A 69,539-nucleotide genomic window follows, 5' to 3' on the forward strand; every position below is an offset into this window, starting at 1 on the left:
GCTGAGCCTGCAGCCTGCCTGGAGCCGTGCAGTCTGAGCTCTCTTGCACCCTGGGTCTGCCTGGGGGCCCCACACTGGTACTCCTCTGCAGCTCTGTACCAAGCCCAGGCTTTGGGCTCTTGCCACATCGGCTTCTCTCAGGTCCACAAGACATGCGGCTTGTGGCCTGAGGAATGGGGTTGTCTGAATGGACGGTTACCCCAGGAGTCTGAGCAAGTGGCTCTCTGGTAATGATGTTTCTAGGGGGACCCTGGAGTGCTTGTCCTGGGGTGGCCCTCTGGTCAGCTTGGCCTCTTGCCAGAGTGGACATCGGGATTCTTGTTCCACCTGGGCTGAGTGCTGACACTGCCCGTCACCTGAAGCAAGCATGAAGAAGGTCTCACCTGTGTTCTCCCAGGGCCTGCACGGCCAGACAGTAGGACATCCCTGAGAAGCTACCTGGGTCTGGGGGAGCGTGGGTGGCTAGGCAATGGACAGCCTCTGTCCGTCACTGCCCTCAATGGATGGGAGAGAGGCCGCCCTTTGACCTCTGTGAGTCATCACACGGGAGAAGCCGGTCTTCAGTTCTCTTATCCTGCATCTATGTCTTCATCCATCAAATGAGACCTCAGTTCTGGACTGCCTGTATATCAAGCTACTGTTGGGGGCCTTGGATCCCCAGCTAGGCTCTCTCCAGGAAAGAGCCCCCAGATTCCCTGGTAAAGCTGTTAAAGCATGCTGGGGGTGCCGTGTTTACCCAGATGGTAGTCGTGGCCAGTGCTGGTGAAGTGTGGTCCTTCCATACACCAACCCACCTTATTCCACCGGGGTAAGCTGGCAAATTGGCACAGAGGTTCCTGAGACTACACAGAGTTCTTTCTGCTTCTCTATAGCCTGAGTGCCGGGCACGGAGCTGGCATGTGGAACACAGTGGCTGAAGGCAACCCCTCAGAAAGGGGCTAGACATCCCCCATGACAACACTTGCCACGCTCCTAAAGATGGAGTCTGACTTCCCCCTCCCCCCCCCATCAGAATGGTCTCCTGATGACCCTAATCACCCATAAAATACATCAGAAGTGATGTTCAAGGTGAGGCTCCCTAGCAGCCCTCCCTCTTAGATTCCTCCTGTAAACACCACCAGGGAGCCTGATGGAATGGATGCATGTGAGGAGGAAGGGTCTCAAGCCCCAGCTCAGCACCATCAGCCAACCTGCGGCCGAGGCTACCTTGGTTCCTTTCCAGAGTGGACATTCCAGCGCAGCTTCCCACAGACCTTGAGGAGCAGATGGTCGCCCGAGTGAGGGTGACTCTTCACACAACACAAGCTATGGAGCCCAGAGGGAAGGGATTGTCAGAGGTCCCCCAGCCAGGCAGACGCCACATCCGGACTAGGAGCAGGCTTTCGGTAGGTTTCTGGAGCCCCTCACACTACAGTGTCCTGCGGGCTCCCTCAGCAGTGTGCAGAGACATGAATGTGTGTACATACGCATGTGTGCAAATCCCGTGGGCACTTCCTACTTCCCCTGAGTTGCGAAGATTTGATTCAGACCTAGCTTCAGTGATGCTCACGCAGGGTCCTTCCATTGCCCGCCAGGTGGCAGAGGTCCCTGTGAGGGTCGGTATCTCAGAAGGGGTACATACCCCTGAGACAGCTCATTCAGTAAAGTCAGAGCATGAGGACCTGAGTTCAATCCCCAGCACCTATGTTTAAAAAAAAAAAAAAAAAAAAAAGCTGCCACTAGGAGGAGACAGGTAGATCCTGTGGCTCTCTGGTCAGCTAGCTTACCCTAACCATGAACTCCAGACTAGTAAGAGACTGTGTCTCAAAAAATAAGGTGGACAGGGCTGGAGAGATGGCTCAGCGGTTAAGGGCACTTGTCGCTTTTTGCAGAGGACCCAGGTTTGATTCCCAGCACCACACAGTGGCTCACAACCATGTGTAACTCCAGTCCCAGAGGATCCGATGCTCTCTTCTGGCCTCCACACGCCTCAGACACGCACACGGTGCAGAGACATACACGCAGGAAAAAAAAAATGCCCATGCCTATGACATGGAAATAAGTCTTTTAAAAAAGATGGATGGCTCCTGAGGACAACAGGTGAGGTTGTCCTTTGGCTTCCACATGGGCACACACATGTGCACACACACACACATACAGTTACTCACATGCTTTCTCTCTCCCCTCTCTACCAGCCTACGTCTAGCGGACCATATGCTTTATTAAAAATAGTTACAAATGCCATCATTAATCTGGGGACTGGAGGGACTGCAAGGAGAGAGGGTATTCATCCCACCTCTGGGGTCCCCTCTGAAACCGAACCCAACACCATACAGAGCTGGCTTCAAGGGTCGCAAGGGACCAGCCAGCTGGGTAGGGCTGGGGCTGGGCCGGGTAGGGGTGCACAGAGAGGAACGGTGACTTCTCTGTCCCCCAGGTAGACATGGGCAGAGGTGGACTTGTGTCTCCATCTCTTCCATTTGGTAGATATTTACAAAAGAGAGTCAAGAGCACAGACCACAGTCATGCAAAAGAAACACACCCCTTCCCCTCCCCAGACCCACCCTGCCCACCCAGAACCCCCATGATGCCCACCCCCCCAGCAGTCCAGCCGCCTTCCCCAAGGTCCTGAGAGCAGAAGGAGCACATCCTTGAAGGGTCAGTGGGGAAAGGGTGGAGGGTCCGGGGACCCAGAGCCGCCTGTGGGGAGGTGCCCGGGGGCAGGGCTCAGGCCAGCAAGGGCTGAGTACCTGGGTCCTTCCCAGTCCTGGGCTCTGCAGTCAACAGGCAGGGATCGCCCAGTCTCTGAAGCCCCCCCTTCCTCCAGCTCCACGGAGCCGGGTTCGACTCTGTCCTGAGAGCGGGAGGCTGGTCCTGGCACCCCACCCCTGGCAGAGGCTTTTGCAGGGATAGAGGAGGGCAGGGTCTGGAGGTCAAATGGCAGACTCCCTGCGGTAGGAAATATTGTCCAGCGGGAGGGTGGCTTGCATGCGCTCCAGATCCAGATGGCTACCAAACTCAAGCATCCGAATGATGCCTGCCTCCTCTTTGGAGCCCGCCTCCAGGCCCAGGCCTGCAGCCACGGCTGCTGCTGCAGCGGCTTCCTCTTCCATTTCCTCTTCCTCCTGGCTCATGAGGGCCAGCTCATTTTCATAGCAGAAGGCACTGGGAGGGGGCGGCGGGGCGGGCAGCACCGTAATCTTGCTCTCCTGCAGCTCACGGGCCGAGCAGCAGGGCGTGCCAGCCACCTCATAGGTCTTGTGGAATCGTGAGTAGTCCACCTTGTAGTGACTCTTCTCCTCAAAGACCACGGGCTCGAACCGGTGACCCCACAGGATCTCACTGGCCAGGTAGGAGCTGCGGGCCTGCGTGGTCATCGCCGTGGCCTCCACCATGCCCTCCAGGATGACCACAATCTCGAAGTCTTCCGACTCCAACTCCTCCTTGCCCATGCCATAGAGCGGACTGTCCTCATCAATTTCATGCACGATGATGATGGGCGACACCAAGAAGATGCGGTCCAGGCCTATGTCGTAGCCCACGTTGAGGTCCCGCTGGTCCAGAGGCAGGTACTCACCCTCTTGGGTCATGTAGGGCTTGATGAGCTGGGCGCGGACGTGGGCCTCCACAATGTGGCTCTTGCGCAGGTTGCCCACGCGCCACATCAGGCAGAGCTTGCCGTCGCGCACCGAGATGACCGCGTGGTGGCTGAACAGCAGCGTCTGTGCCCTCTTCTTGGGCCGTGCCATCTTGGCCATGATAGTGCCGATCATGAAGGAGTCGATGACACAGCCCACGATGGACTGGACCACCACGGCGATGACGGCCAGCGGGCACTCCTCCGTCACGCACCGGAACCCGTAGCCGATGGTCGTCTGCGTCTCCACCGAGAACAGGAAGGCTCCCAAAAAGCCGTTCACATGCATGATGCAGGGTTTGGGGGCCGTCGGGGCTGCCCCGCCATTGCCCCCCGGGCCTCCTGCAGCAGGCACCGAGGGGCTGGCCTCCAGGTCACCGTGGAAGAAGGCAATGCACCAGAAGAGGAGGCCGAAGAAGAGCCAGGAGACGAGGAAGGCCGCGGAGAAGATCATGAGCATGTAGCGCCAGCGCGTGTCCACGCAGGTGGTGAAGATGTCCGCCATGTAACGCTGGGACTTGTTGCTCAGGTTGGCGAAGTAGACGTTGCACTGGCCGTTCTTCTTGACGAAGCGGTTGCGGCGTTTCCGCCGGGGCACGTGGGCCTGCCCGTTGCGACTGTGTCCGAGCATGACCTGAGGCCTGCGTGGTCACCTGGGGAGATGCGGGGCCTGTGGAGAACAAGGGACAGGTGAGGTGCTGGCGAGCGAGACCAGGGAAGTCTACACGGGACCTTAAGACTTCCTTTGACGCTCAGGGGAGTGGGGTCAAGCCCTACATGACCCAAGAGGGTGAGTACCTGCCTCTGGACCAGCGGGACCTCAATGTGGGCTATGACATAGGCCTGGACCGCATCTTCTTGGTGTCGCCCATCACCATCGTGCATGAAATTGATGAGGACAGTCCGCTCTACGGCATTATTTTCATTATGGAAAACTAAGTCAAGCTTGTGTCCCTGAGGCTGATCCAACCCCCCTGGACCAGGGTTTGCCCAACGAAGAATAGGATCCAGGTCCTAATGCCAGCTGCTCAATGTGGCCCTTCCAGCTTGCCACTGCGCTGGAAGCTTCTATATCTGTATCTTTTCTTTTTTCTGGTTTTGAAGCAGGGTCTTGACCATGTTGCCTTGGCTAACCTGGAAGTCATTATGTAGACCCGGCTGGCCTCAAGCTCAGAGACTCAGAGATCTGCCTCCCTCTGCCTCCCAAATGTGGAACCAAACTGGTGCACCACTACACTTACCCTTCACTTCCATTTATTATTATTACCATCATCGTTATTATTCGTGGGAGGGGGGAACACTTGCCATGCTGTGTGTCAAAGGCAGAGGACAACTTTCAGGAGTCAGCTCCCTTTTTTTCCCTGCCATGGGTTCCGTGGCTCAAACTCAGTCTGTCAGGCTTGTACAGCAAGCTAGGCCATCTTTTTATTTTTGGTGGTGCCAGGGTTGGAACCCAGGGCCTTGGGCACATTGAGCAAGCACACTGCCACTAAGCCACACTCCTGTCCTGATGCTCATCTTGACTCTGTGTCCCACATGCCCGGAGTTTGACGCCCATTTGCCTCCCGGCGTACAGCCTCTGCATTGGCCACCTAGCGTTACTGGTTTATTCTAATTCATTACATTCCAGCTCTTCATCTGCATTGGTTTCCCAAATGCTCAGAGCTCCCTGTGGCTAACAGTTACCATGGGGTGAGTGTCCCCAGACAGTGCCACTGATCCCCAGATTCCTGTCCTGTCCCCAGACTTGCTGGGAGCGGGACAGGGGCTGACAGAGTACCCAGTGTGCTGGTCAAGAAGGAAGAAGGGAGAGCCTGGCACGTCTGTCCCTGTATGGGTACATGCAGCGGGCAGAAAGAGGAAGAGTGTCCTGCTGGGAGGACAGTGGACCCAGGTCAGGAGGCATCCCCTTCCAGGAGCTCCGAGATGAAGACTGGGTAGAGATGAGGCGGTTGCCACTCTTTCCTCCTACCCACCTCCGACCTCTCAGCATCCTTCCTCCAAGCCTGAGTGTCCTCATCTGCAAACCGAGGACTGAAACCCCTACCTTAGAAGACCCTGGAAGACAAAGCCACCACCCTGCTGCTCCCCACTTGCTGGGCGCCTGCGAGAGGCAGGCGGGCCTGACGGTGGTTACCAGCTGTTCCAGCAGAGGCTTGTCACGCCCACGTGGTGTGCCCACCAGCTGGACCCACACAGAGGGCACACTCTTCTGTGCTCCCAGCCACTGGGGTCTGAGCACAGGTGCTGCTGGTACAGTCTCAGGGCCCGAGGCCGGCAGGGCCAGGACCCAGCCTGGGTTCCTGATAACATCTTGGCCTAGAATTATATAAGTCTGGAAGCTTCTATTTTCTGTTCTATTCTTCCTGGTCTAATTGTGCATCTGTGGCAATGTTTACACACTTCCCTGGTTCAGGACAACTTGGTTGCCGCAGCAACCGGTGCGCGCCAATGCTATAATTTAGATATCAACAGCCCTTTCCCCTGCCTCTTTCTCCCGTCTCCCTCCCCCAGCTACCCTATCCAACCCTGCTTCTCTCCCCCACCCCACCCCAAGGGGCTTCCTCGGTCAAAGTCCCAGACCTGCCATGTGATTTGGTTGGACCTTAGCTTCCTGACCTGGACCATGAGACTTCTGGGGTAGGAGCTGGAATTCAATACTGGCCCTTCAAAGCATTCAGTCGTGGGGGTTCCCTTGCTACTGAATGGCCCCCAACTCCTTCATCTGCACCAAAGCCACAGCTAGGGAACACAAGGGAGCCACGTTCAAGACCATTGTTTTATAGCTGAGGCCAAGGAGGCCCAGACATGGAAAGGGAGCCACTGAGGGTCTCAGAATGGCGCAGGCGGGACTGCCCTGACCAGGTTGTTCACACCTTCCCTGATATTTGGAAAGACAGGCCTTCGGCTCTTCGTCCCTTCTCTCTGGAGGACTGAAGCCAGGAAAAAGTGGGTACTAACCCCACCATGACAGACTCTGGAGCATAGCCTGATCCTCTGCAAGAGAGGTGGAGGATAAGAACTGACATCTCGCCGGGCGGTGGTGGCGCACGCCTTTAATCCCAGCACTCGGGAGGCAGAGCCAGGTGGATCTCTGTGAGTTCGAGGCCAGCCTGGGCTACAGAGTGAGTTCTAGGACAGGCGCAAAGCTACACAGAGAAACCCTGTCTTGGGAAAACCAAAAAATAAATAAATAAATAAATAAATAAATAAATAAATAAATAAATAAATAAATAAAATGAAAAAAAGAAGTGCCATCTGGGTCTTTGATGAATGAATGCCACTAGGTGTCCAAGGAGGGCCTGCCTCCCACGGTACCAAGAACAGGACCCTCTGACTCGCTGGTAGGACCAGCTCCCTTGTGCTTTGGAGATGGTTCATTGTGGGGTCCCTTCTCACAAGGAGGTCTGGGGTGGGTAGTTCAGGGGGTCCCCTCCCTTAGCACTGCCAGGGGCTCTGAATAAGTGGGTGAAGATGAGAGGGCCCCTGCCAGCATCAGCCTCGAGGATTGTCCCCTGGCCACAGCAGATGCTCACCCCCTGCCCAACACGAGCTCCCAGTCTCCCATCACCTGCCCCTGGGTTCTGCAAGCCCCCCGGGCCTTTTTTCAAGGCCCCAGCAGGCTCTCGGAGCCTCCCCTGTGCCTGCCTCATGACGAGCTTTTAATGCCCTTGCCCATCCCAGTGCTCAGGAAAGCCGGCTCTCCAGATGTGTTCCCTTGGGTAGAGCAAGGAGTGGCTGTGTGCGGTCAGTCCAGTCTCCTGCTCCAACAGGCAGCTCCTGTGGCCGCCACGAGCCCGTTCAGTAGAGCCGGGAAGCTCACCCTGACCGTGTGTGGGCTGAGTGCACGTCTCTCCAGTCAACAGTGTCAGCTGGGCATTTGTCAAGATCTTTCTCTGACCACATGGGGTTTCTGGGGGAAGGACAGAGGCCGGAGGGAAAGCTCAAAAGAGAAGGGACACAGGTGACAGGAGGGGACACAGAGCACCGGTCAGCATCTTCCTCCTCTGAGTAGAATTTACTTTGGAAAAAAGGAGCGGCCTGCTTGTCCAAGAAGAGGCATTACCCCAGCCCGTACACTCCCAGAAGGCCGGGGACCAGTCTCCGTCCTGTCCATCAAGTGGACTAAAGGATGCTGGCTGTGTGAACGAAGGAGGCTGGACCCTTCTGCAACGCCTTGTGGAGGGATCCCAGGCAAGTCCTTCCCTTGCTCTGCTTTGTCTCATTCCCCAAGCCTGGGGCCGCCCATCCCCACCCCCACCCCGGGAAGCTGAAGCCCGAACCCAGGGCCTTGTGCTTGCCTAGCAAGCGCTCTACCACTGAGCTAAATCCTCAACCCCTGTCTTGGGCTTTTTGAGGTCACGGAACTTGAAGAAAAGAGTAGAAGCAGGGGAAGGGTTCCCCACAGCCCCCGAGAGCAGGCTGCCAGTCCAGCAAACTGAGCATGGGAGTCAGAGTTTCTGTCCTTACTCAGATTGAATCCTGCGGTGGCGTCTGGTGGCAAAGATTCCTTTTGGAACCCCACGGGCTGGAAGGACAACCATTCCTAGCCACTCACCCCACACACATCCTGACTACCCGTGACAGAAAGAGTGACCAGGTGCTGTGGGGTTCCCTCCCTGGGAACCTCACTTTGGCCCTGCGAGCCCCAAGAGCAGATGGGCAGTGGAGGTCATGCGTGGGGACAGCCATCTTGCCAGGGCTTCTTAGCCTATCGTGAATCTTCTAGGTCACGGCTGTCGGTGAGATAACATGGGAGGTGACAGGCTTGGCTGGAGGTCTCACACCTCAGTCTCAGGGCCCTGTCTCTGAAGCGTTTGAGAGACAGAACACTCTGGAAGTGCAGACTCCACATCAGGCGTGGCCTGCCTGTCTCACCAGGGTATGGCTGCGTCTTTGTTCAGCTAACATATATTTATTAGGCAGCTACAAGGGGGTTCTGGCTGCTGTTCCCCATCTGGGGAACCGTAGGCTGCGGAGCTGGGGAGACGAGCCTGGGGGTTGCGCAGCAGCAGCAGCAGCAGCGACAAGGTAGGACTCCCATTTCAATCCGGCACCTCTGGGTCCCCAGCTCACCCTGGCCCCTGGCTTCTTCTGGCCTCTTCTATCTGTTGTGATGCTCTGCTCAGCCTGGTTCCTCTGGGATCAAGGCCTTTGGTTCTCAAGTCCCCGCCCCCTCCCTCCCCTCCCCCTCCCTCACGGCCCCGCCTCACTACCCTTCAGGCTGCCCCACCTCCTCTGTGACCTTTCACCCTTGCTGTCTCCCCCCCTTCCCATTTAGCTTCAGGTCAACTCTGAAAATGACTTGTTGGCTGCATCCTCGGGCTGGAGATGGCAAGGCCTGGGATGGGCTCTCGGTCTCTGCTCGAAGACGTCCGCTCTCCTCTCCCTGCCTGCACACGGCGGCCGCGGTCATAGCACTGACTTCAGCAGGCCAGAGTCAGGATGACTTTGGGAACCACTCCACTAGGGACACACCTGATGGTGGGAAGGGCCCTCAGGGTGCTGCAGGCAAGACTCCCAGGGTGACAGGTGCCTCGGGGACACCGAACAAGAGCCGGGGGAGAACGTCTGTCTTGACTGCACCACACAGGTGTTCTGGCCAGGTTCACCCACTGCTTTCTGCAAAGTGGGGACCCCTCACAGCTCCCTGGCAAGAGGGGGCACATGCAGGCTGTATAAGACAATGAAGAGAAGGAACCCCTTGCTGTTAGTCCCCTGAGCCTCAGGCAGGCAATGGGAGTGAGGTCCTGCCTCCAGAAAAAATGGGGAATTCACATCAGCAACTCCTATCCCAGCCCTTGAGATTTCTGGGTTTTGTTGTTGTTGTTTTGTTTGTTTTTCGAGACAGGGTTTCTCTGTGCAGTTTTGGTGCCTGTCCTGGATCTCAGTCTGTAGCCCAGGCTGGCCTCAAACTCACAGAGATCCACCTGCCTCTGCCTCCCAAGTGCTGGGATTAAAGGCGTGTGCCACCAACGCCGCCTGGCCCCTTGAGATTTCAAGACCGACCTGTACTCCAGCTCTGAGGCTCCCAGACTAAGTGGGGAGGCCTTTCCAGTCCAACATATGGGCCTCTGCAGCGGGAGAAGGACTCAGGCTCCAGGCAGCTGAGTGTACGCCTCAGGAAGGCATGGTGGAACAAAACTTTAGTCTCAGCAGTCTGGAGGCAGAGGCAGGTAGATCTCTAGGAGTTTAAAGCCAGCCTGGATCATATATCGAGTTCCAAGCCAGCCAGGGGTACACAGGGAGACTCTGTCTCAAAAGAAAAAATGTGGGGTCAGGGGCAGAAAGGCATGACCCTGTGCAGGTTCCTACCCTGATCCTCTGGCCCTGGATGATCTGACTCCTTCATCTCCATCTTTCCCTCCCAACGATAACACCCCAAATCTTTATTCTATGTGGACACACTGCACGGGAGGCAGAAGACACCCCTGAATGTCATCCTCAGAAATACCGTCCACCTTCTCTGTACAGGGTCCCTTATTGGCCCTGGGGCTCAACAGATAGGCCGGGCAAGCTGGCCAGTGAGCCCCGAGAATCCTGTCTCTGCTTCCCCAGCACCGAGGCTACACACATGTGCCACCACACCCAGAGAATGTGAGAAATCATGAATACCCACTACACCCAGCACATTAAGTGAGTTCTGGGGATCAAGCTCAAGGCCTCACACTTGCCAGGCAAGCATCTAATTGACTGACTTCTCTCCAGTCCCTCCAGATCACCTTCTAGGTGACTTCAGGCCAGATACTTCCAGGCACTTCACCTCTCTGTTCTCCACATGCCTCATCTGCAGGTAAAGCTTACTGTGGATCTCGCTGCCTAGGATTGCCAAGAGAATAACCAGGATCGCACTCAGCCCATGCCTGCACAGGGTAAGTGACGCCTGTGAGTGTATATCACTCGGAGACGGAACACCCCTGCTCAGGGATCCAAGGAGGAATCTCAGATAGAGAATCCAGGACCTATCCACAACATCTCACACAGCCTGTCATCCACTGCCCTGAGAGCAGGGGCCCCAGAATCAAATCACACAGTCTGGACTCGGCCAGGCAAGCTCCAGAAGGGTCACTCACAGCTCAGCCTCAGCATCTCCACCGGCAGAAGGAGCACAGCGACACATCTGTGCGTGAAGGGTGGCCTTGATGTCACCAAAACGCATAGCACACAGTGCAAAGCCATGCTGCCTTCCTCCAGACCCTGGAATCCCTCTGCACACCACCCCTCCCCCCGGCCAGCACTATCATGTTGCAGGATCTGCACTGAGCATTTAGCAGGTGTTCACTCTGAGCAGGAGTCATTCTGAGTGCTTTTGGCCGATCGATTCCTCTCAGCCTCATGGTGACCTCAGAAAAGGCCCCGTCATCCTTCCTGATTTAGAAGTAGAAAAACACAAGGCACAGAGGGTTTTCAACCAGCCTGGAGTCTGAGGCCAACCTGGGCTACATAGAGATAGACAGTCCAGCTTGGACTCAAGCATCCCTAAAGTGTTCTGGTCGCACCCACCTGTGAGGTCTAGGATCCTGACACTATGCTTTAGGCTGGCCTCCAGGTATGGTAGGGGGGTGGGGGGGTGGGGGCGGGGTAGGGTGGGGAGAGCAGAGAAGCAAGAGGCGTGGAGCTGGAGAGAAGGAAGGGGCTGGGAACTCTCTGGATAAAGCCCAGAGGGTTTGGTAGTGGGTAACCAGGTAACAGAGTAGGTGACCGTGGGCCCTGCAGATGGAGCTGACCACGTAGAGCATGTGGCCAGATGTGGATGGACAGAGGAGAGAGAGGGTCTAGGACCCACCCACAGCCTCACAGCGGGGAGCTCGGGCCGGGTGACTCCCGGACCCACTGGGTCCACTGAGTTCATCTCCCCAAGGCTAGAAAGAGAAAAGGGGATCAACGGTGACCTTGAAGAGCCCACGTCTACCTTGTCCCTGTCATCCAATGGGTAGGTTTGAAGGCTCTTGTTTATTACCCATCCATACCACCACTGCCTGGCCCCTGGATCTCAGCAAACAAGACCCCATAGCTGGGTGGGGGTGGGGAGGCCCAGGGATCCCGAGAGCTTTGAAGGGTGGATGCTGCTGTCCCCTCTCAGGGCACAGGCTGCCCCAGCAGGCACCACCTACAGAAGAGGCACCAGCCTAACACATGACTGCAATCTCAGCACGTGGGAGGTAACCGCAGAAGGATCAAGAGTTCAATGTCATCTTGGGCTCTACAGTGAATTCCGGGCCAGGCTGGGCTGTGTGAAACTCCACCCCAAAAGAGTAAAAATAACAGCTGGGAGCGGTGGTGTATGTCTGCAATCCCAACACTTGGGAGGCAGAGGCAGACAGATCTCTAGGAGTTCAAGGCCAGCCTGGTCTACATAGAGTATTCCAGGCTAGCCAAGGCTACACAGTGAGACCTTGTCTGAGAGAGAGAGACAGAGACAGAGAGACAGAGACAGAGAGACAGAGAGAGAGAGGAAATGATACAAGAGGAGGGGTGGGATTCAGAGCTAGGCTGGTGCCCCTCCCCACCTCCTCCCTCCCTCTGGGTGGTTCTGCCCAGCCAGAGGGCACCAGGGCACTGATGACAGAACCTCTCACAGCTGGAGACCATCACACAGTCATACACACACTCGAGAGTGAGGCAGGCTGCCTTCCTGGTTGAAGCGCAGCCTGGAAGCATCCAGCTGCCCATCCATGAGTGGCACCACGCAGCAGCCATGCCATAGAAGCCAAGGAGGCAGCCCTTTTGGGAGCCTTGTGGGTCTGTAAGATGTATTTTTAAGTGGGGGGGGGGAGGCAGCAGCAATGATCGGTGAGTAGAGCCGCTGCCTCGTGTGAAAAGGAAGAGGAGTTTATAGCTACACATATTTGCTTCTTTCTGTCTGGATGGAGACCCAGGAAACTGGTGACACTGACTGCTTCTCGGGATGGGAAGCAGGTGGCTGGGGATGGAGGAGGGTGGGGGAATACTCACTGTTTTTTTCATTTGTCTTTTAATTTTAGAAGCATACGGGTGTATCACCTATGGAAAATACCCGTGAGTTTTAAAATTAGCATTGGACGTATGTGTGTTTGTCAGAGGGGCCACGGCACCCGTAAGGTCCTCAACAAACAGTATGATCCCAGACGGCCTAAGAACACATCCCCCAGGGGCTGTGGGGCCTTGGGGACACACACCTTAATTTCCCCAAGTCACCTTTACAAGATGGGGGGAAGAATAACCCCCACTGTACAGGCAGGCTGCAAAGACAACCAGCGGAGGGCGAGGGGTATAGACCGTGAAGTGCAGAGGGCAGAGACTGTCAACTGTAAGATGCAGCCGTTCTGTGGTATTCGTGAGTGTGTGCCTGTGCGTGGGCACGCACCCTCCTAAGTCCTGCGCGTGCCTGTGGCCCGTGGAGGCCCGAGGCTGACGTCAGTGCTCATCTACTCTCTACTCTCTATTTCTTGACAGTCTCTCACTGAACCCGGAGCTCGACATTTTGACTGTACTGGCTGGCCAGCAGGTCGCAAGATCTGCGGGTTTCTGCTCCCCCACCCCCTCCCCCCGCCCTACACACAGTGCTGGGGTTACAAGCACACGCCACACTCTGCATTTTACATGGGGTCTGGGGATCGGAACTCAGGCCCTCCTGTTTCCATAGCAAGCACTTTGGCTTACCCAGCCATCTCCCCGGCCCATAAAAGCCCTTCTTACAGGGCACTACATGTGCCTCCCATTCTCCCCTCTGCCAGGGAGGGCTCCTCTGAGGGAGCCTGTGATGAGCCCCCCATCTTGCTCCTGACTCCTTCAGGCCTGAGAGGCCCTCTCAGGCTGCCCTGCCTCCTCCCACTTCTATAAGCCACGTACTCTGGGGGCACAGGTTCAGCCACCAATCACCGCCAGCAGCCTCCCTCCATCGCTGACCCCCCTCCCCACTCCTCTGCAGTCCCCCACCCCACCCCCGTGATCTCATCTAGTCCTGAGCCTTAAAATACCAGCAGCCACATCTCCCTCAGAGCAGACTCGCTCTGAGTGTCTGCTAGATGGCCAAGAGGTGCCCATGGCCTCCCGCCTTCTACTCAGCCTGGGAGCCCTCCCAGGTTGGTTCAGGCCTAAGCCCTGGCCCTCCTTCACCCCCAGAACCTAAGGGCGGGCGGGGGGGGGGGGAAACATGTTCGGTGAACACTACGGCCAGACACCAGCCATGCTCTGGTCCTCATTCCAAGCTGTGGTGGTCCTGTTCTTATCTCACAGAGAGCCGAGGAGCAGGCCCATGGGATGCTGGATGCTGGATGCTCTGTTCCATGTCCTGCCTAGCCACAGCCCCCTCCTGGCCTCCCCGGCTATAGTTTCCGGGCTCCCCACATTCCCCAGGCTGAACTCTGGGCCCACAAAAGGTTCTGCTCTCATACAGATCTTGCCCCCCTTCATTCTTTACCCCAACCCTTGCCACACAGCCACACGGCCTTTCTCCCCATCCCTCCAACATGTCAAGTTGCCCTGCCTGGGGGGGCCTCTGCCCTTCTCAGTGACATTCTGTGGCTCTTTATCTCCCAGCCCCCTCCCCGTGGGAGTTTTGATTTAGAGACGTTAGGCTCAAAGCGTGTCCTGTGTTTTCCCGATGTCCCCCTCTTCCTCACGGCCCTCATGGACCTTCTGTCACTGGTGCAGCCATGCTGGGCATCCTTGACCACGCACCGAGGCCTGGAGCCTGGCATGCAGTAAACCTCCACACACAGCTGACAGGGGGCAAGGACGCGAGGTCTGTGCCGTTTGTCATAACTCCCGTGAAGGGCCCGAGCAGGGCGATGTCACAGAACGTGACGAGCTATTTTGGATGCTGTAATGAGGGAGCAGAGGTGGCCCCGAGCACAGACCAGGAGGGACCTTCTGTGCGGCTGCACCACAGGACACGGCACAGTGGCCGTGAGCAGAGGAGACGGGGACAGGATGGCTCGGGTCTCCAGAGAGCCCAGTCCTGGATGTCCTGGGGAGAAGAGGGGTAACGGGCGGGCGTCCTGGGTGAAGCTTGGGGAAAGAGGGCTTGGGGGGTGGAGCAGGGCTTAGGGGAGAGGGCACAGCAGGCAGAGAGGCCCCAGAGGGGGAGGGGCTGTGGTCACATCCCAGCGCTGTTTGGCAACAGCCAAGGAACGGCGGCTAAAAGAACATCTACCTGTCTGCTGAGGGCTGAGTGCTGACTCATAGATTCTGACCACCTCCCACCAGCTCCAGCCAGCCCATTCATTCATTCATTCATTCATCCATTCATCCACTCATTCATTCACTCACCATCTAATAGGTATCCTGAGCTGGCTCAGCCCTGCCTTCCTGCCTGGCATGTCTGTACTTGTGCTCTGGAGGGTGCACTGTGAATAGTGGTAGTTTGAGTACCCACTATGTGCCGTGGGAGAAGCAACGAGTCCTGAGCTGGCCACGGTGGCACACGTCTTGAGTCCTAGGCCTCAGGAGGCAGAGGCAGGGCAGATCCCTGGGATTTCAGGACAGCCAGGGCTATAGAGTGAAACCATGTTTTAAAAAGGAAAAAAAAAAAAAAAAAGAGCTCTGAGGGCCTACTCAGCTCAGATCTTGTGAAGGATCTTGTTCTAGGACAGGAGTCAAAGAATCTGCATAGTCAGGAGCTAAAGAAAGGGTCCCCGAGCGGGGCCTGGTGGCACACACTTTTAATCTCAGCACTTAGGAGGCAGGCAGATCTTTGTGAGTTCGAGGCCAGCCTGGTCTACGGAGCTAGTTCCAGGATAGCCAAGGCTAGACAGAAAGACCCTGTCTCAAAAAAATCTGAAAAAAAAGAAAGAAAGAGAGAAAGAAAGAAAGGAAGGAAGGAAGGAAGGAAGGAAGGAAGGAAGGAAGGAAGGAAGAAAGGGTCCCTGGAAAGATATACGAGTTCTAGAATGCAGGGGCAGCTGGGCAAGACAGAGTTTGGAATATGGCTCAGGCAGGACTAAAGCCCTGGCGACAGGGGACTGGGGACCCAGGCTGGGTGGGCGGCCACGCACAGGAGAGAAGGATGCTCCAAGGAGAGCAGTAGCTTCCTAGAGGTCTTGGTACTTGGGTCCCCAGGAGCTGAGGGGCCTGGCAGAAAAGGAAGCCACGTATCCATAAAGCTTTGGGATCTCTACCCAGAGGATTGACTTTTCAGCTCCAAACAAGACCCAGAGTAAAGCAACATGCTGGGTATACTGTATTCTAATAAGCACACAAGTGCATGCTTGCACACGCACGCACACACATATATACACACACACCCCAGTGGCACCCTAAAATGCTACCCACCCTCACATATGCCTTGTGTTTTGGTGTTCTACAGGCCAGGCCCTGCCTGTGACTTGGTTGTTAATCTCACTCTGCCGGCCCAGAACTCACCACACAGCCTATGTAGCAATGCTTCTGCCTCACCCCATTAAAAGGGCTGGGGTGACAAGCTTGGGCCACCACCACATCCAGGTCTTCCCTTCTGTGATGTTTAAAAGCCCTGCTCTGAAAGGTGATGAGCCAGAACCTCTCAAAGCCAAGTCTGGTGGTCTGGGCCTGTCGTCACAGCTGCTGGAGAGGCCGAGGCAGAAAGACTACCAATTCAAGGTCAGCCCACTGCAGAGTTCAAGGTCAGTCTAGACCACTTAGGGATGCCCTGTCTCAAAACAGGGAGTAAAAGGAAGAAGGTGGGAGTGGGAAAGGGGGGCTAGGGAGGCAGACAGCATGCTTGAGGCCTGGGGTTCAATCCCTAGACTACCCGAGCAAGCAAGCAGGAGCATTTCAGAGGATGCCGTGCGCTCTGGAGGCAAAGGCACAGGGGCCTCAGGAAGGCCAAGTGAAAAGCTGAGACAATGGGCTGCTTGTGGTCCCCATACTTCAGGTCCCGCAAGATGTTCACTTGGGTTCTGAGTCCCTTCAACGGCCCTGTTCTGGGACTCTCTGCTGTCCCTCAGCAGGTACCACTCAGCGGTTGTTCACAAACCTCCTGGGACAGGCAGCCCGCTTGACTGTGAGCTGTGACGCTCAGCTGGCTGGTTCATCTAAGGACTCGGGGACCCAGGGCAGCCCTGAGACGGACGGGACCCTGGTCTCTCTGCCCTGGCTGTACCGTCTGCTCTCCTGTCCAGTCACTGTCTGGCGTCTGCGGGATGGCCCTGGTACCCATCTAGGACTTCTCCAAGGTCGGGTGGCTTTGGAATCTGCAGCTGCATGGCTTGGCGCCCACTCAGTGCCTCTCGTCCCCACTGCAGCAGGTTTGGGGACAGGAAGAGAGAGCTGGGGTGCAAGGGCAGGGCTCAGCAGGCACGGGGGGGACAGACACCAAGTGACGGGAGGCAAGGTTTCTGAAAGTAATGACCTCTGTCTGTGCCTCGCTGACCCCCACCCTGTCTGCACCCAGGCCAGTGACATCTCCACACAGGCAGAGTTACACTGTGGAGTGGGAAGAGGTCAGACGAGGAAGGCCGGTGCCGACGCCGACACCTCCTCCAGACGGCATGACCCCAGCCCCACAGGACACCTGGTCCCTCTTCTCTCCCCTCCCATCCCTGCTCCAGCAACAGAGAAGGCAGGCCGAAGGAAAAGCTAAGCACACCTCACTGACCCATGTCCCCTCCGGTGGCCCTGGCTTCACAGAGCTCAGAGGGCCTCCCAGAGTGACAGAGGTCTAGTGAAGGTCACCGAAGGTTGTGAGTGGCTCAGCTTTCCTCCCACCGCATCTTCCCCTGTCCAGCATCCATGGACTTGCCCGGGAGAGGAGCATGGAGAGATATGGGTACCTGACGGAATGGGGAAGGGTGTCAGGGACCCTGGAGGCCCTCAGGAGGAGAGCAGGACCGGCCTCACCTCTGCCATGTTTACTAGGCAAATGCTTGTCGTCGGAGGCAAGCGTAGCTGTGTGGCCTCTGGGCCCTTTATCCCAGGTGAGTTGCTCTAGGCAGGGCAGGTGTAGGAGACAGGCCTGACGCTGAGGTGAAATTTCTCTTCAGCCCCGTCCCATCTTTTCAACCTGCATCCCCACACCCTAGCTCATCTCTGCCCAGTTGGAGGCCCCCCAGGCCTCCAGGCATCTCCAGCCCATGCTCTCAGGGGTAGGTCGCCATGACGACACCACCTCCCACAGCGTGGCTCTTAGTGGGGTGGGAAATACAGAAGTTCACTTTTCCTGGTAGCCTCTAAGGGCCTGACAGTGTCTCCTGGGGGCACCTCACCTCACCTCACCCTTTCTGCTGAGGCCATGTGCTGGCTAAGGAGTGGCCGGATACCTACAGGGAAGAGACGAGGAACTGGTGAGGAGAGGCACAGGGGGAGCAGTTGGAGGCAGAGACCGGCTAAGGGAAGGGCTGGGGCCGGCACATGTGCTGATTCACAGGACATACCTGCGGGAACAAACCCTATTACCATGCTTCCGTTTTCACACCCGAAAACGGGGTGCTGTGCTCATGGGACATTGGGGAGCGCTGACTGGGACGGCACAGGAAGCCCAGCACCTTCTGCTCACCCCCTCAAGACAACCTATAAGGGCCAAACAACAGAAACCATCCTTCCAGGCAGGGCTCTGGTGTGCACCTGCTGCTCGCAGGTGGGAGGCGGCTGTGAGGAGGTTGTGGGGAGGGCCCCGCAGGGGCAGCAGCCTAACCCCACGCCCCCCCCCATTTCCCCGGCTTGTGTATCCTGCAACAGAACCACGGCCTCAGGATCAGCCCAAACTCACACATCCCGTCCCACAGGTTTTCCGGCAGCCACGCTCTCTAAGGCAGCCTCGATTTCCCCTTCTGCGAATGAGAAGTAACCATGCCCTGTGTCTTACAGGTTCACCCAGGCACCAGAGGGCGGTCTGTGGGGACAGAACTTGCACTGGCCTTGGGGAGTAGGAGGTCAGGATCCAGAGCCAGCCTGAGTGTGAGCCCCCTGCCCCCATGCCTCACCCCACCCACCCACCCACCCACCCCTGAGCCAGCGGAGCGTGCGCGCGCGGCCTGCGGGAGCGCGTGCCCGCCAGGCGAGCGTGTGTGACTCAGGCTCTATTCATAGCTGAGCTCTGCCAGCTGCAGTGTGTCACAGGCAGAGGGGCCTCGGCCCATGTTATTATTACAATTACCATGTGAATTAAAAGTTTGAGCAGCGATCAGCCCACGTCGCCAGGGAAGAGGGCAGCAGGAGAAAAAATAAAGATGAAAAAGAGAAGAAGGGCTGAGCCCCGAGAGGGCCCCCCCCACACCCCCCAAGGAAGACTGAGTCCGCCTGAGGAGGCTTAAAGGTTATGCCAGCCCCCAGGGTTCCTGCCTGCCCCTTCCAGGGCCCAGGGTCCCCGAGTGGAGGGAGGAGCATTTAGAGATGACACAGCCTAGTGGCAGCTACTGGGCGGGGGTGGGGGTGGGGCATAGAGATTTTTTTTTAATTCTTCCCAGAACTTTGTCACCTCATTGGTCGGGCCAAGCTCAGAGAGGGCGATTGACTGACCTGAGGTCACACAGAGAACCACAATCAGGTTACTGACTCCAGACAGGTCTCTGACTCCCACATCCCCAAACCTCATCAGGCCATGGTGCTGATGCAGGGGGTCTACGGGCAAGGCAGGAGGACTACAGACCGGACCTGCCATGCCTGCTCTCTCTACTCCGTGGAATGACAGAACCTGACTCTTCTCCCGGAAGTACCAGCCCGGAGCCATCAACATCTCAGCATCCCGAATCCACATCCACACATCATGTCACCATCCACCCAAGGAGTCCCAGGCTAGAGAACAGGCCGCCCAGCTGAACGCTGACGCTCTGGTCAACCTTGGGCCAGCTCAGTCTTCCTGTCTATAAAATGAGTTCTCCCCGGTGGCTCGTGACTGCGTCTGTCTCTAGAATGGAGCCCCCAGAGGATCCCTGAGGGGGTGTTGGGCTGTGGGGGCGACTAGACCATCTCCTGCCAAACCCCGGCCCAGGGGAGGAATATTTTCCACTCTTTCTGGGGAAGCCCCAGTGACGGCCCCCGGGGAACCAGATCCATCTAAACTCAAACCCAGCCCCTCCATACTTCCTCGCTGTGTGACCTTGGGCAGGTAGCACAGCCCCTCTGGGCTGCCGCTTCTCCATCTGTAATACAGGGACAGAACATCATTAATGGAGGGGATTAGGTAAGAATGTGCTGAAGCTCCTAGCCTCCTAGCTGGTCCGGCAGTATATCCCCCAGTGAGGCAGCAGAGTGATTGATATGCATGGCCTCCTGGCCATCTTTGGGAATATCATACATACAAGGATGCCCGAGGTGGGGCATGTCATTCATAGTCACCCATGAGGTGAAAGTCACCAGGCAGGAAGCCTCTGCCTGATTAGGGTGCTCACTCTCTTGCCAAACCTCGGGTACCCCCATCTTTCTCAGCCCCCAGAGGGTAACAGGCCGTTTGGCTGACTCGGGACAACCCGGCCAGCTCAGTCCTTGTCACTAAAAACCCATCTTCCCATCTATAAAAACGAGTTCTTCCCCCAGAGGATCCCTGAGGAGGTGTTATGTTGTTGGAGGCGACTAGATAAATGATCTCCTGCCTAAAACTCAGCCAGGGAGAGGGATCTTCTAGAAAGCAATATTCTAGAATGCACCATAACCTACACCCAGCTAGTCCCTCACAGGGACAGCCCCAGGTTAGTTTTTAAAGGAGTTCTAAAGGAATCCCTTAAGCAGACCAAGTAGGGGATAAGAGTGAAGTCCTTGATGGTGGAGATGGGTAGGAAAGTAGGAAAGGGAGAGGAGGGGCCGAGGCCAGAGCTAGGCGGTGGGGGGGGGGGGGGTGGGGGGGGGATGCTCCTGATCTGCCTGGCTCTTGTCTGCCTGCGTCCCCGAGAGTGAGCTGAGAATCAGGAGCCGGAGCCCCTAGGCTATTCCTAGGCCATCAGTGTGGCCCCAGGACCTCAGTTTTCACTTTTGTAAAATGACAGCATCAGACCAATGATATAAGCACCAAGTCTCTGCATGCATGAAACCATCTTCCCATGCCACCAGGCCCCATGGTGCTTAGGCTGGCCTGCCCCCCCCCCCACACCTCTGGCCAGCATGTCGAAGGCCACAGGACTCCCACACATCTGTGGCTTTGGAGCCAGGGGGCTGCTTTCTTTCCTGTACCACAACTCATGTCCAGGGTCCAGGTGGGGTCACTTTGAATGTTCCGCCATTCCCATTTCACAGGTGAGGAGATGGAGGAGGCACAAGGGGCAGAGCTGCTGTTCAAGGTCACAGGATCCCTCCTGGGGCCCTTGGAATGCCCAAGTGGCGGAGGGCCCCTCCTCTCAGGGGAATGGCCAATACTACAAGTGGCCAACGTTCGCTATACAGATGTGGACTCAATGCAGGGACTCTGCCCAAGGTCACACAGCCAGGCCATAGCACACCAGGTCCTGAGAAACTCTCAGGCCTCACCTAGCCAGAGGGACAACAGGGCCTGACTTCCTGCCCGAGCCTCAGGACCTCCCCAAGACTGGAGTCCTGGTCCCACCTCTAGGCTCTGCATGTCCCCCCGTCCCGTCCCCCCCCCCCCCCCGCCGCCTCAATTCCCCCTACACCTAAGATTAGGGTAAGAAGGAGCAAACAAGAGACAGGCAAGAAAGTTGGAGTCTGGCTGCTGCCCTTCCCTCCCAGCCTGGACCGCTCCTCGGTCCTCCCCTCCCTCCTCCAGTGCAGGGGGGATCAGGCGCTGATGTAATGCTTTCGTCCCCGTGCCAATCTCAGAAGAGAGACGACAGATTGCGTGAGCCAAATTTGGCATCCTAGGGGGAGAGGCATGAAAAGTGGAGATGTGGAGGAGAAGAGGAGCCCGGGGAGGCACCACAGAAGCCCCCCTGCCCAGCAGACCCCCTGGGTGCCTCCTCTTCCTCTGCTTACACCCCCTTCCTTCCCTAGCCTGCCCTGGCACGCATCGCCCCCCCCCCCGCAGGCCAGCCAGCCTAACCTACACCAGGGACCCTCCAAGCCTGGGTGCTGGCAGCCCACCCTCCCCCACCCCGACACACTGCTCCAGCTCCAATTCCCACCGCTAGTTTCCTGGTTACCATGTTGCTGGTTGTCATGTCGCTTACATGTCCTCGTGACTCAGTGGTCCCCGCAGAGGGGCCCCCACCTCCTCACACCCCCCTTAGCACTCGCCCCCGCCGCCCCCAGATCCACATTAAGCACCAGCCCGCCCTGTGTAAGCCCACACAGTTCCTCCTCCCCCTCCCTCTCATCCTGAGCCCCGAATCTTCCCACAGCATCCTAGAGTGACTTTGTCCTCTGATCCACAAACGCTTGAGAACCTGCACGCCTTGGCTTTCTCTGCAAGCTCTTCTCAGGGCCCTGGCACTGTGTGCAAGCCGCTGACATCTCAACGAACTCAGTGCTACACTCCCATTTCCCACTGGTACAAACTGAGGTCAGAGAAGAAAAGCCAACTGCCCAAGGTCACCCCAGCAGAAGCCCACGGACATTTCTGTCTGGCTAGTCACCTCTATGTTTTTTTTCCCCTCTCCAGGGAATTGTTTCCTCAAAGGTGACACAAGGGATCATTAGGCACCTCTCCCAAGTCCCCCCCCTCTAATGCCTAGACACCTCCATTATCGTCAGTCTGTATTTCCAGCCATATCCTTGCCCCTCGCTAGCGACTCATTTCCCCTCAAAGTAAATCTTACTCCCCTCTCCCCAGCCTTTCTCCAGCCCACCAGGACTCTGCTCACAGAGCTCAGGGCCCTCCACTGGAGGTCAGTGGGGCAGGTCTGGTGTCCCCATTCCACAGATGTGTGGGCAGAGACTCGGGGAGCCTAACTTGCCCAGGATGCTAGTTTCTCAGCTAGCTGGGCTCATTTCTGAAGCCTGGACCGAGTGCCGTATGAGGCATGATGCCCAGCACGGAAAACTCCAGAAAGAGACCCCTCTTCCAAGGGGGAGAGTAGAGCTGGATGTTCTAGATCCAGCCCTCCACTGTCTAGCCCCACGGCCAAGCAGCTGCTGCCCTTACCACATTGCATGCAAACGCTTGTCCCCCCACCCCCATTTGCTCCTCATCAGAAGCCAAGTCAAGCCTATGCAGCGCTCTTGGGTCCCCACAAGTCCTGGAAGATGCAGGACTGGATGGGGGTGGGGGAATGGAGTGGATATGGCATCCCTGGGTCCAGCCCCTCTCTGTCCAAGGCCAGACACTCCCTCTTATCCCCACCTCCTTCAACCTACCACTTGGCGCTCCCCTGCTCTGGAGGCCCTGTCTGTCAGCGAAGCCCAGCCATCCTGCTTCCCGATGCCTAGAGGGCACTGGTGCCTGCTTCTCTGGGCTCTGCCTCTCCCTGCCCTGAAGTCTGGGTTCCCCTGCATAGTTTGTGTGTGTGTGTGGAGGGGTGCTAAGAGGCTGACCCCGGTTAAGGAACATTCTGCAGGTGGTGGGGGAAGCTCTCTCCGCTTGGAGCTCAAGGTTCACTCTTGGCTGTGTTTTCCCTTTGCAGAAGAGGAAAAAAAGAAGCATCTCCTCCTCTCTCTTACAGCCTCAGTTTCCACCACTATAAACCCTGAAATGCTTCATCTACTGAACCCCGCTCACCTACCCTACGGTTATCTGGCTCAAGGCAGGTACTCAACACAGCTGAAGGGGGATTTTTGTCCTACTCAGAACCATTCACAGAGACCGCAGGTGGGAGGTGGAAAGTAGAGACACCCCCTTCCCATCTTGCTGCAAGTCACCTGCCTTGAAGCTCCTGGCATGGAGGTGGGCGGGGGGGGCGGGGGGGCGGGGGGGGGCAGAGAAGGGCCATCACCAGGGCAGGAGGTCAAAAATCTCTTCCATCCATCTCCTCCTTTCTTTTGCCAGCCGCAACCCATAGGCGACGCTCAAATGGCCAAATGGACAGGGCACGCCAACTCGGGGAAGTCACAGGACTACACAGGGACCTTTCAGGGCCGGGGTCAGAGAGATGAGCGCAGCGTGGGTATGGCCAGAGCGGCAGGACAAACAGACACTCCCTCGGCTAGATAGACATTGCGACGGACTCACGGACTGACAGCGCTCGCCACCGGCGAGCCGGAGCTTACCCCGGGGCGCAAGGTCCGAGGAGGGTCTGGGCGGCGGGTGGCCGCTACATCCCCCGGCGGAGTCCGGCGGGCGGCGTCCGGGGGCGCGGGGCTCGGGGCGCGGGCGCCGCCTGCCCGCGATGTCGCCGCTGACCCGGGCGGCCGCCGTGGGTCTCGGGGTCTCCGCGCCGTCCCGCGCCTCTTCCTGCGCAACTTTCAGCGTTGTCCCGCGCCAAGAGCTGGGCACTGCCCGGGCGGCAGCATCGTGGAGCCCGGGCTCAGGTTGTGGGGTCCCTGGGCCCAGGGCGCCCCACCGCCCGCTGTTACCCACAGCCCCGCGACACTCCCGCTGTTCGGCTCTGGGGTCGCCGGGCTCTGTGGCCACCTCGCGCCTGCTGCACGGTCCCGGCCGCTGCGTCTCGCTCCCGCCTCTCCTCCCGCGGGGTTCTGGACCTCGTCGCTGCGCCCCGGCCCCTGCCCCGGCCCCGGCTCGCCCCGCGCCGCTTCCTCAGCCGGCTGTGTTCTTCTCTGTCGCCGTCCCTCCCACTCCCGCCGCCGCCCCCTCCGTCTGGGACCCGGTCCCCGCCGCGTCCCCGGCTCGCCCGGGAGCCCGAGCTCCCGCCGCCCGCGGCGCGCCGAGAACTCCCAACTCGCAGCACGCGCCCCGCTTCGGAGACTTTCGCCCCTCCTCACACGTGACCCGCGCCCCGCTGCGGAGGCCGCGCGCCCCGGCTTCCAGCCCCAGGCGGACCCCGCCCTGGCCCTCCGGGTGCGCCCAGCCCACGCGGGCAAGCCACTCGCTCCCGGGACCCGCGACTCGGGCAGGGGTCTGGGGGGCTGCGCCGTCCCGTTTTTGCCGGGATCCTGCCCGGGTTTTCCTCCTCGCTCTGCCGCGCTCCTCCCGGAATCCGTTCCGAGGATCCGCTCCCGGGTTTGCGAGGCCCCCGGGGGCAGGTGGGAGGGTTCTCCGAGCCCAGGAGAGGGTAGGTGGGAACCGGTCCAGTTGGGGTCCAGTTGGCCCTGACCCTCTCCTGGGAGGTCTGTATTCCCTCCCGAAGCGCTGGCAACTAAGGGCCCTAAGCACCGTGCCCACTTGAGGAGATCGAGGTCGCTCTTGGAGGGATCCTAATAGTCACTTAGTAAGGCTCCGGTTCGCAGAGACTGAGGACCCACAGAGGCCCCTAAGTTCGCAAAAGGTCATCCAGTGGGGTGGAGGTCAAACAAACCCTCGTCCCTGTTTTCTTCTTCTTCATCTTATTGAGCTGTCTTTTCTTTTTTATTTATGTGAATGTGTTTGTGTGCCTGTGTGTGTGTGCGTGCGCACCACGTGTGTGCAGGTGCCCTTGTGGAGTGTAGGTGCACCACGCGAGTGCAAATGCCTGTGCATGTGTGTGTGTGTGTGCACCACATGAGTGCAGGTGCCTGTGTGAGTGTATGTGTGTGTATGTGCACCATGTGAGTGCTGGTGCCTCTGTGTGTGTGTGTGTGTGTGTGTGTGTGTGTGTGTGTGTGTATGGGCACCATGTGAGTGCCAGTGCCTCTGTGTGTGTGTGTGTGTGTGTGTGTGTGTGTGTGCACCATGTGAGTGCAGGTGCCTCTGTGTGTGTGTGTGTGTATGTGCACCATGTGAGTGCAGGTGCCTCTGTGTGTATGTGTGTGTGTGTGTGTGTGTGTGTGTGTGTGTGTGTGTAGGTGGGGTCCCATGTGACTATATGTGCACCACGTGTGTGCAGGTGCCTGTGAATGCCAGGAGAGATTGTCAGCTCCCCTGGAACTGGAATTATAGGCAGTTGTGGCTGGCATATGGGTGCTGGGAACCCAACTTGGGTCCTCGGCTAACCTGTGTGGAGCAAACCTGTATGGAGCCACCTCTCCAGCCCTTATTAAGCAGTCTTGATAGAAGAGGATCCAGACCCTCCTCCCCCAACCACCTCCAGAGAGCCCAGGTCTGGGTCCCACACTCTGGAAGCACCTCCCAGTCCCTGGGGAGCCAGTCACCCACTTTCCTGAGCATTTACCACCTTGATCTAGGCTTCTGAGGAAACACGAGAGGACAGTGCTTCTCTGTGGACTGTGGCCATAGGAGTCTAGAACACTTGCAGGCAGATAGCCATTTGAACCTACTGGAGTCTGGTCATGGAGGACTAGGTCCAGATTAGAGAGGAAGACCTGACCGGGGGCAGGGGTGGGGGGCACAACACGCTTGTGGAGAACTGACTGAGTCTCCAATCTCTGACCTCCTACACCAAGCAGACCCCCCAGGACAAGACACAGGCCACACAACCCTCTTTCTGTGGGCTCTCCTCGCCTCAACTCCTCAGTGTGGTACGTACGCTGTCGGCTCCCGCACACCATATATTCACACATGTCCTCCGATTCCCACGGATTCCAGAACGTACCAGATGCCTTCACACCTCTCTCTGCCTGCATGCTGTGTCGTCGTCCCCCCCCCCCCTGCCTGAAATGCCCCTGGTCTTCTCTGCCTTCAGAGCCTTTCGGCTGTTCTCCAAGCCCAGCCTCAGCACCGCTTCCCAAGACACAAGTAAGCCAGGACCCATTCACTCCATCAGCCAGCACTGGGGACCCACCTATTACCAGCCCCTGGGCTAGGCACAAGCAGGGTTCTAAATGAATAAGCTTGGAAATCAGACCAACCTGGCTTTGAAAGCACTTAGAAACTGTAATGACCTTGAGTGAGATTCTGTTTAGCCTGTCCACAAACTGTGAGCGCTAACAGACCCTGTGCTCAGGCTGTTGAAGGTAGGTGGGTGCCAGCAGCAGGCGCCCATGCTGTCCCCTGGGTGCCATCCTCAGCACTGTGGACCTTCACAGTGCACAGTGTCTGTTCTCTTTGCCATTCTCTCTCCTTACCCTGCTGTGCCCTCGGGCAGATAGCCAGGACTAATGTTCCCTGGCATGTGTGTGTGTGTTTATGCATAGACGCCCGCCTTCCAGCAAAATAAGTGTTCACTTAGCAGCTGACAGATGTCTGGGATCTACTGCACCTCTGTGGGGACTGAAAGCGGCAGGATGCGGGGACAACTGGTAACCTGCAGTTTCCTCCCCTGGTGGCTGGCTGCCCCGGGAGGGGTGAGCGCAGGAGAAAGAGAGAGCAGAAAGGAGAGGGAGACAGAATCAGGGGTCCCTAGACCCCACCACAGCTGCTCTTGGGGGCTATGTGTCCCTCACCAGGTCACTAGGCAACAAAAGTTTGAGGGAGGGATGGGGCCCCCTGGATGGGTTTGGACTGCACTGTGGGGCAACTGCCGAGTCCCCGGAAAGCTGCAGGGCTAGACCTAGGGAGCAAGAGATAGGGCAGCTCCAAGCTAGGAGAGGTCCAGGGACCCCAGGAAACACAGTCCTCTTTTCACCATCAAATAAACACCCAAGTGCCGCTGGGCAGGGAGTCTCTTTGCTCTGGGTCCCCCTGTATTAAGTGGGAAGAATAAGACACTTCCCACTGTTAGCAGTTATTCTGAGAATGAATGAATGCTTCAGGAAGACCTAGCCACAGGTCATGTCATGGTCCAGTAGTTTGCGCCTCATTTGATATGACAGTGTGTGTGTACATGCATGTGTGCGTAAGTGTGTGTAAGGGGTCTTGGAGAGAGAAAGGAGAATGTTTTGGGTGTTAGGACCTGTGTGTCCCTTGATAAGTTGTTTATCTTTTCTGGACCAACTTCAGAGGCCTCATCTGTAATGGGACAGTCTTCTGTAGCCAATACAGAAGCATGATAGGGTAGCCTTGACGGGGTGGGCGGGATGGGGCAGTCCGAGACTCCACAGACTCATCCCATCAGCCCAGCACTGTTCCGGGTCCTTAGAGGCACTGCCTCAATCTCTACACGAACTCTATACTTCAGGTACCATTCCAGTGGGGAGACTGAGGCACAGCATTGTGTTGAACGCATAGCTTCAGCACCAGGGACAACCGTCTGGAAGAACAAGTGTCATGCCAAAGTGTGTCCGTCTGTTCATTGTGCCGCGGCCCCCACTTGACCCCCACAACTCTGTGAAGCAGAGGTTTGGACTCTCAGTTCCAGGTGCAGAGACAGACTGAGGTACAGAGAGGACGTGGCTTGCCTTGGCTCAGTGGGCATGAACAAATGCAGATGCCAGGCCTGGAGCTGGGTTTGGCGCCTGCCTAGGTCCTAAGGAAGGATCATTCCAGGTTGGCAGAGGGCTGGCTCACTAACCCACCCACTCTGGGAGCCTGCTCAGGCCTGTGCATAGAGCTGGGAGGGGTGAAGTGGGGGAGGGGCTGACAGGTGGGGACAGGTGGGGTTTGGGGTGCACTCAGAAATGTCAGTATTACTGATTCCAGAGGTGGGTTTTTTTGTTGTTGTTGTTTTTTGTTTTTTCGTTTTTTTGTTTTCTTTTGGGCTTAGAAAGTTTCTGAGAATCCAGCCAGCCTATTCCACAGATGAGGCAAACTGAGGCCACCAGCTGTTTAGATGAGACATCAGATCAAGACACAGTTGGCCTGCCTCAAAGCTCCACAGTCCTGTCAGCTCCAAGAGAAGAGGTCCGGCGTGAGGAAAAGGGCTGTTAGGGTCCAGCATGCCAGCATGCTGGCCCTCGGGATGGAAGCCTGGAGGGGTCTCTCCCACCCTCAATCCCCATCCTCACCCACCGCCCAGCACTCAGTCACCAGGGTGGAATATTTTAGCACCTATAGAAAAACCGCCACAGACGGCAGTGGCAGCTGTTGCTAAGGAGATGCTCCCAAAATAGCCCCCCTCCGCCAACCTTTCCTGCTGCTGCTCCTGCTGTGGGGAGGGGAGGAGGCAAGGCAGTGAGGGGTGTCACATGAGCCCTGGCCCCAGGCTCACCCATCCAACCTAGCCTCGGGGCAGGCGGGCGGCAACTGTGGCCACAGACCTGAGCAGCCACAGGTCTGTGGAGGGAGCAGGAGGTGGCCTTTGCCTGCCCAGTGGCCTCGCCACAGTCCTTAGCTGGGGAAGAAGGTCACCAGGTGAGCAGAGAAGGGAGGGAGAAGCCTCTACTCCCAAGACCCTCGGCACACCCCCACACCACTCCCAGACACACAGCACTTAAGATCAAGGCAGCCACACACAGTCACTCCAGCACACCATGAACACAGCCCACACAAGCCTATCGAGATAGGCATCCGCACCAGAAAGACACACGGAGATGCCCGGTAAACACATATGCCAGGAATGAACAACACATACCACATGACACTCCACACAGCCATAAATACACACATTCACATATACAGACTCACACATCCAACCAAAGTGCACACACACGAAGGCCTGCCATGCCAGGCACACAGACACACACCCATGTATACATCCCCCCAACACACACGTGCACACGGGCACGCGCGCACACGCACACACACACACACACACACACACACACAGACACACAGGCTCACAGATACATCCATCCAAACACATGCCCAGCACGTGGCTCTCAAAGGACATTGGGGTACCAGATGGGCTCTGTCCAGGGGCCAGGTCCTGGGCTTCAGACAACCTCAATGAGTAAGGCGCTTGATCTGTTCAGTCACAGCTGAGGGGGACAGGTGGGTGAGTAGGTGGAAGGCCATGCCTCTATGAACCCCTCTACATCTGGGGCACACAGAGTCTTAAGGAGAACTGCCCTGGGCTCTGTCCATGGGGAGAAAAAAGGTAAGGGTGGACTCACCTGCAGGCTTGGAACCTCTAGGCATGGAAGGTTCTGAGACCCAACTTCAGGGTGCAGCTGGCTGTCACAGAGACTGCCCTTGGGGCTGGAGTGACAGACGGGACCAGAACCGACACGGAGATGGCCCTTGGCATGTGCGAGGCACTTTGCAGTTCGACACCTTCTTTTAAACTTGGTGACTATTTCCCACACTTGGTGAGAGCTTCTCTGAGACATTGGTGGCAACGTCCCATCTCCTAGCCCTGGAGAGGAGTGGGGACTTCGAGACCACACAGCGGGTTACTAACTGGGCTGGTCTCCAACCCAGGAGATGCTCGTGGTTCTGCACAGTTCTCGGTCGGGATGCCGCCGGCCACCAAGAGTAGGTCCCGGTTTTGCCCACTTCACCCAGTGACACTGGGGTGCAGCCCAGCCCTCGGTCTCCCCACCTGGAAAGCAGGGAAGGAATCCCCAGGCGGGTATCCGGCCGGGCCGCAGCTGATGACCGGGGTGATGACTGAGGCCGGGGTGAGTTGGAGTGGCGTTTGCCGGATGCCCTAGGGAACGCCAGCGCAAGGACGAAAGGCAGCGTCGCTCCCCTCCTCTCTTGGCCAGCCGCGATCTCTCTCCAGCCTCGCTCCGTGGCTCGGCCCCAGAAATCCAGGCTCCGGGTCTTGGCTCGCGCCTCGTCACTCGGGAGACGCGGGGAGCGGCTTTGCGGTTGCCGTGGGAACCCCGCCCGGGCCAGGCCCAGCTCACGACTCGCGGTACCAGGCTGGAGCAGCCGGGAGGACCGCGGCGTTTGGGGTCTCAGAAAACGACACCCGTCCCTAGAGTAACGCTCCCAGCGTAGCGCACACACCTCAGAAGCACGGCTCCGTGAAGTGCGTAAACCCATGTCACCCCCGCACGGTCAATTCCGAGCACTTCCAGCGGCAAAAATCTAACGCGCCAGGAAGGCGCTGCTTAGCGGGAATTGCCTTCTGAAGCGGCACCGGTTCCGTGTTTCCTCTCAGGTCCGCTTTTCGGGCCCTCTTTGGGCCTCAGTTTCCTGCAAAGGGGGATCGAAGAACTGGCGCGTGAACTTTACCTGTTCTATGCAAGGCGCTTTAGACACTTTGCTAACTTTGGCCCTGTGACTATCCCCCAAGTCAGTTTTAAACAAAACAAAACAGTCAAACAAAAAACCAAAAAAACCCACACAGGTTATGGACGTGAGAGAGTCAATAGTTTAAAATGGGTAGCTCCCTGGCTGATGAAGCCCAAGACTCCCAGCTCATCTGCCTAGCCTGAAGTTCATCTGTTTCAAGTTCCGTTTGCTGACATCCTTCTAAGAGCACGGCAGACAGGATGCATTGAAACAGTGGGCCCCAGCCTATCTTCTTGTCCTTAGACAAGGTCTTTACTTCCTGGAGCCCTCTCTTCGGGTTTTGTTCTTGAGGCAAACTCCATCTCAAAGCTCACTCGCCCTGACACTTTCCTTAATTACAACCCTGCTCGCAACTTCCTCTAAGGAGGCTTCTTACTCCATCCCCTGGGTCTTGCCCTGTTTGTGAATAGTCCCATCCTCCACGCTGGGCACCCAAAGAAATCCTGCAGGCTGCATTGATTTTTTTTTCAGTCCTCAGGGCGCCTGGCACACATCTGGTCTTCAATAAATACACTTGGCACTAAACGTGGAAAGGAGGTTTCACAACCTTGGCTGTCTGATCTGTAAAATGCCACCAGCTCTGAACCTGCCAGGGATTGAACTTTTGGGACACTTGAGGCCAGGTTAAAGGGAGAGAACCCTGGCTGGCTGTTTGAGGCCATGCCCCAGGGGCCTGGGACCCCTTAGTGAGTCTCAGTAGCCCATAGAATAGAGTCTCCCTGCTTTCTGGGACTCTGCTGGGTAGTCAGCCCACACAATGGTGAAATCTAACAAGGCACGGAGGTCAGTAAGGGGGAAATAAGGAAAACATTATTATGGGACTATGCCTGTGTATCTTTTTTTTTTCTATAATTGAGTGATCCTCAGTCTCTCCCCCACAACTTGACCTTGAACACACAAGGTTCTTTGGTAATGAGAAGGAACACTATTCAACCTTTGAGCTGAGGGAAATTTCCCTCTTGGCTTCACCTTAGCAAGTATATTTTTTTTGGGGGTGTGTGTGTGGAAATTGAGGCATGGATGGTGAGGCACTCTTTCCCACTCACCAGGGACGGTGCCAGGGACTGATGGGAAATGATGATGGTGCAGGCGGCTGGAGGCAGGGGATAGGCTGGGGTGTCCTGGGGGAAGGATGCTGATGCAGGCTGCGGGCACAAACAACTCGGACCACCCATTTCCCCATCTGTGAAAGGCAGACTTAGCATTCATTTCGCAGGAGCCCCAGGGAGACCCATTTAACAGACAGGCGAGCTGAGGCCCAGAGAAGAGGCGTGCAAAGGCTCACGGCCACAGTGGCAGGCCCAGGACAAGGCCTGCGGCTTCTCAACCTTTCCCATTTGGCACCACAGTGGCCACTTCTCAGGCCTGCTGGCCTTGGCCAGTCTCCCCTGCCAAGGTCTCCTGGGAGGAATTACAGGAAGCTGAAGACACAGCCCCATCCCAGCCCGCAGGCCCCACGGACAGCTGGGTTGCTTCCCAAGAGGACAGATGTGTTACGTACACTTCTCTCTGGCTTGAGCAGGACGTGGGCGCTGGAAGGAGATGCCAGCAGGTTGGGTAGCCTCACCTGAGGCATTTAAATAGCCACTGCCTTCTCTGGGCATAGACTTCGGGAAGGCATCTAGGCAGGGTGGAGTGAAAGCGGGGACAGAGAGGGCTGAGGATCATTTATCTTCTCAGGGGGCCACGGTCAGGCCATGCATCTCTCACTTCACTGACCTCAGGCATCTCTCACTTCACTGACCTCAGGCTCCATTGTCTGCCCCACAGGCTTGAAGGCTGACCAGGGAGAAGCCGCCCAGCACACTGATGAGGCCTAGCACGCAATGGGTGTGGAACCCTCCCACAGATGTGCGAGCCTGTGGCTTTCATTGTGGGAAAGCTCCCTGTCACGTGGGAATCCTTGCTAGACAGGGTCTTACCTCCTCACTCTCTGCTCTGGACTGGGAACCCCCCATACCATGCACACCTCATCATGTCTACTAGCAGGTCAGTACAGTCACATTGGGGCTGGGCCTTGGGCTAACACAGTGTGTGTGTGTGTGTGTGTGTGTGTGTGTGTGTGATAATCAGAAACGATTTCACAGCCAGGCAGTGGTGGCGCACACCTTTAGTTCCAGCACTCTCGAGGCAGAGGCAGGTGGATCTCTGAGTTTGAGGCCAGCCTGGTCCACAGAATGAGTTCCAGAATAAACAGGGCTACACAGGGAAACCCTGTCTTGAAAAATAAAAACAAACAAACCAAGAAAAAAAGAAAGAAAAATGATTTCACCTCTCTGGGCCCAGGATTCTGGGTAATAGTGAGAATGGGAGTGTCTAGCTGGACACATTGTTCAGATGCTGACTCTCAAGCTTTGTTTTGCACGTGTCTCATCTTGGGGTCTTTCTCAGCTATTCCTAGTGTGCGTGCGTGCGTGCGTGCGTGCGTGCGTGCGTGCGTGCGTGTGTGTGTGTATTAGAAGACTCAAACCAGAAGAGCTGCCTGGAAGAGGCTTGGACAACTGAGGCCCCGGAAAGGACGCCTCCCCCTCCCCCCATGGAGCCACCTGCAGGCTGTGCAGTGAGCTCCAGGTTCCCAGCTGTGTGAGCTGTCCCTGTGCTGGGGTGAGCGCTGGGGATGCAGCTGTCTTGAGTCATTTCTGCTCCTGTAAGTGACCCCAATAAAACTCACTGCTTCACCAATTGGACTTTGGTTATATCCATACTTTGGTCTGTGGTGGGCTCCCTATCTGTGAGTAGAGGAGTGTGTTTCATCTCCCCAGGAAAAGTTTTGTCACACAATAGTGTGTGTGTGTGTGTGTGTGTGTGTGTGACATTTAGCCCAGTCACTATGCAGTCTTAACTCCTGATCTTGCCTCCATCTTCCAAATGCAGGGATTATAGGTACACACCACCAACACCCAGCTTCGTTTTGTTTTTTATTTACATTGTGAACACATGCCATAGCACGTGGGTTCTGGGGACTGAGCTCAGGTTGGCAAGCTGGTCATCACGTGACTTTACTGGCCGATCCATCTCACCAGGCCTTATATGAGGTTTTTACGTGGTGCTAGGGATTGAACTTAGGCCTTTGTGTGTTCTAGGCAAGCACCCTACCAGCTGAGCCACAAGCCTAGCCCTACTGTGGCGTGCGTGCGTGCGTGTGTTTCACAGCAAGCCAGTCCAGGGTCCTACATGCTGCACTCCCTCAGACCGTGTCCATGATACTCCCCGGGGTCACACCACAAGCCCCCAGGACTGCTTTGTGGGGGAAGTGGTGATGAAGGGCACTGGGGAGGGGGGAGATGCAAAGAGTTGGTGAACGTGGTAGTGGCAGATCTGCATCCTGCCAAAGCCTCTCTTGCAAGCAGTGAATGGGAGGAATGCTGGGGCCGAGGAGAGGGCAGTAGGACCCTTGATTCCATGTCTACAGGTTCAGAGACCTGTGCCCAGAGAGGGCAGCTGCCCTGCTCAAGAACCCACACAGCGGGAGGCCTCAAGCCCACTGAAGGTTCTTCCCACTCTACCCTGCCCGCCTCTCTGCCATTTGGAGTTTTTCCTGGTCAGCAAAGTGTTTCCCAGCGTCTTCTCACATGAAGAAGAGGGGAACAGAAACGAAGGCGTGGGATCCAGCCACACACTTAGCCTCGTTCACACTCTCAGCAGCAGCTCGGTTGTAAGGGGGTCAATACTAAGGCCCAGAGAGGGGAGTCCAGGTCAGCCTGTCTCCACACCCAAAGCCATCAACAAGGTGAGCCCAGAGCTACCCAGATCAACAGGTGAGAGGCTCCGGGCTAGTTGCAGCCCCGCTTCCCAGGAGTTCCAAGCCAGGAGGTTGACAGCCGCAGAGAGCCTGCTTCCACCTCCCAGGCCCCAGCCGAGCTTTGGCCGTGGGACTCCGCTTTTAGCCAAGTGCCAGGCTGTGATGGTGCTTTCTGGGGATGCGGGGGGGGGGGGAACCCCTGGGTGCGTATGCACGCCCGGAGAGGGGCGTAGGCCAGCAGCGGCCTCGCGACCCGCCCCGCCCGTCGGCCTGGGGACGTGGGAAGCGCCGCTTCCTGGCTCCTCGCCCGCGCCCGGCCGCCCCGCCACGTCACCGCGCGCGGCCAAAGGTGCGCGCGCCCGGCGGGGAGCGCGCGCGCGCGCGCACGAGGAGGCGCGGCAGCGGCCTGGGGCACCGCGCGGCGCGGGGACGGGGACGGGGACGTGGCAGCGGCGGCGCTCGGCGCTCCAGAAAGTTCCCTGGGAGTTCCGCGCGACGCGGCGCGGGAAGCGGCGGGCGGGACCATGAATGTGTTCCGAATCCTCGGCGACCTGAGCCACCTCCTGGCCATGGTCTTGCTCCTGGGGAAGATCTGGAGGTCCAAGAGCTGCGCCGGTGAGCGGCGCCCGGGGCTGGGCGGGACGGGGACCAGGGTCGGGGCTCGGGCTCCGAGGGAGCCGCGCGGCGCGCGCGCGCTTCCGAAGACTTCAGTGAAGTTGTTCGACACCCGAGGATCCGGGAGCGTGGCTTCCGCCTCCACGGATACTGCTCCCGCACCTCCCTCGCCCTGTCCTCCACTCCAAGCGGGAGGTGCCACACTGCTCCTGGGCGAGGACTTGGGGGCGGGGGCGGCCACCCTTCCCCTCCCTAGGAGGGAAGAGTGTGTATTTAGAAGACCCCTCGTCTTAGGGTCTTTCCCTCCACTCTGCCGCCTTCCACTCCCCAGGGAGAGTCTTCCTTTTCCTGCGTGCTAGTGACCCCAGCCTGGCCCAGGGGGCTGGAGCTGGCCCAGGGGGAAGCTGGGAGATATTGGAGGTATTGGTCTGGCTGCCTTGCTGCCTCGCTGGGGTTGGGAGAAGTTTCCCGGTTGGATTGATGGTTGCAGTCCCCCGCGGTGCGATGAAAAGCTGCCCAACTGTCTTTCAGCCATCTTTGTCCCCGTGTTAGGCATTCCCATGGGGGCTATGGGGTAAGCTCAGACTCCCCCAGGGCTGAGGAAGCAGAGAACAGCTGAGCGCTACGTGGAGGAAGAGGATGGGCAGTGTGTGCGCCCCAGAAACAGGATACAGAGTTGAGGACACCAGTGCAGACACATAAAAGCCACAGGGCATAGGGCATATCCTGGGCAGGACACACAGGAGGGAGAGGAATCGGGAAGGTAGCGTGGTCCAGAGGTGCTCAGGATCCAGGACTAAGGAAGCCATGGACGATTCAGAAGATGGAGATGGAGGGTGTAGAGGCAGAGGACGAGGCACAGCAGGTCTCTCCTGAATCAGGGGATGGAGGTTGAGATGTCTGTCACCTGGGAGACTGGATAGGAGAAGGACTGGGCTGAGTAAGGTTGGATCCAGTGGCTCTGCACCGAACTGGAAGTTACCGGGGCCTGGAGTCTCCTGAGAGACTCACTCACAGTCCTTCGGGGTCTGGCTCAGGGCACCTGGAGGCTGGAGGCCCAAGACAGAAGTCCCCTGGACCTGTGCCTGTGCTTCAGAGGACGTCATGGGCAGGATGGGTGGGGGCTGCTGTTTTGGTAGAGACAGGTAGAGCGGGCCAGGAGAGGGATGGCGGGCCAGTGATTTTAGCTGCTCTTGAGACCAGGGGTGAGGTCAGTTGACCGTGGCTGCCGAGACATGGGCACTGTGAAGGGGAATGGTAAGACTGACGAGGACACGTGGTGGATCCCATGAAAGCTGTCCTCTGATCTCCATACATGGCATGTGTGCACATACAAACACTACAAACATATACTAAGTAAATAAATAACCTTTGGGAGGCTTAGGTAGGAGAATTGGGAGTTCAAGGCCATCCTGAGCTATATAACAAGACTTTAACTCAGATAAATAAATAAAGAATAGACCAAGGAGGCCAAGAAACACCATGGGCCAGGGCTGGAAAGATGGGTCAGTGGTTAAGAGCACTGATTGCTCTTGCGGAGGACCTGGATTCAATTCCTAGCACCTACATCATGGCTTATAACTGTATAACTGTAACTCCAGTTCCAGGTACTTACACGGGCACCAGGTACGCTTGTGTTACAAATATATATATGCCACCGCCGCCGGCAGTACACACGTACACACACACACACACACACACACACACACACACACACAAAATCTTTTTGTTTATATTTTGAAACATGTTATCACTATATGATTATAGCTGGACTGGAACTCATAGAGATCCACCCAACTTGGCCTCCTGAATGCTAGGATTAAAGGTGTACACCACCACACCTAGCTAAAAGAAATAGTATTTTATTACACTTATTTATTCCTTTTATGTGTATGTGTGTGTACCTGAGTCTGTTTGCTTGCCTTGATGGTGGGGGTCAGAAGAGGACATCAGATCTCTGGAGACTGGAGTTATAGGCAGGTGTAAGCCACTTTGTGAGGGCTAGGAACCAAACCCTGGTCTTCTACAAGAGCAGTAAGTGCTCTTAACTACTGAGCCATCTCTCTGGCTCAAAGTAAATAAATCCTTTTTAAAAAGAAAGACAGACAGACAGGCAGACCTTGGAGCTGGGCAGGTGGTGGTACACACCTATACCCCAGCACTGAAAAGGTAGAGGAAGGGAGAGTTGCTAAAAGCTTGAGGCCAGCCCTTTTTATTTATTATTATTTATTAATTAATTTTGAGACATGGTTTCACTGTATAGCCCTGGCTGGCCTTGAACTCAAAAGGCCTGCCACTGCCTCCCGAGTGTTGGGATTAAAGGCTAGCACCACCATGCCCGGCTAGCCAACCTATTCTATATAGCAAGCTCGATGCCAGTCAGGACTACACAGCAAGACCCTGTCTCAAAAGAGAGAAAGAAAAAAGAGACAGCGTGGAGAATAAGGCACCACTGGATCACGCACTCAGGGGCATACAGTGAGCAGTGGCCCGAGGTCTGTGCACCCAGGCTTGGTTGCTTGTGCATGCTCTATTTGGTGTTTATTATTTACTAATTGCACTGTTGGGACGGAACCCGGGCCTTGCACATGCTTGGCAAGTCACTGAGTTGCACCCCTGATTTTTGTATTATAATGAGTAAAAATAGGCATAACCTTTGTAAGTCGGGAAAGGGCTTTTTAAATTTGTGCCTTTTGGGAAACAGAGTGCTGCTGGCCCGCGTCTGCATCTGCCTGCCTGTCTCCCCGGTGAATCAGCACCTGGAGTCAGTGCCTTGTTCTCCCAGGATGGAGCTCTGGGGTTGCCACTGGAGCTCCGGGGGTGGCTCACAGAACAGCCTCAACACCCCCACCCGGGGCGACTCACACTACCCCCGCATCCTCCACAGAGAAGCACCAAGGTGGCGCACGCAGGGTGACTGGGAACGTAGCGTTCAGATCTTTATTTGGTGACAGATCACAGCTCCACGAGAGGCAGAGGAACTCCAGTGACTTGGAGCGGGGCGGGGACAGGCGTATCTGGCGCCTGCGTGGCCACCTGAAGACTGTGTTCTCATGGTCCCTTGTTCACCCCGCACAGGCATCTCTGGGAAGAGCCAGATTCTTTTTGCTCTGGTCTTCACCACCAGGTACCTGGACCTCGTCTACAATTTCATCTCCATCTACAACACAGTGATGAAGGTGAGAGCGTGGGGTGGGGGCTGGGGTGGGGGGCTGGGGGGGCTGCTGCTGTGTGGGGAAGTTTCAGGCCGGGGGTGGAGCTCTCGCACCTGCCTTGCTGTCCAGGGCCTTTCAGGTACGGGCCTCTGTACGGTTCCCTCAGGGCCAAGGTGGTACCTATACTTAGCTCAGGGGGGGGGGGGGCTGTGAAATTCATCAAGGTCACATATTTAAATGTGAGGCAGGTATCACGATGCACTCCTGAAGTCTCAGCCCTGGGGGAACAGGGAGGCGGGAGGATTGCTGCAAGTTCAAGGCCAGCCTGGTCGACATACTTGGTTCCAGGGCTACACAATGAGACAGTGTCTCAAAAGAACACCCGACACTACACACACACACACACACACACACACACACGTAAATACTAGCACTCTACCATGGACTGAATATTTCCTAAAAACTAGCCGTAACACAGAATGGTTTAACAAACAATTCAGGCATTTGTTTATTGGACCCTGGACAGTTGGTGAACTTGGTTTGCAGCAAGTGTGTAAGTGTGTTCTGCCTCTGCTGTGCCAGGCACTTGGAGACATGCAAGACTCATGGATCCTGCGGGGAACACCAGAAACAAATGAGAACATTGGTTGTGCAGGGGGCTAAGCAAAGTATTAACATCTGACTTTTTTTTTTTTTTTTTTTTTGGTTTTTCGAGACAGGGTTTCTCTGTGTAGCTTTGTGCCTTTCCTGGAGCTCACTTGGTAGACCAGGCTGGCCTCGAACTCACAGAGATCCGCCTGGCTCTGCCTCCCGAGTGCTGGGATTAAAGGCGTGCACCACCAACGCCCGGCAACATCTGACTTTTTAAAAAGTTCTGAAGAGTCATCTGATAGAGGATCACGGCATAGCTACTTCAGGGAGTGTGGGCAGGTGCTGAGGAGTTAACCGAGGTGTTCGTGACAAGCGACAGACCTGAGATCAGTGGACGAGTACCAAACCAAACGCGTAGCCAGGGCAAAGGCCCTTGAGGCACAGGAACAGGCTGGCCTCTTGAGAGAAGCGGTGTGAGGCTGAGGCAGTGGGGAACCCTGTGGGATGGCTGTAGGGAGAGAGGCCAGGGGGCACTGGGCACAGTGCCAGGTGGCTTCGGTTAGCCACAGGGACCAAAGGCTTTGATGGTGCTATGGTTTGGAAGTGTGGTTTTCTCAGTCCCACCACCATGCCTCATCTCTGTGCCATGGTTGGGTGCTTTTGGGGTGAAGAGTCTCATCAGCCTTCCTGGCTTTGAGGCAGGTACATCAGAGATAAGAACAGATTGCTAGTTCAGCAGAGTGGGGTGCAGCTGCTCAGATGCTAACAGCATGAGTGACTTTAGCAAAGGCACATTCCTGTTACCTAACATCTGGATGTGAGCAGTCCAGGGCAGGCTTGGCAGGCCCCTGGACTCCTAGGCTCCTTGTAACTCTTTGCTCGACAGCCTTGGGGTGGCCAGGACTCGTGGGCAATTAAACTATACAGTTGTCCAGCCGAGCCCGGCACTTGCCTGACGCCTCTGCTGTTGCCATCTTGAAATTCCTAGTTATAAACAAAGGGCCTCACAGTTTCATTTGGCAGTGGGCCTGGTAAGTTGTGTGGCTAGTCATGAGCATATCTATTCTCCGTTACCACAGGGTTACAAAGTGTGTGTGTGGCTCCTAAGGCAGAGGGTATTGGTGGCCCAGTAAGGTACCTACCAGCTAGATAAGCTTTTTTTTTTTTTTTTTTTTTAAATAAGATGGGGTCATACTATGTAGCCTTGGGGGTCCTGGAACTCACAGAAATCCACCTGCCTCTGCCTCCTGCATGCTACAATCACTATATGCCACTGTACTTGGCTTGTTTTAGTTTTTAATGGTTTACTTGTACTTTCTATGTATGAATGTTTGCCTGTGTGTATGTGCGCCACATGTATGCAGTGCCCACAGAGGCCAGAAGGTGTTGGATTCCCTGAAACTGGAGTTAACGCCCATTGTGAGCTAGCTGCCATATGGGTGCTGGGAACCAAACTTGGCTTCTCTGCAAGAGCAGGAAGTACTCACCACCTCTCTCCAGCCTTCTGGTTTTTTGTTTGCTTGTGTTTTTTTTTTCTTTTTCTTTTTTTGAGCTGAGGATTGAACCCAAGACCTTGTGCTTGCTAGGCAAGCGCTCTACCACTGAGCTAAATCCCCAACCCTGTTTGCTTGTTTTTTGTTTTTTTTTTTTAAGACAGGATTTCTCTGTGTAGCTTTGGAGCCTGTCCTGGAACTCACTCTGTAGCCCAGGCTGGCCTCGAACTCACAGAGATTCCCCTGCCTCTGCCTCCCAAGTGCTGGGATTAAAGGTGTGCGCCGCCGCCACCCAGTTCAACCTTCTCTTGGTTTGGAAATAGGATCTTAACACATAGTAAAGGCTGGCCTTGAACTTGAAATCATCCTGCCTCAGCTTCCCATATGCTGGGATTGTGGAGAAAGCTTTTTGTTGGTGGTGGTGTTTTTGGTTTTGTTTGTTTGTTTGTTTTTGAGACAGGTTCTCTCTATATAGCCTTGGCTGTCCTGGAACTCACTATGTAGATCAGGCTGGCCTTGAACTCACAGAGATCTCCTCTCCAGTGCTGGGATGAAAGGTGTGCACTACCATCACCCATCTGGAGAAAGCTCTTTTTAGATAGTTTATCCAAAATCTCAAGTGGCACGCACACACACACACACACACACACCTCTTTAAAAAAAAAAACCAAACTAGGCATGGTGGTAGCACACGCCTTTAACCCCAGCACTGGGGGGGCAGAAGCAGGCGGATTTCTGTGACTTCAAGGCCAGCCTGGTCTACAGAGCAAGTTCCAGGACAGCCAGGGCTACACAGAGAAACCCTGTCTTGAAACAAACAAACAAGCAAGCAAAAGCCCACAACAAATAAACAAAAGACCCAAAGCCTTTCTGAAAATTCTCCCCCGTGATTCCCACCTACTCTGGAAATGTAGTTTTGGTTGAGTGCATTATATTTGAAGTCCCAGTTTTACCTGCTCATGTGTGGAGTGGGAGTGTCTTACATGTATCTTACAGGGTAACTGTGAAGATTCCAAGAGAGGATATGGTACACTAAAGGAAATTCTCTGTCTCAGAGAGATTCTTTGGGAGTCCAGGTAGCTCATCCCTAGCAGGGGAGGTGGGGGGGGGGGGGAGATGTCACCTGTGAAGCATTTTAACGGTGTGAATCTGGGGTCTTAACATCACCCCCTACTTAGACTCCTCACCCGCTTAGTTCATTCCTCTGCACACCCAGCCTTGTGTGGCAGGATGAGGTGTCTAGTCTGGAATGGAATGGAAAAGTGGTCGTCACTTCCTGCATTCCCATCCTCGCTAATCTGTGCTGAGTAAGGATCTGGGGGATTCAGAGGAGGGTCCTGCCCATGTGTCCTCTTGTAGGGGAGACAGACTCACACGTCTTCGCAGGGCATGTGACCCCCACGCTACAGGTTGTGGTGACAGCATGTCATTCTAGTGACGTTTGAGTTCTCTATGCCAGTGTAGTCTAGTGCCAGCTAAGCAGCATTAGCGCCACCTGGGAAGTTGTTAGAAATGCAAATTCCAAGGCTGTCCAGACCTGCAAAAGAGAAGATCCTGAGAATAATACTAGAGAAGCCAGTGATCACCAGCCCACAAGACTAGGGGCCCCAGGAACTTATCACTCTCTCCCTCTCTCTCTCTCTCTCTCTCTCTCTCTCATGTTGGGGGACAATAATATGTTGGTCCTTGGGGTTACAGATATTACAGCTTAGCATGAGCTTTAAGAAATGATTTCAAGCTGGGCGGTGGTGGCGCACACCTTTAATCCCAGCACTCGGGAGGCAGAGCCAGGCGGATCTCTGTGAATTCGAGGCCAGCCTGGTCTACCAAGTGAGTTCCAGGACAGGTGCAAAGCTACACAGAGAAAACCTGTCTTGAACCCCCCCCCCCAAAAAAAAAAAGAAAGAAAGAAAGGAATGATTTCAAGCCGGGCAGTGGTGGCGCACACCTTTAATCCCAGCACTCAGGAGGCAGAGGCAGGGGGATCTCTGTGAGTACGAGGCCAGCCTGGGCTACAGTGAGTTCCAGCACAGGCTCCAAAACTACAGAGACTTCCTGCTGCCCCCGCCTCCCTAGGTGGTCTTCCTTCTCTGCGCCTACTTCACGGTGTACATGATCTACTGGAAGTTCCGGAAAACATTTGACAGCGAGAATGACACATTCCGACTGGAGTTCCTCCTGGTCCCCGTGATTGGCCTTTCCTTTCTGGTCAACTACAGTTACGCACCAACGGAGGTGAGTCTGATCCCAAGGCAGGGGTGCCTCCCAGCACCCTCTTCAGCCTGCCTATTGCAAGCCCATTTCTTACCATTCACAGCGGTAAGGGGCACATCGGTTCAGTCATGAGGTTCCAGCAGGTGGTGACCCTGCTTCTGTTAGGACCTTGTGTCCCCAAGAGCAGTCCAGGCCACTATTAACTCAGCAGACTAGCTAGGGCTTCAAGAGAATGTCTGGAGGTCCTCTGCTGGTATTGATGGACCCCTGACAAGCTGTGGCTTAAATTATGTCCTTTATAAACTGTGGTGTGGACATGTTTGCACTTAAAAAACAAGCAGGCACTCCATCCCCGAGTTTGTGTTTCCATAGACAGCGATGGAAAGGAACAGCTACTGCAGTTCAGGGCTGGGGACACAATGGGGAAGAGTGCTTGTCCAGCACGCGTCTGACCTTGGCTTCTGTCCCCAACACCAGAAAGCCACAAATAACAAGTTCTTAAGCCTGGTGTGTCACCCCAGCCCTTCCTTGGGACAGTTAGCTCAAAGCCTACCTGGGTTACTGTTACACTAGGACCCCGACAACTGTTCTCAACGTTCACTACGCGTGGGTCCTCCCAAGCAGTGGACCCTCCAGCCTTCTCTGCTCTTCTGACAGGTCCTCTGGACTTTCTCCATCTATTTGGAGTCGGTGGCCATCCTGCCACAGCTCTTCATGATCAGCAAGACTGGAGAGGCTGAGACCATCACCACTCACTACCTGTTCTTCCTGGGGCTTTATCGGGCACTCTATCTAGCCAACTGGATCTGGCGGTACCAGACAGAGAATTTCTATGATCAGATCTCAGTGGTGTCTGGAGTAGTACAAACCATCTTTTACTGTGACTTCTTCTACTTGTATGTGACCAAAGGTAGGCAGTGTCCTAAGTCACTACACACTCTGGTACTCCAGCTGGTCTGAGGCAGGGTCAAGGCTCATCACTTCTGAAGCCTATTTGGATGGGGGAGGCACAAACCAATGGGAATGATACTTGTGTACAGATAAGAGAACTGGAAGAGGACTTTTGACAGACCTGGTTGGGAAAATCTCCTAAGATCCAAAACGGGCTTTAGAAAGTCATAAACCTTGAAATGCAAACCAACTAAGCACGAGGCCTCGGGTTTGTTACTCCATCACCAAGAGCATCATCTATAAGAACTCATTTCAGCCAACCCATTAGTTGCCATGCAGGCAGAGTAGTCAGGGCAGCTAAGTCCAGGGTGAAGAGATCAAGATAGTCTATGGCAATGGAACAGACGCCAACTGCTGAGTCTACAACTATGTAGGAAGGAGCACCAGTAACCAAAACAGGCAGAGGGACATGGAGCCCATGGTTAACCTGAAAGAGGACTTCTGACAACCCCTCCTGTCAGATGACAACTTGGAAGGGACACAGTTGTGGTGGATTGTGCCTTTAATCTGAGCACTAGGGAGTCAGGTCAGTCAAACTCTCAAAAAGGAAGGGTGTGTGAAAACAATTCTTTGAAGTATAGTATATTCTGTAACCTCACCTTCCTTTTCTTCTAGTCCTCAAAGGAAAGAAGCTAAGCCTACCAATGCCAGTTTGAAGAGATGGACCACATTGTAAGGCACCCAGAGTAAATCACTTGGATTGATCTCCTTGGTGACTTAAATGGCTGGTGTGAATTTGAGCAAAGCACTGGCAGACCTTCCTCTTACCATCAACAGCAGGACTACTTATATGCCATCAATGCCTGGTCCAACTGCCCAAGTGTGAGGCCTTACAATGGGCAAGTGAAAATAAGGAGCTACAAGATACTTCCTCCATGAATGACCAACAGTTGCTCTTTTGACTACAGTGGAGGGCTCATGCCACGGAACTCGTAGACACATTCACAAAGATCCTTCCTAGGTCAGTGTGGAACTGAAGACCCTGGATGTGTGTATATCACGCAACCCACTCCCACACTGCATCTTAGACTCATTTCAGTTGCCAGCCTAGGTGGCCACCATGGTTATCTCACTGTGTGACTCATTCCTGTGCCAAGACCCATCATCAACCCCACTTTCCCCTCCCAGTTTGAGGTGCTAACTAGGATAATTAGTCATTCAACTCCCAATATTTGTTGTTTGGAGCAAAATGTTAAGATTACACTCAACTCTTGGTAAGGTTTGAATGTAATAAAAATTCACACCTTTATTGTCAATTGTTTTTATTTATACCTACAAAAGAAAACAAGATGGTATCAAAAGGACAATTTACAAACTAAGAATAGTAGTAACAGCTCTTAGCATCCTGTGCCTTAACATCACACCTACAACTCAAGTCTCAATGACAGGAATGTGTTGAGAGATCAGCAAAGGCATTAGCAGAGCACTGATCCCAAGCAAAGCCACCAACCTTTTAGATGAGAAGTCTGCACATGAATTGTTTGGGAGGGGTAGGGGAAGCAGCCCAATACCGAAGCCCTTTCCCTAAGTGAGTTAATCACCAGGGCAATAAGCCCAGCTCAAAGGGTTTGCCTACGCCTGTCCTGAGAACTCAAAAGGACAGACAAGGAGGCAGAAGTCATTTGCACTAAATAGGAAAACTGCTAGTTTTCTGCTGTACCCAGGCCAAAAGAGCTCATGAAATAGAAACCAGGTGTTAATTTCATCTGGAGTATGCTTCTGATGGGGAGATGTGCTACTGCTTCATCCCCAGAGGTGTTAACAGAAGAGGCGTTTTGAAGAGCTACAGTACCACAGGATAGCCCATGGTATAATGCTTAATAAATACATCTGAATTTGGTTGTAGAAAGAGTTATCTGTAACAGGCTGGTCAGTGTCCTTGGTTAGACACTGCTTCCTTTTAGCAGGGTGAGAGACAGACACACACTTTGGTTCCAAAGCACAGAGGAGGGTTGATACACATCTGTGCCCACCATTCTCCCTTAGCTTAACATTCTGTAAATAGTAAGGAAAACAAAAGGATGCCAAGCGTTCATATGCGTATAGCCAACATATGCTGACAACCTACCTGTTATGTCGCACACTGAATCCTACTTTCAGAGCCCTCAAAACCACCCCTTTCCTCTTCCTGAAGGAAACCTCAAGAGTGTTGTTAAGACTGTTAGAAAGCAGCAGGGCACTCTTGAGGGCACAGCCAAGGAATGCAATGGGGCCTCCTCCCTTTAACTGTACTGTGAATGAACCGCCCACCCACCACTGATCTACCACAGGCACTGGGGCCATCTACTGTCGTCCTGTCCTCTTAGGTGACACAAGAGCAGAATATTCTTTCAGATGCATCTGTTGCTCTTGGGAGTTTCAGTAAGAACACATTGAACAAATGGACGAGGAGACAAACGCACCCACCTTCACACTGCGGAGAGTAAGGTGGGGTGGGCTCTAGTCCTCCAGAGTGCCTCCTAAAGCACTACCTACCTTGGAAAAGCTGAGTGCAAAGGGACGCCGAGGATGAGTGCCTCCAGCTGCTACAAAGTACCACAGAACAGGCTGTGGAGACTAGCTCTCCACGTGCAGAGCAGCCCATGAGTCATTCTTACTTTTAAAATACTGAGTTTAAGAGGAAGATCTGCCCGTTTGGATTCCATCATTTCTAAAGGCGCTCTCTACACTGTAGACTCAGCCGCTCAGGAAGCTTCTGCTAAGCTTCTGATGCTTACGGCTCATGATGGCTATCTGGCTAGAAACTGACTTGCAGATGTTCCCTGGTTATATGGGGGGGGGGGGGGGGCGCGCAGGCAGCCTCTACCCAGATGCCAGTCTACTCAGCAAAAACAATGTCTTGTACTTTTTAAACTTAAAAAAAAAAAAAAAAAAAAAAAAAAGATTGCTTGAACTCAAGAAATTTAATTTCTAACTCAACACTAACCTGGTTAATATTTAATAACTGCAGGAGAGTCAAAACCAATTAGGAATTTTTTTAACTGTCAAATGCATGTCATAAGCCATCAGCCAAAATGACTGGTTGTCTTAAAATCCATCAGGCCTGAGTAATCTAACTTCAGTACTTAAAACCCACCATGGACAATGCGCATGGAAGTCGCTCTTGGCTTCTCCCAGGAAGGAGAACAGTCTGAAGCAGATGCCACCATCTTCTGCGGGACCATTCATCCTTCCCTCCCCTCCTTCCCTATCAACAGGCTCCAACAAAAATGCCTAATACCTTTAAGATGAAAAATAGCTCAATATCCTCAACATGCATTAATTCGGGGGAAGAAATTAATCTTTTCCAGTCAGTTTTATATATATATATATGTAGTTATATATATATATATATGTATGTATTTTTTTTCCCTTACAAAATGTGTTATTACAGACTGGATCTTTTGGGTGGGCAGAAGAAACCTGGCAGTGAATTTTAACTAATATGCATTAAAAAAAGATAAACCACAATGGTTGGAAAAAGGAAAAATAAAAACGCAAAGGGCTAGAAGGGTAAAAGAATAGACAGTATTCCTTTAGATGGAATGAATCTGCAGGAGGCACTCCACCAAGCAGCTTCATTTACGAGAGGGAGGAGGGGGGGGAGGGGGAGGAGGGTACTGGTAAGCAGTCTGCCCCATGTAGCCTATCATATTGGTAGCTCCTGGAGGCTGTGCAAACTGCTGGGACATCAGTGGCTGTGGCTGCTGCCCAGCTCGGCCCAGACCACTGAACTGCTGGCTGGAGCTCTGGGAGCTCCTCCCGCTCGAGGCGGCACCGCCGGCCCCGTAGGTGCCAGCAGCATACTCCTGGGCCGTGTAGCCACTGGTGCCGTAAGCAGCTGCCCCATAGGTGCCTTGAGCATACGTGTATTGGCCTGCTTGGGCCCCAAAGGCAGAATTGGGGCTGCCATAGCCGCTGCCGTTGGCATAGCTGGCTCTATCGGTTTCACTGCGATCCCGGTAGCTTGTAGAATCTCTCCGGCCACCGTCCTTCACCCCTCGAAGCCTCCGGTCACACTCATCCTGATACATCAGATTGGGATTGTTGGCTGAAGAAGTAGTCCGGTATCGAGAGCGACCTCCTGGTGGGAGGATAAAGGGATCTTTAATGCTAGTATGTGATCGGAACAAACTGCACATGAAGGGGAACAGAACTACTCACCACGTCTTCACTGTCAGCAATGCTAGTCTCTAAGTTAATATTTCACTCAACGTGGTGCCTTTTAGACTCTTCTTGAGTTAACAAAAACAATCTTTTTTTTTTTTTGGTTTTTCAAGACAGGGTTTCTCTGTGTAACCCCGGCTGTCCTCAAACTCAAAAGATCTGCCTGCCTCTGCCTTCTAAGTGCTGGGATTAAAGGCGTGTGCTACCAGGAACAGGCTTTATGAGAAAGGGTTTCTGTTTAGCCCTGGCTGTCCTGAAACTCACAATATAGACCAGGCTGACCTTGAACTTGAGATCTGCCTGCCTCTTCCACTTGAGTGGTGGGATTAAAGATGTGTGCCACCACTGCCTGACCACAAAAACAATCTGGCCAGGAGAACAAAGCTGAGTGTACCTCACAACTGTACATCAGCTGTATGCCTCAGCTAATACTATGTTATGAAATGACGAAAAATTACCAAATTCTCCACATGCAAAATTGAAACCTTAATAAAATTAAGAAACAGTTTAAAGGTATCAAGAAGCCAACAAAAGTTTAGCTTCACATGTATTAAGAGACAGGTTCTAGGAAGCTCAATCTGTTCCTAACGAGTCACAGCTGGCCTTACCTCCAGGTGTTAAGAATTCTAGGCAGCTGGGTATATAGTGACAAACACTTGATCCTAGCAGTTGGGGGAAAGGGGCAGAGGCAGAAGCAGCTCTGTGAGTTTGAGGCCAGCCTGATCTACAGAGAAAGTTACAGGACAGCCAGGGCTGTTACAAAGAAACCTCTTGAGCTACCCCCCACTTCCCAAAAATTTACAGGAATGTACTACTAGTTTCATTTTGAATATGCATGTGACCCAAAATTTAAATAATGGGTCTTAGATTCTCACATACCGGGCTACAATAGTAATGGCAGCATAATGACAAATTTTGCTTTCTGACTTACAATGAGGTCACAAAAACTCTGACTTCCAAGCAAGAAAGAGCCTTCACAGATCAAAATGAAAAACCAAAAAGAAGAAAACCCACCAGCAAAAAACAAGGCATAATTAGTATTAGGAGTCCTTGGTAGTACCTGGAAAATTCCAGGACTTACCCTTACCCCCTCCGCCGCCACCGCCTCTGTGGTCCACCAGCTGCATCAATTTTGGATTGATAGCCTGATTGGCCTCTTCCAACACTTTGATCAGCTCTCTAGCCTGCTTTAGGTTCCCCGGGGTAAAGAAGGTATAGGCAGTGCCCTTGTTGGTGCTCCGGGCCGTTCGGCCAATACGGTGAACGTAATCCTCTGAGCTGTTTGGATAGTCGTAGTTGATCACAAACTTCACATCTTCCACATCTTCCAAGTCAATGGTGAGCCGTCGTGTAAGGTGATGTGGCAGAGAAAGAGAAGGTCAAGGACAATGCCAAGAGGAGGGGAGCACGAGTGCAGATGACAGCAAGAGGAGAGAAGACCAAGTTAGTGACCACTCTGAGCAGGTACAAAAAAGACTCATCCCAACAGAGTAAAAGAGGATCAGTGACTCTCAGGACACAGCGGGCACTGCGCCTGGATTTGCTGTACTCCCAGGGAGTCCCATTTAATCCCCAAACTCCTGCCTCTTCTGCGACCGTACGCTGACAGGAGCTACACTAGACCAGAGTTCAGACGGACACACTCGAGTGCCACCCACCCCTTTCAAAACTGGGATGGAGAAGGAATCAGTAACCACCAGGAAAGTGCAGGGCCAAATCACTTCTACTCTGTTGGGAGAAGCCTGGCACAGACTACCAACAACAACCAACTTACCTTCAGACCAGTCACAGAGCAACCTGGAAAGGCACTCAAGCTACTCACTACATTCTCAGACTATATATACAGTTAGGGTTTTTTCGCTTGTGTAGTAGTTAAAAAGCAAACCAAAGCCAAAGTGCACACCTCTTTTGCTTTGTTTGAACACCCACATTATCTTTCCCTTTGCAGTCACAAGAACACATTACACTAAAATTTCACTGTACTACCAAGCCCAGCTTCTCAAGTGAGGTTTTTTCCACTCAACTCAAGGTTATTGCAAACTTAGTACTTGTATCATCAATGATCAGATTGTCTACATGACCTGGAGATTCAATAGCCAAACAATGTGGGGAAAACCATGAAACCTTGAGACACACATTGAATATTCTGTACACGGCTAGGAATTGGGCTGGGTAACCCCCTAAAACTTAAAATCATGTAAATGTTAGTGTAATGCTTTCAGCTAAATGTAGTTTTTTAACCTACTTAACAAACAAATTTAATAACAGAATCCTAATTTTTTGTGGAAAAAAATCTGCATTTTACAAAGAATATTCCGAAAATATCCTAGATAAAACACAGATTTCTGTGATAGAAATAATTAAAAAACATTCTCTGTTTGTTACCAGACCGATGCACACTCCCTCCTCCTTTGGGAAACCGCTGCAGCCGATCCCGTCTCTTTGTCTTTTATATTTGGCGGCCTCCTTTCGAAAACTCCGCCTTCTGACACGGGACCACTGGAGCGCGGGGAGCATGCATCAAGGGTCCGTGGCAGTGAGAAGTCCCCACACACGCTCGCTCTGTGAACTGGCTTAGATGCTTCTCTGTAGCCCCATTTGGTTGCCAAGCGCCGGAGAACCTGGGTTCAGGTAAAAATTTCAGGTCCTCCAACGCCTCCCCAAGGTAATTGGGGTGATTGTAGAAAAATTAAAAAAAAAGTTACATCCAAAGGGTCAGACGCATCTATTGCCCAGACTGGATTAATTTCAGGGGAAAGGGGAGATGATTAAAAAACAAAAATTCAGCTGTTGTTAGGGGCATGTGAAGTAGGGGCATTACGTCTGTTTCTTATTACAATAAAGGCTCCTCAGTCTTTACTGACCCCTAAAGTCCTGAATCACACCAGAAAGACGAGAAGGCACTTATCACAGGGGGCAGCTTGAGTCTCCGGCTTGGGTCGTTGATGCCACAAAGAAAAAATATTATAGGGCAAGGATGGAAGAGTGGGGTGGGCGGGGGTGGGGGTGGGGGTGGGGAGTTAACTCCGTAAGCACATCTTCAGAGCTTGGATAATGGCCCTCCGTCACTCCCACTGAGTGACCATGGGCAACAGACCATGCTGAATGACTGCGCTGGATGCACAGGAGTGTGCTTTCCAAGCAGCAAGCACTGGGCGGGCTCCAGATGCTAAAGTTGGGAGTACTTCTGGAGAGGCTCGATAAAGGGTGGACACGGTGCAAGGTCTTCATACTAGAAAGGTGTCCGGGGTACACAAAGCTGACTGAGGCCACCTGAGAGCAAGCACAGAGTCTGGTTTTCCCCAGGCCAGGCTGCCCTGAGGCTACTGGTGCACCCACAATATTATCTTGCTGTCTATAGAAGATGCTGTAGCAGGGTAAGAAATGGAAAGTGCCATGTTTTGGCCAATGGCCTAGGAGAACCTAGGCCGTGGCCTGCAGCGTCAATCACTAATTGGGAGGGAGAATCTAAGACTAGCCAGCAGGCTCATCTAGAGCGGCTTCGGGCCAATGGAGATTGCCTCAGCCATGTACTGAGTGATCTGCAGCTGATATCAAAGCTTCTGCTAAAAAACAAAACAAAATCAATTCAATACTTTTAGTTCAACAGTCTGTAGTTTAAAACAAAAAAGAAAAAGAAAAAAAGCGAAATAAAAAATATCCCAGTGGAAAGGGAACAGTGGTCGCCTGCAGATGACTATCATGAAACTATGGGAGGCCAAGAACTTACCTGAAGGGATCATTTAAGAGACCATCGCTCCACACAAGTGAAAAAAGGCCTGGTGACTCAGCTGAAAATCGCACCCCTGTCTATGAGGTAGAAGCCTTCACTTTCCAGGATCTTGTAGGACCTTGGTCAGAATCTGCCATTGTGGTGGGTTTTCTCCCTCCTTTTGATTTTTACAAGGCAGCAAACAAAGGGGCCCAAAACAAGCACTGATGTTGAGTAACAAGAAACAGACTCAGGCACCTTCCCTCTCCCTCACCAGAATGAGGGAGGGTGGGATGAAGAGTCTAAGTTATTCTAATGGCAGCCAATTGATTTTGTTAAAATATGCAAGGGGACATAGAACAAAGATTTTAATTGTCTAGGCAAGATGCACAAAGAAGCTACCAGCACATAGCAAGCCTGTTTTAAAAACCACCATTACTGAAAGCGCTTCTATAAACTGCTTTCAGGCTTCTGCCTCCTCTCCCAACAGGCCCAAGTTCTAACGGCACAGACCCAGACATGACCTCAGAGGAAAGCGAAACCCCTGCCATGGCTGCAGGTCACTACCTCTGAAGGAGTTCACGGGATAAAAAAGCTCCATCACTGCTGCATTCAAAACTTGTTATGCATTCTATGTTCAAGTGCACAGGGAAACTTGGTACTTCTCACCCTCCTCAACAGGAAATTAAACACAGCAATAATGGATTCCTCACGACAGACATGACCCCACTTCTCGAAAACAAGATCTTGCTATATAACCTAGGTTGGCCTCAAACTATTGATTCTCCTGCCTAAGCCTTCCAAGTGCTGGATTTTACAGGCATATACTACCATGCCCAGCTGTAAGAATCTTTTTGTGGGGATAGTGTCTCCCAATGTACCCCTAGCTGGTCCATAGCTCACTAGGCACACCAGGCTGGCCTCCAACTAAAGAAACCACTTGCCTCTGTCTCCCAAATACTGGGATCAAAGGCATGCATTACTATACCCAGCTGAAATAATCTTTATGAATGTAAACATTTTGGGTCAGACTTGTTCAGTTCAAAACAATAAGCCAAAGTATCACAGGCTATTTGTATGTATCTTAAATCGTGGGTTCAAACTCCCAAAGAACATCTTCAGATTAAGTTCTTAAACGGACAACACATCAATGGCCAAATGATGGGTAAGAAGAGGGGAGAATTGCCCATCATTTTACTCAAGTGACACCAGGCAATGCAGATTCAATAGAATGACATTACAGTACAGAGTAATCAAACCCTTCTTAGTAAATGTTCATGGAAAGTGGCCTCTATGTTTGTATCTATAATAGACAGGACTGGTATAAGGGGAAAACTAAAGAAACCAGCTTTTGCTAGCTAGGTTTAATTAGGCTCCTTCTATCCAGCCAGAAAACTGAACAAAACCAAAAAGAAATGAAGCTGTAAAGGAATGTCTCCTCTCCCTATAACTTAACAGTCATGCCTAGGCCTTGCTGCAGACCAAAGCCTGTTTGTCAGGAGCCAACGAGACTTTGAAAATAAAAGGGAGTTGGGTTGGATGATGGCAGAAAACCCAAAATAATAAAAAAAAAAAATTAAAAACCCACAAAGGTTAAAAAAAAATTCCAAGGGGGGAAATCACACACTCTCTTTTGACTAAACTCATATACATACAACTCTAAATTTGACATGACAAAAACATTTTAAAACCAAAAGATACACAAACCATCAACAGAGACACCTATCTATACAAACCTAGCCCACGGGAGGCTACGTCTGTGGCAATGAGGATAGGAGCCTTTCCAGATCGAAACTCTGAAGAAGAAGAGAAAAGGTGCCAAGTTAGGGACCTGAGGCCATAAAGAACATCCGTAGAAGACATGAACTGAAGAAAAAGAATTCCCCTCACCCACCCAAGATACACGCCTTTCATGTTGGCTTTGTACACCTATCTACAGCTCACAGCACTCATTTTAATTAAGAAAAAAAAGTGTTTTAAGTGTGTTCAAACTGTGTGTCTGTGCATGTTGAGTGTAGGTGCTCAGAAGTCAGAGGCATCGAATCCCTTTGTAGGGGAAATTACAGGTGGTTGTGAGCCACTCAACAGAGGTGGCGGGATCCGCCAAGAGCAGTGTGTGCTCTTAAGGCTGGGCCACCTCTCTAGCCCTTTTTATTTGAAAAGTTTTATTTTTATTTATATTATTACAAACTTTAAAGAACTCTGGAGATGTACTCAAAATGCCCAGGGTTCGGTTAACTAGAACAGGGCTGGGTAGACTTTCATCTCCAAATAAAATTGAGTACAACACTTGTTTCTGCAAACAAACCTTTCTGGGAATGCAATCAAGCCATGTTTGCAGTCCTGTCTACACTCGTTTTTGTGTAGAAATCACTGAACCCACTGTTTGGTGTACAAAGCCCCAGTAATCTATTCATTATAAAATGGGGAAGGGGGAGAGGCAGGACAGGTGTCAAAAAACTGTATTGTTGTGCTAGGCCCAGCAACACCTAGGAGGCAGAGGCAGGTGGATAGTTCTGAGTTCAAGGCCAGTCTGATCTACATAGTGAGATCCTATCTCAAAAGAAAATGCTTAGTCTTATTCTTACCATTAAGTACCCAATCTCTTTCTGGTTGACTCTTGTCTCCATGGATACACATAGCTGGCCAACTATCAGAAGAATATTGTATATTAGAAATGTTTACAAAAGTATTAGTACATAATTTTGATCAAGTTCTTTAAGCTACATAATAAAAGACTGCTCGTTTATGCATCCACACAATTATACATCAGGCTAAAATAGCATACACACATGCACCAGCCTTAGCACAGCAGTGGTTCTCAACCTTCCTAATGCGGCAACCCTAATACAGTTCCTGTGGTGACCCCTATCCATAAAATTATTTTGTTGCTACTTCATTAACTGTAATTTTGGTACTGTTATGAATTATAATGTAAATATCTGATATGCGGGGCTGGAGAGATGGTGGAGCAGTTAAGAGCACTGACTGTTCTTTCCAGGGGTCCTGAGTTTGGTTCCCAGCAACCACATGGTGGCTCACAACCATCCATGAGATCTGGTGCCCTCTTCGGGCATGCAGCACACATGTAGGGAGAACACTATATATATAATAAATTTCAAAAAAAACTATCGGATATGCAGGACATCTGACGTAGGACTACTGTGAGAGGCTTGCCCGGCCCCGCCAACCCTGCCATGACCCACAGGTTGTGATCTGCTGGTATACAGCTATCAAGGTGCTGTACTCACCCATCTCTGCGCATCCTTCGAGTGAGGTCATCACAGCGTCTCTTTGTCTCCACAAATATTATAGTCTTATTTTCCTTTTCTGCCATAATTTCCTCCATCAGTTGGATCAATCTGAAAAGAAGACCAACAATGCAGTCTCACACAGTAAAGTTCTTCCATCAACCACACAGATGCTATTAACTCCCAAAGCTTAGAGTGTGGTGGCACATGCCTACAATCCCAGTATCCCTCAGGAGGCTGAAGCAGGATGAAGAATTCAAGGGTCAACCTCAACTACACAACAAGAATATTTTCCTCCAAAAAGGAAACAAAACAAAACAAAACAAAAAACTAACTTTTTTGTTTTTTGTTTTGCAGGGGACATGGTTCCTCTGTATAGCTCTGTCCTGAAACTCACTCTGTAGACCAGGCAGGCTGGCCTCAAACTGTCTCCTGAGTGCTGGGATTAAAAGCACCTGCCATCACACCCAGCCTGTTGAGAGATACTTTAATAAGCACATACATCTGTATTTAAGTCTTTGCTCTTACAGAGGGGACTGAATCTAGCTCTGGGCATCCACTATGAGTGACTCACAACCACCTGTAATTCCAGTACCAGGGGATCTGAACTATTTCCTTACCTTTATGAGCACAGTGCATGAACACAAACAAGACAAACTAACTCTGGCTGTTATACTATTTTCCTGCATGCATGATGCCCTGGATTCAATCCCCAGCAAGACCTTAACGAAGTGTGGAGGAGGCATATGCCTTAAATCCCAGCACACGGGAGGCAGGAATTAAGTCTAATCTTCTGTTACACCTCAAGTTCCAAGCCTGCCAAGGATCCATGAACAAAACTGATTGCCACCAATTCCCACTTGCTTCCGGCAGGCCTGATGCACTGACATTCTACCTATCTGAAAATGACAATGGAGGCCATGAGAAGCAAATCTTAAACCTGCCTTAAAATTATACAGCTGCCATTAAACAAAAGCCTGGATTCAAATCCAACAATCCAAGATCATGCATTTAACTTCAATGCTCCAATGAATGACACCCAAAGAATGTTTCAATCTCAAAAAAATCCTGGCCTTTTCAGCTATGGTATAGTGACTTAGCTTGTAATTCTAGCATTCTGAAGGCTAAGGAAGGAGGGATCAGGAGTCTGAGGGCAACCTTAGGATATCTAGTTCAGCCTTGTCTCAGAAATAAACCAAACTTAAAAACAGGATAACGAAGTCTCCTTTCATACTTGTGATCTTTTTCACTTTCCATACAGACATCCACAATCTGCAAGATGTTGTGGTTGGCACTCAACTCCAGATTGCCCACATTGATCTGGGTGTAATCACGCAGGAAGTCCTCTGCAAGCTGCCTTACTTCCTTTGGCCAAGTTGCACTCCACATCAGTGTCTGCCGGTCAGGCTATCAGGAAATGAAGGTTTCCTTTAGATTAAGGGACTCTACACAGTCAAACAGGTATAAATAGAACAAAGAAGCATCAGCTTTACGAACCCGGATTTGGTCAACAATTTTACGGATCTGCGGCTCGAAGCCCATATCAAGCATTCGGTCAGCCTCATCCAACACAAGGTAAGTACATCGGCGAAGGTTTGTCTTTCCCGATTCCAGGAAATCTATCAGGCGCCCGGGAGTGGCTATGCAGATTTCAACACCTGGAAAGCAAAATTAAATCAAAGATCTAGCCCACGAAGAAGCTTTAGATATGAAGTATCCAGACCTCAGTACACGGAAACTAGGAGGTACCAGCCCTGGTGGCTGTATTCAATGTTACAGCAGTTGCTAAACTTAACAGTATCTGGAAAGCATGATGCAAAGAGAACTTCACAAAGAGTAGATTAAGCTCTAGCCACAAGATTGCCTCCAACAAAGTAGCTAATTGAACTGCACCCCAAGAATTTCTACACTATTAAAATACTGAATTTTCTCACAAGAACCCGTTTTGTTCAATTTCATTTACAGAAATTAGCAAGCATGAAAAAGTTTTTCTTACCTCTTTCCAAGTCTCGAATTTGAGGACCTTTAGGAGCACCTCCATAAATGCATGTACTCTTCAACCTAGAACACTTTCCATAATCATCAGCCACCTGCTGCACCTGCTGAGCAAGTTCTCTAGTAGGAGCCAGCACTAGACACTGAAACAAGGGGAGGGGCAGCAAGTGAAAGTGAGAAAGCCACCCCAAGTTTAATAAAAATACCCAAACAACCCAAAGAACCACCAGGAAGTCTCATTTTCCTCTTATTGTCTAATTTAGCACATCTCAAGTTATTTGAGCAATGGAGCTCAAAATGAAAAATATATAATTTACCATTTAGAAATGGAAATGATACCAACACCCTCTCCACTTGGGTTACTCTGATGCATTATGATTAGGTGAAGTATAAATGACCCCCTTAGGTTGTATTATGTCATTCAAATAAATACATGAATGAATGAATGAATGAATGAATGAATGAATAAACAAATAAATAAAGGGTCTTATATAGATTCTCCGGCCCTTAACTATGTAGCTGAAGATGACCCTGAAGTTCTTTCTGATTCTGTTTCTATCTACTAGGGCTAGGATTGAAGACACACACTATCACACCCAGTTTTGCATGACCAACGTTTAACCTCACATGATGAACAATTGGCTTAAAAAATATCCATGTTGGCCAGGTGGTAGCGGCGGCACATGCCTTTAATCCCAGCACTTGGGAGGCAGAGGCAGCCAGATCTCTGTGAGTTCGAGGCCAACCTGGTCTACAGAGCAAGTTCCATGACAGGCTCCATCCAAAGCTACACAGAGAAACCCTGACTCAAAAAACAAAACAAAACAAAACAAAATAACCATGTGTCAGGTGGTGGTAGCACACGTCTTTAATCCCAGCACTCAGGAGGCAGAGGCAGGCGGATCTCTGAGTGAGATTGAGGCCAGCCTGGTCCACAAAGCAAGTTCCGGGACAGCCAGAACTGTTACAGAGAAACAGGGTGTGTGTGTGTGTGTGTGTGTGTGTGTGTGTGTGTGTGTGGAATCCAAACAAGAAAACCATAAATATCAGCAGCAAATACAGATAAAAGGTGAGCTTGGAGAGATGGCTCAGTGGTTAAGAACATTGGCTGCTCTCCCAGAGGACCCTGGTTCAATTCCCAGAACCCACATGACAGCCCACAACTGCCTGGAACTCAAGTTCCGGAGGATCCAACACCCTTATTCACAGACATTCATGCAGGCAAAACACCAATGCACATAATTTTTTTTAAAAAAAAATTACTTAAAAAGTGGGGGAGGGCTGGAGACATGGCTCAGAAGTTAAGAGCACTGTCAGGTAAGATGCTTCTATGGGGGGGGTGGTGGTGCACGTTTTTAATCCCAGCACAGGAGGCAGAGGAAAGATGATCCAAGCCAGCCAAGTAAATAGTAAAAAGGCTTGCCCCTAAGTTTGACAACCTGATCCTGAGACCCACATGGTGGGTAGAACTGACCCTAACAAGTTGACCCCTGAATTTATTCCCTACAGAAAAATAACCAAAACTAATAAAAATGAGTAATTCAGAATTGTGTTTAAGAGCTCTTGATATAGCCCAGTGGTTGAATACTTACCTAGCATACATCGGGCCCTAAATTCAACCCCCCAGTACTAAAAAACAAACCCTAAAACAAAGACTTGTACTTGAATTTGTTGCAAAGACTGGTTCAAAGACTAGGTTCAGGGAGGTAGAGCTCAGTGGTGGGATATATGCCTATCACACACAAACAAGATACCCAGGACCACAAACAAAAGAGGAAGAATGCCTCAAATTCAGTCATTTCATTTTGGTGTAACTTTGGGTAAGTCATTTAATTCCAAATAAGACAGGAGAAAAAGGTTAAGAATTAAATTAGGGAAGGAACTGGAATGACTAAGAGCAGTGGCCCCCTTTCCAGAAGACTTGGGTTTAATTCCTAACAACCGTGTTGTAGGTAACAACTGTAACTCCAGTTCCAGGGGATTAAATACCCTCTTCTGGCCTCTATGGCAACACACATGCAGACACATATGCAGGCAAAATCCCCATAAACATTTTTAAAAAAGAATTAAATTGGGTTTTACACACAGTGCCTAAAACTCAACTATCATTTGAAGTAGTTATTCTTAAAAATTACAGATTGTAACACACTTACAATTGGGCCATCTCCTCTTTCCAAGTATGGCTGGTGGTTTATATGAACAATCGCAGGCAGCAAATACTGAGGAGGAATGAGAATGAACAATGTTATACAAACTCAAGCTATAATCTCAATGGGTTCCAATTAAAATCAGTAATAAACAATGCCCTACTAGAAAGTGAGGAAAAACAGAACACATTCCCACACTCAAGTACAATGAAAACACACAGCTGAAATACCACACGTATTTTACTTTTTGGCCTTGAGACACTGCCTCACTATATGACTCACTGCATAGACCAAACCGGCCTCCAACACAGAGGTCCATGTGCCTGCTTCGGCCTCCCTAGTGCTGGGATTAAAGGGGTGCCCCATCATTCCAGGATTGCACATAGTATTTTTAGATTTAAATTTAAGAACTGAGAAAATGTGAGCTGAGCATGGTGGCACATAACTTTAATCCCAGTACATGGGAGGCAGCAGAGGCAGGCAGTTCTCTGGTTGGAGGCCACCCTGGTCTACAGAGCCAGTTCCAGAACAGCAGAGACTACACAGAGAAACCCAGTCTCAGGACAGGGGTGGGGAAAACCTGAGAAAAATCTAAGACAACTAGGATAACAAAATAAGTTACTACAATGTCAAAGACTTGGTACCTACCGCCAATGTCTTCCCAGAGCCAGTCTGTGCAATGCCAACCATATCACGGCCACTAAGAGCCAAAGGAAATCCCTGGCACTGAATGGGAGTTGGTTCTGTAAAATGCTGATCCATCAGCACATCCATTACATATTCTGAAAGAAATGGAAATGCATTACTACTTTTATTAGGTAAACTAAGGGCACACATGAGGTCTTAAGAAGTAGCGGTTACTGAAGACAAGACAAATTTATCAAGAACTTGAAACCCAACCTCTCCAGTCCACTACCATCTTTGAGAACTACTATCCTAACACACCTAACAGCACAGGCCCGAGTCACTGACTGTTCCCAAAGTTTATACTATATCCTAGAAGCAATATTCTGCTGCCTTGTAAAATACAGGGGCAAAATACCACAAGTTTTGGCATTAGAAACAATGCAGAAGCTGGGTGGTAGTCGTGGTGCACAACTTTAATCCCAGCACTCGGGAGGCAGAGGCAGGTGAATCTCTGTTGAGTTCCAGTTCAACCTGGTCTACAGAGCGAGTTCCAGGACAGCCAGGACCATTACACAGAGAAATCCTGTCTCGAAAAACCAAAAAAACCAAAGCTGAGAAGATGCTCAGCTGTTTAAGAGTGCTTGCTGTTCTTACAGAGGGCTCAAGTTTGGTATCCAATACCCATCTCAGGATCACAACTGCTTGTAATTCCAACTTTAGGAAATCTGATGTCCTCTTTTGACCTCCTCAGGAACCTCACCCCACACAAATAATCTTTAAAAAACAAAAACAGTAGCCAGGCGGTGATGGTGCATGCTTTTAATCCCAGCACTGGGGAGGCAGGTGGAAGGTGGATCTCTGTGAGTTCGAGGCCAGCTTGGTCTATAGAGCTAGTTTCAGGACAGCCAGAGCTACACAGAGAAACCCTGTCTCAAAAAACAAAACAAAAATAGTATTATTAATACTAGTAGTCATCATGCTTCTAAAAAATTTGAAATTCACATAAAATTAGTATTTAAAGCCAGGTGGTAGTGGTGCCCGACTTTAATCCCAGCACTTGGGAGACAGAGCCAGCCTGATCTACATAGTGAGACTATGTCATGAAAAATTAAAAAAAAAAAAAATTTTTTTTAAATTTTATTTTACAATACCATTCAGTTCTACATATCAGCCATGGGTTCCCTTATTTAAATTTTTTTTGAACTTTAATATTTTGTGTGTGCAAGCATGATATGCCAGAGTGAGTTTGTGAAGGTCAGAGGAGACCTTCCACGGCTAAACTTACGTACCCACTGAGCCATCTGACACTAAATTACTATTCCTCCCCCCCTTTTCTCTGTGTAGTCCTGGCTATCCTGGAACTCACCCTGTAGACCAGGCTAATCCCAAACTCAGAGATCTGCCTGCTTCTGCCTGCCAGGTGCTAAGGATTAAAGGCATGAGCCATTATCTTTTCTTTCTGAAAGGTTTCTATTTGTCTTTTTAACAAAATTCTGAGCCTTTCAAAACCTTTAAGCTGCCGGGCGGTGGTGGCGCACGTCTTTAATCCCAGCACTCGGGAGGCAAAGCCAGGTGGATCTCTGTGAGTTCGAAGCCAGCCAGGGCTACCAAGTGAGTCCCAGGAAAGGCGCAAAGCTACACAGAGAAACCCTGTCTCGAAAAACCAAAAAAAAAAAAAAAACCTTTAAGCAACCTACCACTTAATGTAGGATTAAAAAACACTCACGTGGGAAGTTAGCATGATGGAAGGCAAAGACAGGTTTTGGACAAACATCTCCCCCTCTCACAGTAATCTCTTTCTTTCGACGTAGCTCATCAACTTCATACTACAGGGTGGAAAAAGAAGACAATAAAAGTTCTTCTCAATTTAAGTTTTATTATCACAATGGAAAATACTAATACTTTTGACATGAATTCAAGTTTGTGATGCACTTGACTAAAGAGCTCCAGTTTCCACAGGTTTTTGAACAACCTCTCAAAAGTAAGTCCTAGCCAGGCCAGGTGCTTTGTAATCCCAATGGAGCAGGTAGAAGGATCAGCCCAAGTTCAAAGCTAACCTTATCTACAAAACACTTCCAGACTAGTCAGGGTTACTTAGTGAGACAGTCTACTACAAACAGTTCACTTCTACCTAAAACTACAATGAGGAAGAGAACTTGGGCCCAAATGCTCTTTCCATTACAGAGCTTTTCTGGACAAGCAATCATTTCTGAGTAGAATACACTATCAAGTGGTTAAAAGCACACAAACACACAATGTTAATTTATTTTAAAAACTAATTTTATGAGGGTGTAGCTCCATAGTAAAGTTTAAGCTTTACATGCATATGGTGCTAGGTTTGAACTCAGCACTGCTAAAAGAAAATTAGCTCAATGGTTGAGAAGAACTTGCCTTCTTGGACAAAACTCAGGGTTTGATCAAAGAGAGAATATCATAAATCTGATGTGCCTGCCCATGCCTATAACCCTGGCATCCAGAGGTGAAGTAGCCAGATATCAGGTTAAAGGCCAGCCTAGAATTACATAATGAGACCATGCCACAAACAGAATAGTTTTATCACATAAAAATTAAAACAAGGCCGGGCGGTGGTGGCGCACGCCTTTAATCCCAGCACTCGGGAGGCAGAGGCAGGCGGATCTCTGTGAGTTCGAGGCCAGCCTGGGCTACCAAGTGAGTCCCAGGAAAGGTGCAAAACTACACAGAGAAACCCTGTCTCGAAAAAAACCAAAAAAAAAAAAAAAAAAAAAAAATTAAAACAAATGACAAAGGCAAGCCAGGCGTGGTGGTGTCCTTCTTTAAGCCCGGCACTCAGATGCAGGTGGATCTCTTGAGTCTGAGGCCAGTGTTTGGCTACATAGCAGGTTCCAGGCTGGCTAGGGCTACAAATCAAGACCTTATCTCAAAAACAACAACAACATTACTTAAAAAACATTAAAACAGGGGGTAAAGAAATGGCTCAGTGGTTAAGAGCACTGGCTGCTCTCCCAGAGGTTCTGAGTTCAATTCCCAGTTACCCACATGGGGGCTCATAATCATCTATAATGTGATATGATGCTCTCTTCTGGCATGCATGAAGACATTATTCATATACCTAAATAAATAAATAAATCTTAAAACAAACAAACAAATTAAAACAGCCGGACATGGTGGCGTAGCGCACACCTTTAATCTCAGCACTCGTGAGGCAGAGCCAGGTGGATCTCTGAAATCGAGGCCAGCCTGATTTCAGAGCGAGTTCCAGGACAGGTTCCAAAGCTACACAGAGAAACCCTGTCTTGAAAAACCAAAAAGGGAAAGGAAAATAAAAAATAAATCAAGCTGGATGGTGGTGACAACCACCTTTAATCCCATGGTTTAGGAGGCAGAGGCAGGTGGATCTCTGAGCTTGGGGCCAGCCTGATCTACAGAGTAAGTTCCAGGACAGCCAGGGCTACACAGAGAAACCCTGTTTTGAAGAAACAGCACAACACATGGCCGGGCATAGTGGGTAAACGCCTTTAATCTCAGAACTTGGGAGGAGGCAGAGGCAGACAGATCCGTGAGGTTGAGGCCAGCCTGGTCTAGAAAAGCGCGGCTAGGGCTGTCACAGAGAAATCCTGGGGGAGGGGACAACGATGGACCAGGACGGACGACTACCTAAAACACAAAACACTCTACAACACATGAAAAAGCTATGACCTAATATAAAGCAAAATATGAAGCACTCAGATTAACCCCTTTTAAACCCTCTCATTCCCCCACCCCCTTACCGGAGTCAATCTGGCTACTTCTGGGTGTTCCACATAGAAATTCTTCTCAAACTTGGGGAGTTCACTCAAATCCCACTTCTTCTTACGTAAACGCTCCCCAGGATTACCAAACTTCTTCGGGGGAAGGCCACTACCACCTCTTGCTCCAAACCTAGAGACACCAGAAAATGTTGATGCATAAGTATCCATCTCATGAGAAAGGAAAGCACAGGAAGTGGTAGCTTCCGGAAAGCCCTTTAGAAAGACCATTCATCTTATCATCTCAAGAGATTCTGGAACCTCACAAGGCTTGAATTCTAATTTTTTTTTTTTTTTTTTGGTTTTTCCAGACAGGGTTTCTATGTGTGGCTTTGGAGCCTGTCCTAGAACTCGATTTGTAGACCAGGCTGGCCTTGAATTCAGAGATCTGCCTGGCTCTGTCTCCCCAGTGCTTGGATTAAAGGCATGCTGCCACCACCACCCAGCTTGAATTCTAATTCTGAAACTTACTATGTAATCTGGGAGCACACTTTACTTCTCTGCCCCCTAGTTTTCTATGCAGAGAACAGCATTACCACTAGCTCTATCCAGCTGGCAAAACTGCTGGCTACCAACTACATACCCAGTGTGGTTTAAGTGGGACTAGAGACTCTGCATGGACTAAAACCTAAACAGGTTCCTGCCCTCGGAACGAAGAAGATACTCTTTTACCTGCAAGAGCAAGATTGTGGACTCGAAGAAAACGTACATACTTTAAGCAAGCCCCTCAAATCTACAACAGCTTCTTGGCCAACTTCCCCCAACTTGCTGGGGCAAGTACTTCTCAGCTAATCTGCAAACTACTGGGACATCAGGAACTAGTGTTCTATTCAAAAGAACCAAAATAAGGAGTTGTAGGTGCTGGAGAGATGGTTTAGAGGTTAAGAGCACTGACTGCTCTTCCAGAGGTCCTAAGTTCTATTCCCAGCACCCACATAGTGGTTGACAACCATCTATCATGAAATATGGTGCCCTCTTCTGGAGTGCAGGTATACATACAGACAGATCACTGTACACATAATATTTTTTAAAAAGTTGTAATCCTTTCCTCTCTAGCCTTCATCTTATAACTATATATTTTACTTTATATCCCCTTTTTCTTTCCCTAATAGTACTACTCTTGTTTTGAGGCAGAACCTCATTTAACCTATAGCCACATGGCCCCAGAAACTCACAACAATCCTCCTGCCTCAGTCTCCTGGTGGTAATACCAGGCCCAAATAATACCGAGTTACAAGAAGAAACCATCAGTATGTAGGTTAAGGCTTTTCTTGTTTGTTTAATAAAATTCAAAGCTATATATGGTACTGAACAGGTGTAATCTTAGCACTTGAAAAGGTAGTGGCAAGAACAGAGTTCAAGGTCAATCTAGACTATGAGATCCTTAATCAAAACAAAACCCCCTTCAGATAGATTTAAAATTAAGTCTTGTTTTTCATGTCTTTTACAACAAACAGGTAAGCCAAACAAGAATAGATATGGCCACTTGCTAAACCCAAAATGTATGAAACTAGAAGCTAATTATTCCTGGAACAATCCAAGTATCACCCTTATCTGCCTTACTCTATGTCAAAGTACAGAGCTTTATTTGCTACTCAAATGCAAATTTTTTTTTTTTTTTTTTGGCTTTTCGAGAGAGGGTTTCTCTGTGTAGCTTTGGAGCCTTTCCTGGAACTCACTCTGTAGCCCAAGCAGGCCTCGAACTCACAGAGATCCAGCTGCCTCTGCCTCCAGAGTGCTGGGATTAAAGGCGTGCACTACCACCGCCCAGCTTCAAATGGGGCATTTTAAAATCTCATTTCCTATTCCTCGTAAAAGACTACACAGTCAGAGACAATTCAATAGTAGCTACTTTGAAGAATTTCAAGACCAGCCAGTCAGGGAGAAGTGGGACAAAACCTACAGCCTCAAATCCCCTTCTGCTGAGCCTGGTGTGGTGGCCGACACTTGCTATCCCAGAGTTTGGGACACTGAAATATGGTGCATTCTAGGTCAACTGGGGCAGACTAAGGCACCCAGACAAGATTTATGGCAAGAAATTTTACTGGGATTCATTGGATATCTATCTTCAGTAGGCAGAATTGGGGTAATTTTATTAATACCACTGCTGAACCAACACAACAGAAAACTATATACAGCCAAGTACACCCATCAGTTTCAGAGGGCCCCAGACTTTGTCAGCTCAATGTCTTCTGAGTTGGCCACTCCACCCCCACTTGTAAATCAGTCAACTAACAAAACTCTGAAACACTCTTCAAGAAATATAAAGCCAGGTCTTTTCAGTCCTGCAAAAATGTAAAAACAAAATTCCCTAGCTTAGGCCTTAAAAGTAAATGCTGCAGCGTAACTGGATCTTTAAAAGGCAAAAAATAAACATGAAACGTCACGGGCCCTGTCTAGCTCTCCCAACTTCGATCTTTTAAAAAGCAACTCCAGCACTTCCCATCCCAACGTGTTTTCGAATTAACAAAAAATATGACCGCAAGGGGAGTTAAAATCTGGTTTGGACTCAGAAAAGGCCTTCTCGACGCCAGCCCCTCGAAAGGGACGGCTGGAGACGTAACGGAAAGGAAAATCGTCATCTCGAGATCGCTTTTCCTGGACTGGGGCCTCCGGGTTCTTCCCGGACAGACGCTGCGGCTTTGCGGGGGCCAAAGGACGAGCGAGGCGGGCCACGCGAGGCGGACGAGGCTGGCCTGCTACCTCCGCGCCCCGCCGGCGGTCGGCGGAGGCGGCCGCCCGAGCCAGAGGCCGGCGCACGGCCGCCATTGTCCGGGGCGAGCCGGCCGCGGGCTACCCCGCCCCCCCTCCCGCTCCTTCCCTTACCCTCCACGGTCCCGGTCCCGGTCCCGGTCCCCAAAGCCGCCTCCGCGCATGGTCCCAAACGGATAGAGATCTGGGAGCGGGGCACGGATGACCGAGCTAGGAAGGGCCTGCGGCTCCGGTCTCGAGACGACCGAGGGCGGCGGCGCCTCCGCTGTTGGGGCGGCGGCAGGCGCGGCGCTCTCTCGCTCCGACGCGCTGTCTCCCGTCGCAGACGCCACCGTCGCCGCCTCTCTCGTCGGAGACGGGAGCAAAACCACAGAGAATCGGGGTGGTTAGTACGGTTGGGGGGGAGGCCTGGTCACGCTCAAACCGGGCGGTGCCGCGGCTGAGGCGTCTCCCTTCCTGCCCGGCGACTAGCACAAAATGGCGGCGGCCGCGGAGACCCTGCCTGCTCCCACTTAACGCTACGCACGGCCGAGACGCTACGTAAACAGCGTCTGGAGGAGCCCGAGGGCTCGGCGCAGCGCTACCCACATTCTAGGAAGAGCTCTACGTCAGTGACGCAGCGGGGGCGCCCTTGGCGGCCCACCCAAACCAGGCAGAGTACGCAACGGGCGTACCGTTCTCGCGCCGCCAGCGCTAGAACGTGCGCTGGGGGGCGGGGCGAGCCTCCGGGGCGACGTACCAGGGTTGGCCGGCCCACTAGGACGAGGATGCGCAGTCTGCGTAGCGCATTCTGTTTAGAGAATAGACCTTTTTCCCCCAGCATTCCGAGCTCCAACGGCGCTGGCGGCCGGCCGTGTGCAGACACAATAGCCGCCCTCCGTGTTGTCTTGGTCGGGCGTCAGCGGGGAGGCTCTTGAGGCCCTCTGGAGTGGCCTTGGCCCCTCTTCCCGCCGCCCCGGGGGCGCCAAGCTGGCGACGCCTCCACCCCACCCCACCCCACCCCCCGGCGCCATTTTCTGGCGTTGCTTTTTGCCGCGCTGGCGCCGCAGCCATGTTGCATGCGTCGTGCCGCGCTGTTTAGGGGGCGACAGCCCAGCCGGGCTCATAGACGCCCCGTGTTTCCCCCCCGGTTCACGCTGACGTGCATTTTCCCAATAGGCTGTGGTCACCGTTGCGGCCGTGCACGCGCTCGCACACGGGCCACCGCGCCTTCCCCGGAGCCCGTCCTGCGATGGGCGCCGATGGCCTTGGCCGCCCCTAGACCGGGCGTCTCCCTCCCTCGGGCCTGCGGCTGCGGAAACGGGCTAGGTGGCTTTCTTTGTTGGCTTGGCCGTACTTCCTGCGCGGAACTGAGCAGCTGCTGCGTCCCGAGACCTCTGGTCTTCTGCAGATGCCGAGGAAGGAGGCCGTCGGGCCGGACGGAGGCCGTCGCGTCTCCCGAGGGTTGTTGGAAAACCCGGGAAGTGAAATGGCCTCACTGGTCACTTGGGCCGCAACGCAGCCAGGCTTGGTGCTGGTTGCCGGGACACTTGGGGAGCCAGCCCATTCCTTGGCTCAGAGTTTGTGCTCCAGGGAGGCTGTCAGATGACCAAGGTTTATGGTAGACAGTTGCTAACTTGGGAAAAGAAAATGGAGGAGGGCTGCGAGGGTGGAGGCCGTAGAAAAGCGGGGAAGTGCTTGCAGATCTCTCTGAGTTCAAGACCGATCCGGTCTACAGAGTGAGTTCCCGAAGAGCCTGCGCTGAGGGGACCCTAGCCCACTGGAGCACGTGGCTCTGGCGGTCCTTGCACATCTGCCCCATTCATTCCCTCTGCCTTTCTAAAAACCATTAGCCAGGCGAATCCCAGCACTCGGGAGGCAGAGCCAGGTGGATCTCTTGAGTTCGAGGCCAGCTTGGGCTATGGAGCAAGATCCAGGACAGGCACCAAAACTACACAGAGAGACCCTGTCTCGAAAAACCAAAATAAATAAATAAAAATCGTTAGACTGCATTCCTAAAGCTAGCCACCAAGGTCTGGTCCCTTATTTGGCCACTTAACTCCTCCTGAGGCTGACTACCAAGTTTCCTCAGACATCTGTGTTTATTTGTACTACTCCCATATAGACATATCCATAATTAAAAGTACTTTTTTTTTTTTTTTTTTTTTTTTTTTTGGCTAGGGGGTGAGGTGGTGGTGGTGCCACATGCCTTTAATCCCAGCACTTGGGAGGTGGGAGCAGGCAGATCTCTGAGTCTGAGGCCAGGCTGGTCTACAGAGCAAGTTCCAGGAGAGCCAGGGCTACACAGAGAGACCCTGTTAGTTAAGCAGCGGTGCTTGTGGCTGGCCACCACTGCGGCCATGCCCTGGATGCTTCAGTGGCAAACGAATCACCAGCCATGGTTACCTTTCTAGAGCTTTATTAGCAGAGAGAGGGGGAGAGGGAGAGGAAACAGAAGGCGAGGGCACGCCCGCTTTTTAGGCTGGGACGCGGTCGCAGGCTGATGATGTAATAAGGACATAATCCTTACACCTCTCTCAGAAGAAAATACTTAACATTTTTCCCCCCAGAGCTGAGGACTGAACCCAGGGCCTTGCGCTTGCTAGGCAAGCACTCTACCACTGAGCTAAACCCCCAACCCCTTAAAACATTTTAAAAGATGGTTCAACTTTATATGTTTTATTTTTAAATCGTACTGTGTGTGGAGCCAAGTGTGGTGGCGCACACCTTTAATCCCACCACTCAGGAAGCAGAGGCAGGTGGACTTCAGAGTGAGTTCGAGGCCAGTCCCATCTACAGAGATAGTTCCAGGACAGCCAGGACTACACAGAGAAACTCTCTCAAAAAACAAAACAAAACAAAAAAGTGTGTGTGTGTGTGTGTGTGTGTGTGTGTGTGTGTGTGTGTGTGCGCGCGCGCGCGCGCGCGCGCGTGAAAGCAGGTATTTAAGCAACATCCCAGAAAGCAGACACGTGGTTTTCTGGTCTCTCCTGTCCCCTCTCTGAGGGGCTGGAGAATTACCCGGGAATACTTTACCCATTAAACTGGGGCTTTTTCTTTCTTTTCTTTCTTTCTTTCTTTCTTTCTTTCTTTCTTTCTTTCTTTCTTTCTTTCTTTCTTTCTTTCTTTCTTTCTTTCTTTCTTTTTCTTCCTTTCTTTTTCTTTTTTCGTTTGTTTTTTGTTTTGTTTTGTTTTGTATCTGGTTTTTCTGTGTAGTTTTGGAGTCTGTCCTGGATCTCACTCTGTAGACCAGGCTGGCCTCGAACTCACAGAGATCTGCTTAGCTCTGCCTCCCGAGTGCTGGGATTAAAGGCGCATGTTACCACCACCCGGCAAATTGGGGCTTTTTCTAATTTGGTTTAATTTGTACTAATTTGGATTGTTGGCAGAGAGGCCTATCAGGGTGCAGAAACCTTTTAACAATACCCATTCTAAACCAATGAGCCATCTGTCCATCGCTAAAGTTTGTTTTTTGTAAACACAGAATTCCACTAGATAAAGAGATCAGAGACCAAGGGCTTTTCTTTAGAGACAAACCAAGCTCTTGGAATTAGTGACAATATGTTTAGCTTAATCTACCTCCTCAACCCACCCCTCCTTAAAAATCTAGGAAATGACAGTTGTGTGCTCACACTGTTCAAAGCATGTGCCAAGAGTTTTCACTATTTTAGTTCCTCTGTTAATGCAATAAAATAATAGGAATCTCTTACAGAGATGCTGGGAAAGCCAGTGGAATATCACTCAAGGTAGCGTCTCATGTATAATATTCAACAACTGTTAGCTGCCCTTGAGAGACCACTGGAGCACTATGATGGGCTTCTCCCGACCCCAGCCTCCACTAGGCCTGAGTTACAGTTAAGGTTCAGTTTCTCTTTAGGTCTCAGTTTCTGTTTCTGATAAAGCAGATATTGCACACCTGGCATGATTCAGCACTTACAGCCCTAGCCAATCAGAAACATATTAATGTGGCTGCTGCTCACTTGGCCAATCATGTTTAGGATGACCTGATCCCCTCCTGGTTGTCTATAAAAGGACCTGAGCTTCTCTGCGGGT

At 52.2% G+C, this 69,539-nt stretch overlaps 3 protein-coding genes across 6 annotated transcripts; 1 reads left to right on the forward strand and 2 right to left on the reverse strand.

Annotated features, from left to right (window-relative positions):
• Window positions 1-2,182: 2,182 nt before the first annotated feature.
• Window positions 2,183-29,921, reverse strand: Kcnj4 (potassium inwardly rectifying channel subfamily J member 4). Of its 3 annotated transcripts, none has more exons than XM_028871149.2 (2): window positions 29,261-29,921; window positions 2,183-4,286 (listed from the first exon to the last, which is right to left on the reverse strand). In XM_028871149.2, the coding sequence occupies exon 2, from the start codon at window positions 4,245-4,247 to the stop codon at window positions 2,913-2,915; it is 1,335 nt and encodes a 444-aa protein (XP_028726982.1). In that variant the 5' UTR covers window positions 4,248-4,286; window positions 29,261-29,921; the 3' UTR covers window positions 2,183-2,912. The 3 variants fall into 3 exon arrangements, with proteins under 3 accessions (XP_028726982.1, XP_028726981.1, XP_028726983.1); XM_028871148.2 differs by lacking the exon at window positions 29,261-29,921 and adding an exon at window positions 23,606-24,055; XM_028871150.2 differs by lacking the exon at window positions 29,261-29,921 and adding an exon at window positions 22,757-22,993.
• A 4,585-nt stretch (window positions 29,922-34,506) lies between these two features.
• Window positions 34,507-44,399, forward strand: Kdelr3 (KDEL endoplasmic reticulum protein retention receptor 3). The gene is made up of 5 exons (XM_028871153.2): window positions 34,507-34,746; window positions 37,825-37,925; window positions 42,062-42,220; window positions 42,857-43,109; window positions 43,766-44,399. The coding sequence occupies exons 1-5, from the start codon at window positions 34,656-34,658 to the stop codon at window positions 43,804-43,806; spliced, it is 645 nt and encodes a 214-aa protein (XP_028726986.1). The 5' UTR covers window positions 34,507-34,655; the 3' UTR covers window positions 43,807-44,399.
• On the reverse strand, window positions 44,396-66,112 carry Ddx17 (DEAD-box helicase 17). 2 transcript variants are annotated; one of them, XM_028871151.2, is made up of 13 exons: window positions 65,622-66,112; window positions 62,778-62,928; window positions 60,755-60,854; window positions 59,050-59,183; window positions 58,408-58,473; window positions 56,256-56,397; window positions 55,757-55,917; window positions 55,494-55,666; window positions 54,260-54,370; window positions 53,597-53,658; window positions 52,745-52,804; window positions 48,378-48,620; window positions 44,396-47,213 (listed from the first exon to the last, which is right to left on the reverse strand). In XM_028871151.2, exons 1-13 carry the CDS (start codon window positions 65,669-65,671, stop codon window positions 46,708-46,710), a joined length of 1,959 nt encoding a protein of 652 aa, XP_028726984.1. In that variant the 5' UTR covers window positions 65,672-66,112; the 3' UTR covers window positions 44,396-46,707. The 2 variants fall into 2 exon arrangements, with proteins under 2 accessions (XP_028726984.1, XP_028726985.1); XM_028871152.2 differs by having other exon boundaries at window positions 46,636-47,213; window positions 48,384-48,620.
• Between the last annotated feature and the right edge of the window lie 3,427 nt (window positions 66,113-69,539).

The sequence above is a fragment of the Peromyscus leucopus genome, chromosome 20 (genome assembly GCF_004664715.2).
Source record: "Peromyscus leucopus breed LL Stock chromosome 20, UCI_PerLeu_2.1, whole genome shotgun sequence".
In the NCBI taxonomy this organism is placed as follows: domain Eukaryota; kingdom Metazoa; phylum Chordata; class Mammalia; order Rodentia; family Cricetidae; genus Peromyscus; species Peromyscus leucopus.

Bases quoted from the DNA above. Each gene is read 5' to 3' on its own strand.
- Kcnj4 (XM_028871149.2), bottom strand. From the start codon at position 4,247: ATGCTCGGACACAGTCGCAACGGGCAGGCCCACGTGCCCCGGCGGAAA.
- Kdelr3 (XM_028871153.2), top strand. From the start codon at position 34,656: ATGAATGTGTTCCGAATCCTCGGCGACCTGAGCCACCTCCTGGCCATG. The intron at 34,747-37,824 runs GTGAGCGGCGCC...CACCCCGCACAG, and splicing joins GAGGTCCAAGAGCTGCGCCG to GCATCTCTGGGAAGAGCCAG. The intron at 42,221-42,856 runs GTGAGTCTGATC...CTCTTCTGACAG, and splicing joins ACAGTTACGCACCAACGGAG to GTCCTCTGGACTTTCTCCAT.
- Ddx17 (XM_028871151.2), bottom strand. From the start codon at position 65,671: ATGCGCGGAGGCGGCTTTGGGGACCGGGACCGGGACCGGGACCGTGGA. The intron at 58,474-59,049 runs GTAGGTACCAAG...ATTCCTCCTCAG, and splicing joins GCTCTGGGAAGACATTGGCG to TATTTGCTGCCTGCGATTGT. The intron at 48,621-52,744 runs GTTTGTATAGAT...TTGACTTGGAAG, and splicing joins CGTAGCCTCCCGTGGGCTAG to ATGTGGAAGATGTGAAGTTT.